The sequence below is a fragment of the Hibiscus syriacus genome, unplaced genomic scaffold (genome assembly GCF_006381635.1).
Source record: "Hibiscus syriacus cultivar Baekdansim isolate YM2019G1 unplaced genomic scaffold, ASM638163v2 tig00111648_pilon, whole genome shotgun sequence".
NCBI classification, from domain to species: Eukaryota; Viridiplantae; Streptophyta; class Magnoliopsida; order Malvales; family Malvaceae; genus Hibiscus; species Hibiscus syriacus.
In genome coordinates this window covers 3,444,969-3,517,057 of record NW_024063145.1, presented here as the reverse complement: position 1 = coordinate 3,517,057, position 72,089 = coordinate 3,444,969, and the positions used below count along the sequence as shown (strand labels likewise).

The following is a 72,089-nucleotide window of genomic DNA, read 5'->3' as shown; positions in this document are numbered from 1 at the left end:
ATTCCATGTAATGATCTTTGGAATTGCAGTTCTCACAAGAAGCAGGGGCGTAAATGAATCGAGTTTGAATGAATAAAAATATGTGTTTTCTTTCAAGAAGAAGAATATGTTTGTGTTTGTTTCTTTATTTTTTAAAGCGTTCATGTTCGTTTATTTATTGTTCACGAACATGCTTGTTTAACATACATGTACAAGTTTGTTTAGCGTTCTTGAACAAGTTTGTTTATATGTTTCAAAAATGGTGAAATTACGCTACTAGTCCTATATTTCCTTAGGCTGCACAGTTTAAACTCCAAGTTCACCATTTGTTTAATTTAATCCTTATCTTCACTAATATTTAACATGAAAAAAATAAAAGGAAAAGAAACATTGGTTGTTTAATTTAATCCTTATCTTCACTAATATTTAACATGAAAAAAATAAAAGGAAAAGAAACATTGGGTAAATGAATCGATAAACAAGCTTGTTCGTGAACATAAGAGAATTAAACACACTTTTATTAGTGTTTGTTCGTTTAATAAACGAACAAAGAAATTTTGTTCATACTCGTTTATTTAGCTAAATAAATTAACATTACATGAACGGTTCACGAACAATTCAACAAATGATATGTTCATCTACACTCATAACAAGAAGTTACATATACTCATAGAAAGATTTTATATTAGAGTGAATTTTAAAAATTTTAAAGGAGAGAAAACTTGTAAATTTTATGAGGACGAAAACAGAAATAAAAGAAAATATCTAAAATATATAGAATTAATATATAAATTTACATAAAATATTTTTTTATGTTCATAATTTTTTTCTTAATCATTCTCGAAACATACATTCTATAAACGTAACTACTTGAATTCAAAATCTTAAGTAATAACAATAGTTCATTTAACCACTGTGATGATTTAGTAGATTTAATAATAGAGAAAATAACCTCAGTGACCAAAAATCTCATAGAATATACGATTTTAACCAACTTTTTCCGGATTTGCCAAAATGACCAACAAAATCGCAATGCGATCGCTAATTCGCAACGCGATCTCCATTATCGCAAATTCGCGTTGCATTTTCGCAATGCGATAGTTGAAAATCGCGTTGCGATGGTCTACAGTGTCGTTGCGATTTTCCCAATTCGCAATGCGAATAAGTAAATCGCAACGCGAATTGGGAAAATCGCAATGCGAATAAGTAAATCGCAACGCGAATTGGGAAAATCGCAATGCGATACTGACTATCGCAATGCGATAATACAAAATCACAACGAGATACTTACTTTCGCAACGCGATAATACATAATCGCAATGCGATTTTCAAAGCGCCATTAGTATCCTGGCCAAGTATTTTATTTTTAAATTCCAAACACGAATATTAATATATTGGAACACTGAATCGTCAACAGTATATCCCGTAATCGCAACTCATAACCTAAAACCTAAAATCACAACTCAGTCCCATCTCCATCTCTCACTCTCTCACCCATCTCCGATGAAATCCGTCCCCATCTCCGGCGAAATCCGTCTATCTCCATCTCTCAGAGCCACCCTCACAATCAGAAATGGAAAATCAACCAAATCAACCAACAAGGGTTGGTTTTTTTAATTATTTTCTTTTTGAAATTTTTGCATTATTATTAGGTTTTTCATATTGAAATTGATGATAAGTTTACTGGTAATTTCAATAATAGATTAACCATTTCACTTAGATTGCTTATTAAATCAACCGAGAATCGCAACGCGAAATGCAAATCGCAACGCGATTTTAGTTTCGCGTTGCGATTCTCTCGTTGCGATAGTCATTTTCGTGTTGCGATTTTCATTTTCAGAAACTATTCTTCTTCTGCAAATTGAAACTTGAATGAATTGCATTACTTCAACCAAAAAACAAAGACAAATACGAAATTCACAGTGTTGCAAATTTAAGTTTGAAGAATAAACTACTACTCTTTATGTTTATTATTGTTTTTGGTATATCTTCACAGTGTAGTTTTTGGTATATCTAATTTAGTATGATTATTGTTTTTGTAGAACTTTTATTCGACGCAATTGACCTTGAGAAATAAAGTCAGCCTGGCCAAAACAATTGCGTCGAAGCTTTCACCTGCACAAAGAAAAATGTTTGAGGATACATGCTTCGGGCCATGGCTGAAAGTACAACATCCCGGTGGAGATGCGATGTTGACACACCTGTTTCTTCAAACCATGACTAGCGATCTACCAGAGACTATACAACGTCGTGATGAAGAGATATGGTTTGATTTTCCACCGGTGTATACGTGTTTTGGGTGGGAGGAGTTTTGCTTAATCACCGGTCTATGCTTCGGACACGATGATGTAGGTCGGTACACTAGACACATTACCCGCCCATCATGGCTATCCCGGGTTTTTCCTGAGCTGGAGAGGCCGAGTCTACACGTAGAAGACCTGACAAGATTGTTGAATAATAAAGACGGTTTTACTCGGATGGATGATGTCGACGTTGTCCGAGTATGCCTTCTAATTCTTTTGCATGCCGGCTTTTTAGGCAGAGAGGCCAGACAACCTATTCCAAATGATCTAATCAAATTGGTAGAAGACCTAAATGCGTGGAACCTGTTTCCGTGGGGCTCGTATTTATGGAAAGCTACATGGAATAAGTTATCGTCTGCCTTGGATGATCGAAAACGTTTGTATGGCGATGGTTCCAAATACACTTTGACAGGCTTTATTTGGGCCTTTAAGGTAAGAATTTTTATATGATGTTTCCAAAATTATAAGTAATTATTTAACAATTACTAATGTTTGTTATTATATTGTTTGTAGATTTGGATATTTGAGGCCTTTCCCGCCATGAAGACATATGCAATAAAAACTTCAAATGATATTCCAGGGCTATTTCCTGGAAGAGGAAACGGACCTTGCAATGGGAAGATTTACTACGGTATACGACAATAAATAATGTAAGTTAACATAAATACTACCATATGTTTATAAACAAGTTATTACTAGTACACGTTTAACTTTGTTTGAGCTTTATATTGTTAGGAGGCCAACACTCCTCTACAGAGGCTGACACCCACGGAAGCTGAGCTTGCCACTGATTGGTGGCAAGCTAGTAAGCGTTTTTTTGATGGAACGGTTGATGAGCAGCCTCCACTTCGGGAGCCATCACCTCGCCCAGAGCTATCACCTCACCCAGAGCCATCATCTGATCGACCCGGCTATACACCTCCACAACGACAGCCATCACCTATTCTATCACATCATCGAGCTTCTTCTCCACCATCACCGCAAGATAGGCGACCGACAAAGATGCCACAACGTTTATCTCCCTGTTCTCCACCTCCACCTCAACGGGATGAGTTAGGGGAGTTACGTGATGAGGTCAATGCCTTACGTGAGGAGGTCGGTACTTTACGCAAAGACGATGGTGCATGGCGTGTTGAGGTGTCTACATTACGCGGTGAGGTAGCCGCTCTACGTGAGATGGTAGATCGTTGCAGAATGAGGTTCATACTCTACGCAACGAGGTAAGTTTAAGATTTTTCATACTCGTAATTCATTCGGTTGCTGCCAATACTGCTAAACTATTTTTGTTAGTATTTGTTTTTGGTTTTGTTTTTGTCTTTTGGTTGAAGTAATGCAATCCATTCAAGTTTCAATTTGCAGAAGAAGAATAGTTTACTTTTGCAACACGAAAATGACTATCGCAACGCGAAAATGGCTATCGCAACGCGAAAATGGCTATCGCAATGCGAAATGAAAATCGCAACGACAAAATCGCAATGCGAAATGAAATCGCAACGACAAAATCGCAACGCAAAATGAAAATCGCAATGTGATTTGTGTTTCGCGTTGCGATTTTGTCGTTGCGATTTCATTTCGCGTTGCGATTTTGTCGTTGCGATTTTCATTTCGCATTGCGATAGCCATTTCCGTTGCGATAGTCATTTCGCGTTGCGATTTTAAGTTTCGTGTTGCGAAAGTAAACTATTCTTCTTCTGGAATGTTTATATATGTTGTCCTTTTAAATGTTTATATAAGTGCTTACTTCTGGAATGTTATCTGAGCATTTTGTGAACTATGATAGAATAATGACTTGGGTGAATACAATGCTAGTTTGAAACATATTTGTCTTTGTTTAATATCATGTCTGTTTATTTACTGATTTATGTATTAATTTTTTTTAGCGGCCCGATAAGATGGATGCTTTACGTCGGGTTTTCCTTGCACGACGGAGTTCACGCATCAGACGGCGTGGACGTGCTATTACGTCTCCGTTCACCCCAATGGTGCGAAGACTCCGCAAGAAGAAACCCGACTCACCGGTCATCCCTCAAGAGTCCCCTCCAATCGTTCAAGAGGCCCCTATTCTCCCTCAAGATTCCCCCCCCACCGTTCAAGAGGCCACTGTCATCGTTGAAGAGGTCCCTCCCACCATTCCAGAGCCCGATTCACATGGGGTAATATATCGAAGTATTGAGAAACCCCCACCGATTCCGGACATGATGGATGAGAGTTGGCTCTCGTATGAGTTACCGGCTAGTACCCTTCCGGTATCTGAAGTGGAGAGGAGACAACTACCGGAAACAATTGTGGATAATACCCTTTGGGTTAAGACCGCAGTTGATTTTTATCTACATGAGCGGAGCCAAGGGTGTTACACTGACATCAGCAAACTCAACGATGAAATGTTTTTGTTGCTTGATCGGTCTTGGTGGGGTGTGCTATTAGGGGTTGAAGACAGTGGCTATTTGGATGGGGAGGTAAGTCTTATATTTGTCTTATATATGATTTTGATTAATTTGTTTAAAAATTAATGTAATTCACTAATATATGTATTTTTTTGTAAAACAGCATATCGATGCGTGGGTGTCACGTCTACTAATAATAAGGAAGCTTAGGAAAAATAAAAAAAATTCGCTATATACAATAATGCCGACGGCTTTTCACGCAGTTCACTTGAAGAATCAACGAGATGAATCATTTTTGTTGGGCAATGGACAAGCTAAACTTTATCCTGCATGGTGGGAGGTCGATAAGGTTAGTGTTTATTTTTTAAATTTTTTAAAGGTGTTCATAAATAAGTGCGCAAATAAATGAATTATTACTTATGATCGCAGGTGTTTATCCCTGTTTTGGAACATCGTCACTGGCTTCTCGTCCAACTTCAGCTCCCATCCCTGAAGATAATAGTGTATGACAGCATGATCAATTACATATCACTGTCTTTATTTGAGAGATATTTTCAAGGGATAGAGCTCTCATTTGGCTAAATTCTTGGATGGGATTAAGTATTGGAGTCATTCTGGACACAAGAAGCCAAAGAAGTTCAATGTCACAGTTGTCAGAGACGAGACCGCGCCACAGCAATCGCCGGGAGCCAGAGGGGATTGTGGTCCTCTCATATGCCTTTGCTTGGCGCGTTTGACGACGGGAAGCACAGAGTTTTTACCTCCCACCGATAGAGATAGAGTTGCAGTAGGCTTGTGGTTTCGGCATTATATGGCTAGAGCAATATATTCGAGATGCTGCCTACCTGCATCCGCGTTATGAAAGTGTCCATTGTTAATTGGTAAGTCAAATGCAAGTTTTGTTAACATATATACTCCTTTTGGTTTGAAAATGTTTGGTTAAGTACCTAGAATTCAATAATTTGCTGTTTGTAGGTTTTAGATGTGTAGGAAGTCTTGTTTAAGCAAATGTTTGGTTTCTGCAGGTTAATCCTTAAGTGAGCTGCGTGAAATGGATGTACGGGGTCAAAAAGTTGTTGATTCATTGATTCAATAATTGATGAAGAAATAAGAATTATTATTATTTTTTGATTGTTTAATTGATTTGTAAAAGATGATTTGTAAATGTTGATTTGTTTAATTGATGTGTACATAATTTGTGTTGAAATGTAATTGTTGATTTGTTGATTTTCAATCTGCTTTATGTTGAAGGCAAAACAGACTATCGCAACGCGAAATGGCTATCGCAACGACAAAATCGCAATGCGAAATGAAAATCGCAATGCGAAATGAAAATCGCAACGAGAAAATCGCAATGCGATTTTCATTTCGCATTGCGATTTTCTCGTTGCGATAGCCATTTTCGCGTTGCGATAGTCAAATGAATGTCTAATAAGTGATAACAACTGAACAGATCATAGCAATGTTCAAACTCAAGTTACTAATACATGCCTAACTGAAAATGTTAAAAGTGCACACATAAAATACACATAATGCAAGTTTTGTTAACATATATACTCATTTTGGTTTGAAAATGTTTGGTTAAGTACCTAGAATTCAATAATTGTTAAAAGTTTATGCATGTTAATCCTCGTTGCCTTTTTCATTTCGCATTGCGATTCTATCGTTGCGATTTGCATTTCGCATTGCGATGGTCAAATGATTGCCTTTCGCAACGCGATTCTGACTTTCGCAACGAGATAATACAGAATCGCAATGCGAGTTTCAAAGTTCGCAACAGGTTTTAGTTTCGCAAGCCAAATTTTTTGTGTATATATACGCAGCAGCAACAACTCATAACCTAAATCCCTAAATCGTAACTCATTCCATCTCCATCTATCACTCTCTCCGGCGACATCTGTTCCTATATCCAATGACATCCTTCCCCATCCGGCAACAGGTCTTAGTTTCGCATCTCGTTTGTTTAGTTACAACCATGAAATCATCTAATGTTGATCATGTTTGGATAGATTTGTGTTTTGGAGGGTCATGGGAGAATGTTCATGGTGTTTTACAATATATGCCTTTACCCATGAATCTTCAACTAAAACTGTCATTAAAGAAGTTAACTTATGAAACCCTAATGTTACGTGTTTCAAAGAAATTGAATTTAGAGCCCCTAAGTGGATTTAGGCTATCTTATCAGAGAAATGGTAAAGTTTATTTGTTAACCGACAATGAAGATGTTGAACGATTCATTGCTTACATTAATGTTTCAAGTGATGATGTTACATTGTATGTTGTTGAACCTAAAAGTAGTATTGTTGGGTCAGTAGCGGGCAGTAATCAACTAAGTGGGTCTCAAAACCCACAGCCTTTCTCTAATCCAAATCCAAATCAACTTTCAGCACCAAATTCCGGTTTTCGTATTGACCAATTAGACGATGATGAGCCAAGAGAAAAAATTGTGAGTACTAGTCAGTATTCGAAATTTGATCTTGGTCAATACCCGGACTTTGATATTGGTCAATACACGGATTTTGATGATGAAACACCCGTTGCCGAGGAAGATGTTGTTGATGATAATGAGGAGGAAGTTACGACTGTGAATGAACATGTTGAACATCCATTCTGTAATTCATATAATCCTGAAGAAGAAAAAGAAGAAGAAAAAGTCCCCGAAGAAAAGAAAATGCCACGGGAGTATAACTGGAATATGCCATAATTACTTCAGCTACCGGAAGAAGAGTTGGCAAAGAAAGCAGTTGATTGTTACACAAAAGTTATTCGTATCAAGAAAGATGATTGTTTTTATACAAAGGAAGACTTGAAGATAGCTTTGTATACGAAATGTGTGGAAGATGGCTATCAACTAAAAGTTAACAAATCAAGCAAAGATCGTTTCGAAACAAGGTGTACGATTGACAAAAACTGTACGTGGCATATGATTGCAAAGAGGATAAAAGATTGCGCAATGTTTCGAGTTAGGACTTTTATTGATAAACATACATGTTCAAGAACCCAAGTTTTTCCTCACCATAGACAGGCAAACAAAAAGGTGTTGGGTGGTTTTCTGGCTGAGTTAATGTTTTTAAATGGCAGGGTATATCGGGGACATGAAATTATGACTGACATGAATGCTCGGTTCAAGATTAGTATATCATATTCTCAAGCTTGGAGAGCTAAATGTAATGCCTTGGAATTGTTGAGGGGGTCGCCAGAAGCATCGTTTGCCCAACTGCCGACTTATTGTCACAATTTAAAGCTGAAAAATCCTGGGTCGGTAACTCATATCAAAACAGATAGAGATGGACGCTTTGAGTTGCTGTTTATTTCCATTGGTGCTGCGGTTAGTAAATCAATATAATTCTGTTGACTCATTTCTGTTAGTTACATGCATTTCACATTTAAATGATTATATTACTTGTGTATATTATTTTGTAGATTCGTTCGTTTATTACTTGCATGCGCCCAGTTATTATATTTGACGGAGCACATTTGAAAGGTCGATACCTTGGAGTAAACTTATTAGCAGTAGCCATGGATGCTAAAAATGGGATATTGCCAATAGCTTACGGGGTTGGCAAATCTGAAACCTCTGATTCATGGACATGGTTTATGGGGCATCTTAGGGATTGCATAGGTCCTATTAGCAATCTGACAATCATATCCGATAGGGCAAACTCAATTGACAACGCTGTTAGAAGGTGTTTCCCAGATGCTTTTCATGGACTTTGTGGTGTTCATTTGTATAGAAATCTAAAATCAAGGTCTGCTGGTATAAAAAAGCACAAATGGACATACTGGAAGGCTGTAAAGGCTTATCGGGAAGTGGATTTCAATAAGCATATAAACTGTTTAAGACGTGTTTTGCCTCAGTGTGCTCAAACACTAGAAGATGTCGGGTTTGAAAGATGGTCAAGAGTACATCAACTTGGAGCAAGATATGGTTTCATGACATCTAATAGTGCAGAATCAATTAACGCTCTAAGTCGTCATTCCCGGAAATTACCCATTACTATGTTAATGGAGTTTTTTCGAGCCTCTATTCAACAGTGGTACTACAAGAAAAGAAACCATGCAGGTATTATTTCTTTGAATTCGTAACTTATCATATATTTTACTAAGTATTATTTATTTAAATTTACAGGAACATTGGAACATCGTGTTACACCATGGACTGAAAAAAGATAACGAAACGTGTTGTGAAGTCAACGTCATGGAGAGTTGAACCATGTTCAAACACTTTGTTTGAAGTACTGGATAATAACTTAAATGGGCTTGTCGATCTAAATGCAAGGACGTGTAGTTGTATGAAATGGCAAACATCTGGTTATCCGTGTGGCCATGTTATAAAAGTTGCTCTTCATCTAAACTTAAGATGATTCAAGCACATACGCTATGGATTGCTACACTACAGAAGTATATCGACTGACTTATGCCGAGATTGTCTACCCTATTTCACATCCTTCTGAGTGGGACATACCAGATGTCTTACAAACAGTTTTGCCACCAGCCATGGACAGAAGGCTACCTGGCCGACCAAAAAGTCACGATCGTATACCGTCTAAGGGTGAAGAGAAGAAGAAATCGACATGTAGTCGGTGCAAGGAAAGTGGTCATACAAGGTTGACATGTGGATCACCAGTGCCATCACAATCATCTTTTCCTCTACCAAAATATGGATCATCATCAAAATCCAAAGCTCATATGGTGTCAAGAAAAAGGCAATCAAAATCGCAATCATCTTTAAAATCCCAATCACAACTGGCTTCACCTTTTGGGACTGTTAACTTAGGTGATTTTTAAATGCAAACGTTGTATTATGTAGATTTTATGTATGAACTTTTAACATTTTCAGTTAGGCATGTATTAGTAACTTGAGTTTGAAAATTGCTATGATATGTTCAGTTGTTATCACTTAATAGGCAATCATCTTAATGTTTATCGCAACGCGGAAATTACTATCGCAATGCGAAATGAAAATCGCAACGAGAGAATCGCAATGCGAAATGAAAATCGCAACGCTAATTTCGCAATGCGAAATGAAAATCGCAACGAGGGAATCGCAATGCAAAATGAAAATCGCAACGCGAATTTAATTTCGCGTTGCGTTTCTCTCGTTGCGATTTTCATTTCGCGTTGCGATTTTCATTTCGCATTGCGATAGTACTTTTTGCCTTCAACATAATGCAGATTGAAATCAACAAAATCAACCATTACATTTCAATCAATTAAACAAGCACAAATAAGAATTATGTTAACATCAATTAAACAAATCAACTTTTACAAATCACATTTTACAAATCAATTAAACAATCAAAAAATAAGCAATAATTATTAGAGAAAATAACACTTATACTATTGAATCAACTTTTGCAGTCATACATCATTTTCACGCAGCTCACTTCTGAGATTAACCTGCATAAACCAAACATTTGCTCAAACAACACTTTCTACACATCTAAAACCTACAAACAGCAAATTATTGAATTCTAGGTACTTAACCAAACATTTTCAAACCAAAAGCCTATAAACTTACCAATTGTTTATGGACATTTTTATAACGCGGATGCAGGTAGGCAGCGTCTCGTATATATCGATCTAGCCATATAATGTCGAAACCACAAGCCTACTGCAGCTCTATCTATATCGGTGGGAGGTAGATACTTTATACTTCCTGTGATCAAACGGTCCAATGCCAAGCATACGAGAGGACCACAATCCCCTCTGGGTCCTTTCATTTGTTGTGGTGCGGTCTCGTCTCTGCTAACTGTAATATTGAGCTTCTTTGGCTTCTTGTTTCCAGAACGAGTCTAATAATTTATCGCATCCAAGAATTTAGCCAAATAAGAGCTCCATCCCTTAATAATATCTCTTAAATCAGCCAATGATATGTAATTTATCATGCTGTCATATACTATTGCCTTAAGGGATGGGATCTGAAGCTCGACGAGAAGCCAATGGTTACATTCCAAAACAGGGATAAACACCTGCAATCATAAGTAATAATTCATTCATTTACGCACTTATTTATGAATACCTTTAAACTCAATCTAAAATAAACACTAACCTTATCGACCTCCCACCATGCAGGATAAAGTTTAGCTTGTCCATTGCCCAACGCAAATGATTCATCTCGTTGATTCTTCAAGTGAACGGCGTTAAAAGACGTCGGCATAATTGCATATCGTGTATTTCTTTTATTTTCCTTAAGTTTCCTAATTATTAGAAGACGTGACACCCACGCATCGATATGTTGTTTTACAAAAAAGACATATATTAGTAACTTACATAAATTTACAAAAAAATAATCAAATTAAAATATAAGAAAAATATAAGACTTACCCCTCCATCGAAATAGCCATTGTCTTCGACCCCTAATAATACGCCCCACCAAGACCGATCAAGCAACAAATAGATATCATCATTGAGCTTGCATATGTCAGTGAAACACCCCTGGCTTCGCTCATGTAGATAAAAATCAATTGCGGTCTTAGCCCAAAGGGTGTTATCCAGAATTGTGTCCGGTAGTTGTTTCCTCTCCTCTTCAGATACCGGTATGGTACTGGCCGGTAACTCATACGAGAGCCAACTTGAATCCATCATGTCCGACACGTCAGAGGGTTTCTCAAGAATCCTACATATGACGCCATGTGAATCGGGCTCTTGAATGGTGGGAGGGACCTCTTCAACGATGACAGTGGCCTCTTGAACGGTGGGAGGGGACTCTCGAGGAATGATAGGGGCCTCTTCAACGATAGGAGTGGACTCTTGAGGGATGACAGGCGAGTCGGCCTTCTTCTTGCGGTGTCTTCGCACTATTGGGGTATACGGAGACTTAATAGCACGTGCACGCCGTCTGATGCGTGAACTCTATCGTGCAAGAAAAACCCGACGTAAAGCATCCACCTTATCGGTCCGCTAAATAATTAAATACAAATATCAGTAAATAAACGGACATGATATTTAAATAGTGAAAACAAAGACAAATATATTTCAAAACTTCAACCAAAAGACAAAACAAAGACAAATATTAACTTCACAGTGTTAAAGAATACATAGTTTAGCAGAATTGGCAGCAACCGAATAAATTTACTTCAACCAAAAGACAAAACAAAAAGACAAATACTAACTTCATAGTGTTAATAAACAGTTTAGCAGTATTGGAAGCAACCGAATAAATTTACTAAGCAATCTAAGTGAAATGGTTAATTTAAGTGAAATTACGAGTAAATTTATCATCAAGTTAAATATGGAAAATCTTAAACTTACCTCGTTGCGTAGAGTATGAACCTCATTCTGCAACGATACTACCATCTCACTTAGAGCGCAACCTCACCACGTAAAGTAGACACCTCCACACGCCATGCACCATCGTTATCGCGTAGAGTACCGATCTCCTCACGCAAGGCATTGACCTCCACACGCCATGCACCATCGTTATCGCGTAGAGTACCGATCTACTCACGCAAGGCATTGACCTCATCACGTAACTCCCTTGACTCATCCCGTGGAGGTGGAGAACAGGGAGATAGAAGTCGTGGCATCTTTTCCGGTCGCCTATCATGAGGTGATGGTGGAGAAGAGGCTCGATGATGTGACGGGATAGGTGATGGCTCTCGTTGTAGAGGTGTATAGTCGGGTCGATCAGGTGATGGCTCTGGGTGAGGTGATGGCTCTCGAAGTGGAGGAAGTGGAGGCTGCTCATCATTCGTGCCATCAAGAAAACGTTGACTAGCTTGCCACCAATCAGTGGCAAGCTCAGCCTCCGTGGGTGTCAGTCTCATTAATGGAATGTTGGCCTCCTAAAAATATAAAAACTCAAACAAAGTTAAACGTCTACTATTAATAACTTGTTTATATATGATAGTATTTGTGTTAACTTACATTATTTATTGTCGCATATGGTATTAAGTCTTCCCAATCCAACAAACGTTTCCTCTTCCAGGAAATAGCCCTGGGAATATCATTTGAAGTTTTTATTGCATATGTCTTCATGGCGGGAAAGGCCTCGAATATCCAAATCTACAAACAATATAATAACAAACATTAGTAATTGTTAAATAATTAATTATAATTTTGAAAACATTATATAGAAATTCTTATCTTAAAGGCCCAAACAAAGCCTGACAAAGTGTATTTCGACCCATCGCCCCGCAAACTTTTGCGGTCATCAAAGGCAGACGACAACTTAGTCCAGGTAGCTTTCCATATATACGAACCCCACGGAAACAGATTCCATGCATTTAGGTCCTCTACCAATAATATTAGCTCCTGAGGAATAGGTTGTCTGGCCTCTCTGCCTAAAAAGCCGGCATACAAAAGTAGTAGAAGGCATACTTAGACAACATCGACGTCATTCATTCGAGTAAAACCATCTTTCTTATTAAACAATTTCTTCATGTCGTCGACGTGTAAGTTCGGCTTCTCTATTGACTCATCAGGAAAAACCCTGGATAACCATGATGGGTGGGTGATATGACGAGTGTACCGGCCTACATCATCGTGTCCGAATCGTAGACCAGTGATTAAGTAGAACTCCTTCCGCCCAAAACAAGTATACGCCGGTGGAAAATGAAACCATATCTCTTCCTCACCACGTTGTATATTGTCGGGTAGATCTCTAGTCATGGTCTGAAGCCACAAATGGGTCAAATTAGCATCTCCACCCGGATGCTGTACTCTCAGCCATGGCCCGAAGCAGGTTTCCTCAAACAATTTTCTTTGTGCAGGTGAAAGCTTCGAAGCAATTGTAGTGGCTAGGCTAACTTTATTCCTTAATGTCAATGAAGCCGAAAAAATTTCTACAAAAACAATAAACATACCAAGTTAGATATACCAAAAACTACACTGTCAAGATATACCAAAAACAATAAACATAAATAGTAGTTTATTCTTGAAACTAAAATTTGCAACACTGTTTTGTCTTTTGGTTGAAATGAAAATCGCAACGAGATAATGAGAATCGCAACGCGAAATGACTATCGCAACGAGAAATCGCAACGCGAAATGAAAATCGCAACGCGAAATGAAAATCGCAACGAGAGAATCGCAACGCGAAATGAAAATCGCAATGCGATTTTGGTTTCGCGTTGCGTTTTTTATTTCGCGTTGCGATTCTCTCATTGCGATAGTTATTTCCGCGTTGCGATTTTCATTCTCGAAACTATTCTTCTTCTGCATTACTTCAACCAAAAGACAAAACAAAGACAAATACTAACTTCACAGGCTAAACAGTTTAGCAGTATTGGTAGCAATCGAATGAATTTAATAAGAAATCTAAGTGAAATGGTTAATCTATTATTGAAATTACCAGTAAACTTATCATCAATCTCAATATGAAAAACCTAAAATAATGCAAAAATTTCAAAAAAAAAAAAAAAAAACTAACCCTCGGAGGTTGATTTTCCATTTCTGAATGATTGTGAGGGATTTTTGACTGTGAATGGTTGTGAGGGATTTCGCCGGCGATGGGGACGGAAATCTTCGGAGATGGGGACAGATTTCGCCGTAGAGAGTGAGAGATGGAGATGGGACTGAGTGTTGTGATTTTGGGTTTGAGGTTATGAGTTGCGATTACTGTGGACGGTTCAGTTTCCGATTTATTAAGAAAAAATTCGTGTTTGGAATTTGAAAAAAAAATACGCGTTAATACGAATGGCGCTATGTAAATCGCGTTGCGAAAGTCAGTATCTCGTTGCGATTTTGTATTATCGCATTGCGATAGTAAGTATCGCATTGCGATTTTTCCAATTCGCGTTGCGATTTACTTATTCGCATTGCGAATTGGGAAAATCGCAACGACACTGTAGACCATCGCAACGCGATTTCCAACTATCGCAACGCGAAATGCAACGCGAATTTGCGATAATGGAGATCGCGTTGCGAATTAGCGATCGCATTACGATTTTGTTGGTCATTTTGGAAAATCCAGAAAATGTTGGTTAAAATCGTATATTATAAGGCATTTTTGGTCACTGAGGCGATTTTCTCTTAATAATATGATGAGATATTAAATCTATTAAATAATGTTAACATTTGAATAAAAAAACGTTACATATAGAATTAATTAGACTGAAAAGTAATCTTTAAAATAAAATTTATAATATTTAATTTAATTAATTGAATAATAAATTAAATAATTATATTATAAAAATATTATAAATGTATCCGATAAAGCTGAAGCCAACTTGCATTTCTTTGGGAATTCTAATTTTTTATCCGTGCCACCTAACTGTTACGGAAAACGTCAGTCAAACATTTATTATAATATATAAATAATTTAATAAAAAATAATATATAAATAAAAGTCGATGTAGTAAAGTTGATGTAACCCTTTTAAAATAATGTTTTAGTTTATATATTTTTATAACAGTTCTGTTCATAAGGAAATTTAAACATTAGCATTTTTGAAAAGGTGTACTGATTAGAGGTGGCAAACAGGTAACGATGATCGGGTTCGGGTCGGGTCATTTTAGTTTTAGACTTGATTTCAGTCGGATTAATATTGGATCGATTGATTTTTGGGTCGATTAATATCGGATCGGTTTGGTTTTTGGGTTGGGTCAATATCGGATCGATTGATTTCAGGTCGGGTCAATATCAGATTGAGCAGTTCCGGTTCGGGTCAATCTTTAGATTTTCGGGTCAATTTAGGTTGAGTTAAGTATGAGTTCAATTAAGTATATATAAAATTTTTGATATATTCTTATAAGAAAATATATATTTTTGTCTGTCAATCTTATCATTTCGGTTCAAGTTCAATTTTCAACCATTCAATGTTTCAAATTACACTATCATTTATGGATAACAATTTGACCTAACCTGAAAAGTTTGTGGTGCAACTTATTTTGTGAAGAATTAAATTATAAATTATAAATTTTATTTTCAATTAAATTTTTAATTAGATGTTTGATGTTTAGTTATAAATATAATATTTATTGAAATTTTAAAAAAATAATATAATAATTATATTTGAATAAATATTGATATAAATAATTTTTAAATAATTTAAAAGTTATTGGATCATATACAGAGAATATTTTAAACGAGAAAATGTTATATTGAACCATTCAAATATTACTAAAGGTGATAGAGTGATGGTTAACTAGTAGTATAATACAAAATGAGAATAAAATAACATCATTTTAATATTTATAAAATTATTAAAAATAGATAATAATAATAATAATAAATTATTCTTTACTTAGAGTCAATTATCGGGTTAAAATATGGTAGAAGTTCGATTCGGATCGGATATGGGTAAATAAAATTTAGGTTGCTTTCGATTCGGGTTACTTTTGGTTCATCTAAAATTCAGGTCGGTTTCGATTCGATTCAGTTTACTTCGAGTTTCAGATCAATTTTGGGTCTATACTGAGTCTCAAATCGGGTAAATCGGTTCAAATAATCGGGTACGGGTCAACTTTGTCAGGTCTAGTACTGATACATGATATTACTGTAATTAATATTAGATCTAAGTTAAATTTAAGATGATTTTCCCTTTTTTATTTATAAAAATATATATATTTGAAAAGTATATAAATTTGAGTGTTGTTCATACTATCATTACCGTATATAATAAATGGCATGAATAGTTAAAGGAATCATTGTTGTTCCTAGAGATAATGAGTTCGAGTATCAGTGATTGGAAGGGTGATTTGGTGTTCATTGTCAAATAGTTGAAAATATTTAGATCAAATATTACTTTGTAATCATCTTAACTTAATAAAAAAAAATATTTCATTTAGGGTTTATTTTAATTTTTAGAATTATTTTAATTATTTCTTTACTTTTGTGTTACCTTCTTTTTACCTTTGTGGCATGATTTTTTTTTTTATTTAAAATGTAAAGCTTCTCATGATTGATGTGGAAGATATTCTTATAGAATTTTCAATTAATAACGACAAGGAGGATGGTCTTCGATTAGAAGCGGGTGGAACAAATGGTGGGTCTCTTTCAAAAATTATTTTGTAGGTTTTTTCTCTCCTCAAGTATGATGAACTTTCAATCGATGAGATTTACTTTGACTAATGTATGTCATTTTATTGGTGAGATCTCTATTTCACATTTGGATGGCAACTGATTTATGTTTCGATTTTATTATTATGTTGATGTTGACAAGATTAAGAATGGTGGAACATGAATTTTAATTATAATCTTTCTGATATTATATCGTGTACAGAAAATGGATGATCCCATGTTAGTTCCTTTAACCCATCTAGATTTTTTTATTAGTACACGAGCTTCTATGAAACAGTTTCGGTTCAAAAAATTTTGAGCATGTTTACTCCTGGCCATGTTAAGAATTGTTCTAAATTTTTGTTCCACAACTCCATTTTGTTGTTGGGATCTTGGTACTATCAAAGGACGATAACTTTCATGTGTTTTTACAGAAATCACTGAATTCATTGGTAGTAAATTTACCTCCTCTATCGGTCCTTAAGGATTTTATCTCATAGCCACTTTTCTTTTAAACAAGAGCTTTAAAATTATAAAAAAAGGCTTCAAATTTATACTTTAAGAAGTAAACCCAAGTCTTTTACTATAATCATCAAAGAAGAGCAAGAAGTATATACTTTTACTGAATGATGGCGAAGTGATTGATTCACATACATTAGTATGGACAAGGTAAAGAGGTTTGGTTGCTCTTAGTGTTGCTTCGTTTGAAAAACTCATATTTGAATACTTTCCTAGGAGACATGCCTCACATAATTGGTTAGGGTGACTGATGGTCAGAATTCCATTTATCATCTTGTTTTCTCTGAGCATTTTAAGAGCTCCAAAATTTAAGTGACTAAATCTCATGTGCCAACACAGTGCATCAACTTCCACACTGACCTTCAAGCACTTTGCTTCAATTGTCTCGAGATTCAACATAAATATTCTATTTTTTGACATGGATACTTTAGCAACCAAGTTGGCATACTGATCTCTTAGCCAAATACAATAATCTTTTATGTGAATTTCATAACCTCTTTCAATGAGTTATCCCAAATTCAAAATATTATTCTTTAGCTTGGACACATACTAAACATCGATAATAAGACTATGACTACCATCCTTTAAAGAAATTAAAATTATTCTTTTTTCCTAGAATTTAGACTTTCAAGGAGTTTCCTTCCTTTAACTTTCTTATAAAGTTCCACGAAGGCCTTTTTGTCTCCACACATGTTATTGCTTGCTCCATTGTCAAGGTACCAAGTGTTTGCATCATTATTCTCGTCATTCTTGAGTACTAGCAAAAAGGTTGGCTCTTCAACATCTTGTTGATCTTCAATGAGATTGGTCATCTTTTCATTTTAACTTTCATTTTGGCATTCCTATGAAAATTGATTAAATTTATGACAATTATAACAATCAACATTGGACTTCTCATACTCCTTTCATTCGATTTTATAATGAAATCTTCATCTTTCCCTTGATCTTCCTCGGTTTCTTGATGATGAGCTTACAACATTGTTTGTAAAATCTTCACAATCATTTCTTCCATATCCTTGTTGGCCATAATCTTGACCTCGTCCACATCCTCAACCCTTTTGGTTCTTTTCTTCTCGGTTGTTTTCCTAAGGCACCTGAGCTTTGAGAGCTTGTTTAACGGACTCATCTTGTCTCATATTGAATCTGTCTTCTTGATCATGCAACTCACCCATCTTGTTCAATAGTCACATAGTATAAATCTTTTGACTCAATGACACAAACTACATAATCAAACTTTAGATTCGAAGAACAAAAGATCTTTTCAATCGCACGAACATTTTATAAAGTTTCTCTATATCTCTTCATTTTATTGAAAATAACCACCACTCTTGATTAATAATATGATATTAACTCATATTCCTTCATCCACAAGGTTTTAAACTCACCTCGTAATACTTATAGTCGAACCTTCTTCACTTTGCCATATATTTAGTGAGAATTTTGCAAAATCTCTCATGCTTCATTTGTGGTGTTAGCATTTGTCATTTTTACAAACATTGAATCATCCATACATTGGTGGATGAGGGTGAGATCTTGTTGATCTTTCTTCCTTGCCTTTGTCAAAGCCTTATTTTCTTATTGTGAGAATGACGCCTCATTTTGAGGAGATTCATATTTATTGTGAGTGATCTGTCAAGCATCTTGTACACCAAGTAGAACCTTTATACGAAGACATCAATTTTCATAATTATCTTTTGTAAGACGAGAAAATTGAAGTGGAAACATAGCATTGTTGGTCATCTTCGCTCACTATGGAACCAAGCTATGAATATCACTTTATTGGAGATATGAGTATACCAACACAAACTTGTAGAGAGGGAGAAGAAAATACATTAATTCACTTGGAATACAATTTGCTTCATCACTTACAATCCTTTATATAGGGATTGTAAGTGACTATTAGAATAGTCAAAACTATTCATTATATTTTTTCATCTTACATGGTCATATTTATTCATAATGAATTGTCACATACATTCGGTTGCTAAAAAGTTTCATTTATTCATGGAATATTATGTTTAAATTATAATATTTAACAATATCTATATTGAAATTTTATTTATGTTCATCCCACTAAAAAAAAAGAAAATTTTTAATATATATTTACACATCTTCAAAAATATTTCTTAATCTATCACTGGATAGGATGCCATGTTCTATGCCTTGTCTAAACCACCATGAACGTCACTATCTGACCACTATTATACTTTATCACATCTTGTAACTCAATACCCATAGGAAGTCTAAAAGTGGTTCCCCTAACCAATCCATCTCAACCCCCGATACTACATTGTCCCTCTTTTTTAATTTTGTTAATCTTTAATTGATCATCACAAGAGAAATTCCAAATATGAACCTGTAAAACAACACAAGAACATGTATAACATGTAAAAGTCTAAGGGATGATAACCTAATTTAAGGTTAAGAAACAATATAGAATAGGTACACCCAAAAATATTATAAAAAGCATAACAGTTTTTGCTGACAACCAAAAATATTACTTTTTCATAACATTTTCTGGTCAATCAAATATGTTAGAAAAAAAATTAACATTTCAAGTTGTGCTCGGTCGAAAATATTATAGTTTTTAAAATATTTTCAATTACACCATTTCATGTTTCTTAGCCTTAAATTAGGTCGATGTACAACAGAATTTCATGTATAACATAAGAAAAGTGTACCTCCACCTTGCATGGAGGTCGAAATCTAATGATAGTGACGACTTGACTACTCTTGTACAAAAGAGGATTGAGAGAAACTTTTCTTACTACTTCCATTGATTGATTTAAAAGGTCAATATTTTGAGTTGATTTTCTTTAAGTTTTCCTAAAATTTTGCCTTTTTAAAAACTTATAAAATTTATTTTACTTCTTTTAGTTGTTTTAGACTTTCAATAAATAAAATTGTTGCATATTTAAACCTCCCAATAGTGTCAAATAATTAAATAGCAATATATTGGGTTTCTCCTCATCCTAGCTTCCAGGCTTTGGCTATTGATAATTAAATCCAGCTGGCTTTGACATGTTTATGGTTAGGGTTGAATTAGTTAAATCAAGATTAAACGAGAATGAGAATCATACCAGAAAATAAAAAATTCTTATATTGTATTGGATTTATATTACATATACGATAATCACACTCAATTTATATTTATATTTACATTTACATTTGATAATCACTTAATTGTTAAACTTATCGGTGGTAAAAAGAAAATATTTTCCTTTTAAGTTTTAGGTTCGAGAAATTGTGTTTGCATGATATATGTGTTGTCAATAGATCAAGAAAATTTTAAACAAATATTATTTTATAATCACTCTAAACTATTAAAAAATCACTGAATTGTGAAAACATGCCTCGTCATTATTAAGTCAAGCTCGAGTTGCTTAAACTATTATTAAAATCAAATTTAAATATTTTAAAGCTTGAGTAATTGAATAAGTAATTAAGGTTATAATTTTATTTCTTAATTCTTTTTATAGTATGAAATGATTACAATGTAGTATATGTTCAAAACTTTCTTAACCAATTGACGACTTACACACATAGCAGATACAACTGCTTGAACTTGGTACCTCTAAGAAGAACAACATTCTCTTTTACAAATCGAAAACAAATCAAAATTATAAACCAAGCATAAAAATCAAAACTTTTTTTTAGTTTGAACTGGAAATGCGTTACGATCCTAAACATTATTTAATGTTTGATTAAATAGTCACTTTAACTCATATTTTTTTAAAACATTTTAACCCTCAATATTTTATTTTAGGAAAAAAAACAAAACAAAACTCTTAACGTATAACTAAATAATGATTTTAAAAAGTTTTTGAAGCATTTTTTACTCCCAACATTTTATTTCCGGACCGGAGACACTATTTTAGAACGTTAATCATTTTTTAACCAACATATTTCATCCACAGACGATTTAATTATATATATACTGTTTTAATATTAATATTTTATATGGCATCTAGAACTCGTTTATTATATGTTGAATGTTTTAATATTACTATCCAAGTCTACGTCTAATTACAATAGTAAAATTCTTGTAACCATCAGACTAATAAGTTCTCTGTAACTCAGCAGTCTATGTTATGGATAATACATACACCATTTTCTAACCAAAATTGATTGTACTAACAGGTGCAACCCCAAGAAAACTATGCAAGGACCTTGTCAACATCAATTCTGCTACACACAAATGCATCCGTTGGAACGTTGAAGTCCGAATTCGAGTTTGAAGGTAACTACATCGTGCAGTTTCCGGCATTGTTATAACGAGAAATTGCCTATCTCAACGCCATGCCTTGTAAGAATTACTTTACGTTTGCCAACCCATTGGAGAAGGTAAGAAAGGTCAAGGCTATGAATCAAGAGTTTTAATCCATCAGAATAACTCTTAGCAGCACTCTCCTGCAGGTAGGGGGGAAAAACAAATGAGGTTCAACTATGGAAGGAGCAAAGCAAATATGAAGTTTGACATCCTACTTGAGATCATTTCAGGTTATTTGTTTGGGTCATGTTAATTTCGGATAATTCCGAGTTCAGGTCATATTTCATTTTCGGGTTCAAGTCATGTTCAGATTGGGTCAGTTTTCAAGTCAAATTGACAGGTCTAGTTCCACACTTCTCAAAAGCACAAACATTACTGTGAAACAGGAACATAGAGACATATATATATATATCATCCTGTAATGACTTAATTCTCTTTACCAATAATGGGGACAAAATATTACCGGTGAATTGGCTTCGGTACTATATCCCAAAACGCTTCCCATTATGCTTGTTCTTGATGTTCTGGGTGAAAATCCATCCCCTGGAGGAACAAAAATCACTTTGGTGCACTGGACAGGAACAAGGTTCCGGCTCAGTTTCTCCCACCACACGGTTCCCAAGGACCACCATCTGATCATCAGCCCATGTTCAGAGAAAGCTACCAAACCCTGCAAATAGTAGGATATGTAAATGATTTAAAGAGAAACACATCAGTGCATTGGAGTTCACCCAACTGTAAAATGATGATAACAACAATAGACAAAAAGTAAATATCTGTCTACGTAAAATCATTTCGACTCTAGTTTAAGATGTGCATTAGTAACTTACAAGAATGGAATATCTGGTAATAGGGAAAATAGACTAATTAGATATACCTCTCCATCAGGGGAAAAGCTCAGAGCTGATATTACAGTAGTTACCGACATTTCAGGTTCTCCTAAAAGAAAACTCGGAAGTCCAGGAGGTCCACTTGCATCCAATACTTTGATTTTTGTCACACTACATACAGAAAAAAATACAGTAAACAGAAGCTACTCTCCGTTCATTCCTAATAGAAAAAATATGAAAGCTACCAGGGTCAGAAACTTGTCGCAATGAAGTAACTGGAAAGATAGCAATACAAGAACAGTGAACAAACAAAAAGAAAAAAAAAGTAAATTGTATTATTGTCAAACAATCAATTTCATGAAAGAACAAGATATCACTGTCTCGTAACCTCTAAAATCCTACAGATAGAATTCTCACTCATGGTTTTTTACATTTTGACAGGGAAACATATGTTTCATGATTCCGTTTTTGCCTATAATGAAAATCCCCAAAAGCCATTAGCTTCCAATAAATGGGAGAGAGTGGGGGACGAGGAGAGCTGTTTATATATTAACTTGATGCGAACAGGAATTTCCAGTTGAATAGATCAGAGTAACTTGAAAACCATTATGCTATGTTTTTACAGTAGAAAATTTGGTGCACAGCTATTGGAATCATTTAGTTCTAATAAGAAGACACCTGAAACTTGACTAGACAAGCATGAGAGCCAGAAAAATGGATGGACAGTATTGACTATTGACAAGCGATACAATAGACTTGATGACATGAGTAATGTAAAAGCAAAAATCAAACTACGAATCATTGTAGATGCATATTGAGAAAAGAGATATCAAGTCACCAGTTCCCTGTTACTGCCAGCAACATTCTAAACAGGGATATCCAGCCACAACCTTAATATTCAGCTTAAATTATATTAAATAAATGATTGTCCCATTTTCACATTAAGCTCCACTGAATGCAAGTTTTTTCTCAAAAGTCACAAAAAATTGGATAGAGAAAACGCTATAGAAAGAATGTATTCATATTCATGACACATGGATGAAATGACTTTTTAATAATTTTTCACCCTAATTACTGCCTCCTTAATTTCAAAAAATATATGATTACCTTTGCATGTCATACACCCGAATGCTAGCATTGTTAATCTCCCCAATAGCATCACCAAAAGCCAATTTGGTTGAGCTTTCATTCATGGTTACCATTGGAAACACACGTATAACCTCCCTTAATGTTGTCATTGCTCGTTGATGGCATGTTTTGCGCATGACAGAGTTGCCAGGGTCCATAGTTTGTAGGATGAATTTAACCACCTGTGAATCTGTCCAATATCAGAATAATTCACAATAACATTTCAAACACAATAATAGGTGTGCAAAGTCTAATTTACTATCTAAGAGAGTAACAATGATTCTTAACACATGAGTGTAGTGGATGCTTTATCGAGTAAATTTAATCAGGAAAACCTGAGGAGAAAGAAATATATGCTGCCGACAGCCCATGAAGTTGTTTAAATTTATCAGAAGCAAGCAACAAGCACAAACAAAGAAAATCAAATGACAGTAAACCACCAAATTTTCATGGAAATATCTTGCGCAGTAAAGAATAAAAAATATATTACATCCAAATTTAAGATAATATATCAACCTAGACAAGTATCACAAAATTGATCTATTAAAATATTTTTGATGTATTTACGAAATGATCTATTTAATATGTACTGTTTCTCACTTGGTGCAGTGTATGCTAACCTTATCAAGGTACTGAACCAAGCTTCTTGGAGAGCCACGCACTACCCTGATGAGAGTTGCAAGAGACACTAGGTGGACAAGTGAGTCGGATGCGGTAGACCAAATTTGGTTTTCTATCACAGTTAAAAACCCAAGAATATCAGCCATTGCTAGACTTGGAAGAAGGGTCACAACTAATGTCTCAAGGATAGATGCGGGAACAGCTGGGTTTTCACCAGCTGAGTTGGCTGATTGACTACTTACACACTCAATTTGAAAGAATATGTCACCAATCAAACGAGGTATCTCGGTTCCAATGCATGCCTTCCATGTACTCTCCATTCCCTCAGCAAGCAGTTCTGCAGCAGTGGAACTATATTTTTCATTCATTGCCATAACCAACTTCACCAGCGGTTGAACCACCAATGCGGCAAGACTTGCCTTTACTAGGCTAGGGTACCATATTACCAGTGCTGCAGCAACAATAATGTGAGACGTCATAGCATCTTGACTTGTTCCCCCAACACAAGAAATCCAGTCTTGCATTTCATAAGATTCTAGCCATGCAAGCAGTTTAGCTTTCTCAACCTGGGAAGTCCCTTCAGTTTCCAACAAACATTCAGAACTCTGTCCAACCATAGTCGTTTCTTCATTTCTTGAAATTTCATCTTCACTTTCTTCAATTCCATTCAGAGATCTCACAAGTTGAGCATACTTAGTTGTTTGTTGACTACACAGAGGGGCTGGAATAGCTCTTGATGCAGCACAATGAAATAAAGACCGTGCTGCCATACGTACATGTTCACTTTGATCTTGCCAAAAACTCACCAAAAGCTGTAAAGATAATTAAAACAGACTGAAGATAAACACAATGTTGAATACGCCAATAGTAATCAAAACTAGTTACACCATCTCTGCTGGCTGCCAATTTACTACTAAGTACCAATCTGTCAGAAATCAGGGCACTCTAATCCAATCAAAAATTCTCATTCCCCAACCCATCAAACAAACAAAAACCAAGATCTTATAACCAACCATGGTTTTGATTTCAAGATTTCCTTTTTTTCTCCTGAGACAGGATGAGTTGAAGTTGTATTTTATGGATATGTTTATTAGTTTCTAGGTTGTGTCTTGCTTTAGTGTACTTGAAAGTTGAAAGAATAAGTTATTGTATTGTAAAAGGAGATTGTTGTGAGGCTGGTAATGGAGAAGATAGATAAAAATTACTGAGAAGTTGCTTTGTAACTCGTGAGAAGGAACATACCGTTTCATTTTTTAAAAAAAATAAATTTTATTGATAATTACATTTTAGGAATCACAACTTAAATGTGCTCACTTACAACGTGGCAACATATTCTTCAATGACAACATATCAAATGTAGAATGCAGCAAATATAAATCCATTATCATTACATAATTTTTACTTAAAAGTCAGAGATTGAACACACAAGTTATCAGTACAAGATGTGAGACCTGGAGTAAAGGTGGCTTTATTTCTGGAAATTTGTCTGCAAAATTCCTAGTATAGAACGCGGCCAAGGCACTGCAAAGAATTGACAATAAAGGTGAAATCCTTATGTACTGCCAATAAATGCAAATGGCTAGTAGTAACAAATGAGAAATATAGGGAAAAATATTTCACAGGCTGGAATAATAATTGCTCAATGAAAATGTCGCATTGTTAATTTTTAGAGGAAGGCACATAATTATGAAATATGTCAGCATTAATGCAATGGACCCACAAAACATCAAGCTAATAACAAGAAGATGGACATGCATGTCATTCAGACTAATCCTATAGTCAGTATCACCTTCAAGATTGACCAAAATAAAGATATCTTAAAGAGGTGAAACTAATCTTCATTTAACATAATTTTACAAGCCTTATGAGCATAAAATAATTATCATTTCACAGAAAATATATGGACAGGATAACCATTCACTTAAACAGAATTGTATCCTGGAATATAGAAAGGTAGAATCCATTTCTAGCAACATGCCCTTAGGTATGGTCACAGTCAACAATAAAAAAATCAACCTTTCCATCCACAAAAATAATGTCATAATTTTAACATAAAATATCTGCTTAGGCTTGAATTTTAAATGTTACTCAATTTTGTCAACAGCTATTTGATAGTGATTAAGCAAAAGGAAAAAATATGCCTTTTTGTTGTAAATCACCTAACATGGCAAAGTAAATGGAGATTAGAATAATAGTGTACAAATAAATATAAAAGTATATTGATTCTGTGCACTACTTTTGGAGGAACAAGTGTGATACCTGCTAGCGGCTGAACTTGAGTGGGACAAGCTAATCATGTGTTGGGCAAGCGAAACCATTGTCAGTGACCTTATTGCGCAAAACTCTGATGACGATTTCCAAAGCTGAAATGTTAATTAACAAGTCAGGAGCTGTTGAAATAAGTCAAATAGACTATAAATGTCAATATCAGCACAATTCCTTCAAAATACCTCAAGACTTGCCGTAAAACCAGGAAATGACAGTGTCAAAGACCCTTTATCACCTTGCAAACCAGAAGATACTATAAAATCGTTAGGCCTTTTCAGCTTCATGTCAGCTACTAATAAGTCATCAAGACCGCAATCCACATCCCATAAATGCAAAAAGGACAAGCTAAATCGAACAAGATATTCTTCAAGAGTTTTGATCAAGTCATGCTCTTCTACAGTATCTGTTGAACTCTGATCATTGTTAAAGCCATCATCCGAAGTCATATGATGGATACTAAATGTCTCACTCCACTCTTCCTTCATATACCTATTCTCTCGGCCATTACCATTCTTGGCTATAGGCTTGTGCTTCTGAAAAGGATCAATCAATGCTGCAAGATCAAAGCTCAGGGTAGCAATTCCAGGATACGGGCAAAAGCATTTAATGGGTTGCTTTCTGGTTCGAGAAACATATGGTCCCCTTCCAGAATTCACTTTATTATTATTTGCTAGCAAAGTACTAGCTCCAGTCATTTTTGACAAAGTAGTTCCATTTTCTGAATTATTTAACTTGTAATGAGTTAAGCTCCCGTCTTCGTGTATTGGAAGAAGTAATGATGAAACTGATGTATTTCCACTCAGTGATGAACCAGAAATGGAAGTTGCACTAATTTCTTTGCAGAAATGATCAAACATCGAATGAGAAGCAGTCCCACGAAGGACCCTTTCTCTACACCCTGTCTTCACATCCCATATGTATAGAACATCAATGGCATCAGAAATTCTGGAATGGTCCCGACAGAGACATGCAATATAACCTCTTGCACCATCCCAAACAACTTTTGCAGGATAGTCGGGATGTCCAGGAAACATTCTCTCCACCCTTAAAGTTTCAAGTGAAGTAAGAGTGACACAAGAGTCCTCTCCAATGGAAAGAAAGCAATCACTCCAAGGGCGTTCAGTTCGAGCCGGGGGTAGAATGATTTGGCGCACAGGACCTACATGTTGGTGCATGACTGTAATGAGATTACCAGAATCAAGATCCCAAATACGAATAGTGCAATCCATGCTTCCAGAAACTAAAACCTGACTAAAACTCCATCCTTTAGCAGCACCCGCCATTCGATGTGCTGCCAGACATAGTATAGCACCCGTGTGACCTGCAAAGATTTGTTTGGATATATGAGAGTCTACTGCAAGACGTGGACTTCCATCAGGAGAATCAAGCCCCCGAAAAAAATTAAACCACACAACTTGGATTTCACCACTAAACAAGCCATATACAATCGCAGAAGGAGCATAAAGATTTTCAGAAATAACCATGGAAGAAGATACAATTTTTTCCTTAGGGACAGAATAACAACTATCATCGACATGTATGCTATTTGATGTTTCTGAGCGGGAAACAGAACTCTGAATAGAAGTTAATTTGGTATTGCATCCACCCAAAGACTCGTTTTTATGATCCAAACTAGCAGCCGAAGTCCAGCCAAGAAAAGAAATGCCTTCTCCAAGCATTTTGCATTTATCAAAGAGTTTTCCATGATCATGTTTCCGTTTAAGTGACCAGATTGTAACACGTGGTTTCCACTGAAATTGATCTTCGGCAGTGAAGCAAACTGATTCAACGCGAAGAAGTATTTGGCTCAACTGGACAAAAGAAAATGACAACCTTGCAGCTAGGGGAAAAAAAGAGGCAGAGATTTTCCAAAGAGGTTCAGAATTAAATGTGTTATCTAAATATGATATTTCATAAAAAAAGTGCAGATCCTCTATTATTCCACACTAAAAAAATTTCAGATTCATGGGTTTCACCAGTACTTCGTGCATTCCCAGAATTTTCACTTTTGAGAAACATAGCCCCTACAACTTGTGCCTGACCATACTTGTCTTCAATGCAAAGGACATTGTTCATAAAAAGAATCACTCCTATTATAATGCCACTTCCCAACAGCCTAAATATAGATCGATCTTTTATCACAGTAGCAACAATGGTCCTACACGTAGCAATTGACACAACTTGTCCAGCCTCAACAAGGCCATCTTCCAATGTCATTATTTCCTGCTTAGAAGATCTCTGCAACCTAGTCTCACCCTCACCATCTTGATGAAAGTCCTTTGGCAAGGGAACCAATTGTAGCTTACCAAAGGAGTCAGCCATGAGTGAAAAATGCTTTTCTCCATCAACTGAAGAAACAATGTCCATAAACTTCAAAGGCCCAATGGACAAATTCCCATGAAAAACAGTTTGTACAATGGTAAGAGTATACGTATCAACAATAACAACAGTACACTTAGGAGGCTTCCTGCTCTGAGATTCTTTATCCATTGAAATCTCACCCCCTTCAGCAGACTCCATCAAATGATGGTCAGATAAATGGGAAGCATCAATAAAGCAACAGCCTACACAAGCATACCTTGGATTCCTAGGCAATGTACGAATAATCAATGGGCTGCCAACCCAAGGTGGCAGTTTTCTTCTACACCTGCAGTGACCACTACTTCTGCTCCAGACGCACAACATACTGTCAGTGCAAGCACTCAGTAATGCACCACCGTGATCAAAGCTAGAGTTCAAAGCAACATTACTTGAATTAACTGTATTTTGTTCTCCAGATACTACAATGGGACAGCAAATGGCGAGATCAGCTATTGGTGTAGCATGACCACACAACATAGCAATCGGTTTAATTTCCTGAACGTGACAATTTCCAACCGTCATTCACTAAAATCAACGATCTGAACTGTACCCTAACAAAACCCAGATTTACTACATAGAAATATTAAACGTGATTACAAAAAACAAAGGAAAAAGGAAACAATGCAAGCTCTGTGGTCCTTCAATTGTATAATACAAATATAATAAGCTAGTTTCTTAATAATAACGATGGTGATGGTGATGAAAGAGAGTCGGAATCTTGTAGTTAAATTAATTCCCTAATTTGAATCGTGTGAAGTCAGTTTGTTACCGAGTGGGAATCTGTGTTGGAGTGGTTCCACCAGAGGATAGAGCCATCGGATCCACCGGTGTAGAGAGTCGGAGGATAATCGAGGGCGGCGGTGGCTGTGACGCGGTGGATCGGAGGGGTGCCTGACCATATGCACGCCACGGATCGGCACTTCATGGCGTTTCTAGCTCTGCTTTCAAAAGCGTTGAAGGATAGGTTTTGGTTAGAAAATTGATGATAAATTTTGGACCCATAGATTCATTTTTGGTATTTGATTTGTTGTGGGTGTGAAAGATTTCAAGTGAAATTGAATACAACAGACCTCAAACAAGACTCCCTCTGTATTGGTCACTGCTACTTCAATAATTTTCCAGTAAACGTAAAATGAGAGAGAGAGAGAGAGAGGTTCCCAAAATAAACAAACGGTAATTATGAAAATCTTCATATTTAGTTAAATGCTTCTTTTGTTTTTATTAACATGGAGTCAGACGACGCAGTATCTGTTAAAAAAAAACACCTAATTATTTGAGATTAAAGTTCAATTTTGGCGAATTTTCCCATAAATCACTTTTAACTTTTTTATTTTTTATTTTTTTTTGTCAGACATCTTATTAAATATATTTTTTTATTTAACATCCTTAATAGAAAGACGCAACTTATACACTGCGCCTTACGCTAATATGGCTCTACGTAGTGTAAGGGACGGCCCATGCACCGCGCCTTACGCTGACGTGGTGTCACGTTGAGTAAGGCGCATGGGTTGTGCCTTACACCACGTGGAGCCACATCAACGTAAGGTGCGATGTATGGGCCGCGTCTTATGCCACGTAGGGTAAGGCGCAGTGCATGGGCCGCTCCTTGTATAATTATATCTGTATTTCTCAGCTTTAAAGCTTTTCCTCTCTGCTATAAATGAAACGCTCTCATCCCATGAACATTCACACAACAACCCTCTCAACCAAAAACATCACACAACAATCCTCTCAACCCGTAAATATCACCCGACAATCCTCTCAACCCGTAAATATTACCCGACAATCCTCTTATATTTGATTCATAAGTTCTTTCAATCTTTCGTTGTAAGGTAATTTTTTATAATATTTTTTATAATTATATATGATTATTTGAAGAAAAAAATATTGTACTAATTTTTTCAATTAATTTTTGTGGTTGTGAAATCGGAAATCGGGAGGATACGTCGAAATAGTTTTGCCTATACAATAATAATATAAAATTATATTATTTAAATTATTTACGTTTATGAATAAAAAAATTTATTGTGTTATATTTTAATTCATATATTATTTATTTAATTAGGCTTGTTTCAGGTTTTTTTTTTTGCAGATATAAGACTGTCTCACTTTCAAACTCTAAGAATGACGCGAATTTCAGCTATTGTTTATTATGATGGAGAAATTCGAGAAGATGAAACCGGTGTTGTGTTCGTATCAAATCATTATGTTAAAATATCCTTCAAGAGAAACATAACTCTTGAGGAGCTGATAACGAAGATTCAAGGAATGTTCATGTTGGAAGTACTAGAAGAATGTCGTCGTTGCAGTACAGATTTCCAACATCATTGTTTTTGTTAACTTATACAGCGTTCGAACTATCGAACAGTAATGATGTTGAAATGATGGTTTATTCTCAAAACCATTATTCAAATGTCAATACGAAGATGTATGCAAAGTTTGTTGAAGTGCGTGTTGTTCGGGGTCTGTCATTAAGCTCCCACTATGGGTTGGCTAAACAAGTTGATCAAGTTGACAGCCCAACTACAGTAATGTGTAATGATTTTAATGTCATAATGGGAAATCCGCATCATGGTGTCATCCCATCAACTTCAATAGGGAGACATTCATCAACAATTCCTTACGATCTGTACCGAGATGGGTCCACGAACAATCTGTATGGCAACATCGCATCCAATTCAAGGGGAAGGCATTCATCTTCCAATTTCTTTGACCTAAATATTGAGATGCCATCGACGCAACAATCTGTGCATCCTCCATTTGATAAGATGACTTCAAGCTCTAGGGAGAGGCATTCTACTACGAGTTTTTTCGATCTCAATGTCGAGATGCCTTCTAGTTTAAGGGGAAGGCATCCAAGTAGTACGCTTTTCGACCTAAATGTAGAGAGCATGGAGGAACCCTCATCTCCACCAGAAGAACCGCTTCGTGAGCCAGGTGTAGATGGTGCTTAGACTAGACTATTATTTCACTCAGAATCACCGCAGTTCAACTCCGGTGATGATGCTGATGTAGATGAAGTTCCCACAAATGTGGTAAAAACTGAACCTCTAGCACACATGTATGAAGTTGACTATGGTGCAATGTACGGGCCAGAATTTATGGATATGCCTAATCTCGGTGACTATGGATTTAACTCATCAATAATTAATGGTGAGTTATATTTAGGCATGTAGTTTTCAAGCAAAGACGAAGCGATGATGGTTATAAAAAATTATAATATCTGTAATTCTGTTTAGTTCAGAGTTAACCGCTCTACGCTAGAAAATTATGTTTGCCACTGTGTCCGACGTGAAAACGGATACAATTGGATGGTTCGTGTATCGAAAAGAAAGAGGAAAAACAATATATGAGAACTAACGGTATACAACGGTCCTCACACATATTGTGCTGGAGGGATCAACCAAGATCATCCCAACTTGGACTGAAGTGATCTGCCAAGCCATCATGCCTATAGTAAAAGCAAGCTCCCATATAGTTATTGTTGTGTTGATTTCATCTTTACAATTGCAGTATGTGTATTCTGTCTCATACAAAAAAACATGGAAGACAAAGCAGAATGCCTTTAAAAAACTTCATGGTGAATGGGATGCATCTTACAACAAACTTCCAAGTTGGTTTAGGGTGGTGCGAAAGTTGAATCCTGGTACAATTATGGACTTCCAAACTTGCCATGCATACCATAATGATCGAGTTCTTTGCGATCGATGCCAATTCTATCAGGTTTTTTGGACTTACCCACAGTGTATTAATGTTGTGAAATATTGTAAGCCTGTGGTCCAGATCGACATGACTTTCTTGTATGGAAAATACAAGCAAGTTTTACTATTGGCAGTTGTCCAAGATGATAATCGCAATATTCTTCCAGTTGCTTTTGCCTTTGTTGAAGGAAAAGATACATATTATTGGGCTTTTTTCCTTCAAAATTTACGTTCACATATTATCACGAGGGAAAAATCTGTCATTTCAGATCACGGAGCTGGGATCAAAGCAGTAATGAAGTCTTTGGGTCCAATGTGGCAACCACCCCTTGTCCAACATAGGTATTGTATCCGGTACATTGCTGCGAACTACCATGGAAGGTTCAAGAAGAATGATGAGCGTCAATTACTTGTGTGCATGGGTAAGTGAAATTGCTGTCGTTTTTTTTTCTTTCGATCATTTTCATTTTTTAAAGAAACAAAGTTAGTAATTCTACATTTTATGCTCAGGTTACGAACTACTACCTCAAATATTTGAATCCAGGCTTCAAGATTTGCGGGCGAAGAACGAGGAAGGATACGATTACATCAGCCTCATTAATAAAGAAATGTGGGCAAATGCATATGATGGTGGATATCGATATGGACACATGACGACCAACTTGGCTAAGGCAATCAATTCGACTTTAAAAGGGGCACGTCACTTACCTGTAGCGGCTTTGGTAAAAACAACATATTTTCATTTAGGGGCACTTTTTGCGAAGCTCGGTGGACAAGCTCAAATATGGATGCAAGGCGGTCATGTCTATCACCCTAGATTAGTTACATATCTACAAAAAATTGATGCATCAAATGGAATGTCTGTAACAAGTTTCTCTAGAACACATGAATTGCTTCGTGTCACAGAGATGATGCGACCTCTTCAAGGGATTGAAGGTAACTCGTTAAGAGTAAATCTACGGGACAGATGGTGCGACTGTGGCTTTTTTCAAGCTCTGAAGTATCCATGCTCTCATGTGATAGCAGCTTGCTCGCATACCCGTCAAGACTATAACCGTTTTGTGGATCCCGTATACCTACTATCAGAAGTGTTTAAGGTATACGAATTTGAGTTCTCCCACATAGGTAATGAGAAAGACCATAATGAGGTTCATAATTGGGTTCTGATTATATCAAATACGACTTTATTGAAGGACTATGGTCGACCAAAATCCACTCGAATTCATTGTGATATGGATATTCGAGAAACATCTAGACAAGACAAAAGATGTGGGCATTGTAGAAAACCCAGTACACACTAGAAAAACATGTCCACTTCTTTTGTCATCAAGTAACCATTGATGAGGAACTGATGTAGTTGTTGTTTATCAAATAATAGTTCTTGTAATTTAATTCACATTTACTTGAAGTTAATGTCATTTGATAATCACTGATTAATTAAAAAACAATACAAGAAAACGGGATTCGACGTTGGCGTTATATGTGATTAAAATAAAAGAGATAATAAGTGACAAACTTAAGAAAGTTATCAAACACAATTATTAAATTTTATCATACTAATAGCAATTTGGTATTTGAATATAATTTTAAATACAACAAACTTTTAAAAGACAAATATTTTTTATACATGAATTTACTATAATTATTATAAAAACAATTAAAAAGAACTAAATGATCATCACTATTTGCTTGAATTAAGTAATAAACAAAATAAATTAAGTATTAAATGGTAAATAAAAAAATTAAAATAAAGAAAATCCAACAAACATGTAAATACAAATATAATAAAATATAATAAACTATTGATGTCTGCGGTGCAAATGTGTTCCGCAGAGCGATGGTTATCTGTCTCGAGGAGGATTTCTTCGTATAACTGGTTCTGACTCCTCACTATCATCATCATCATCACCATCATCATCGTCGTCGTCGTCGTCAGGAGCAGATATATTTTGTTTATGACGATGTAGCACCTCCATAGAATAAGGACCCTGGAGGTGTGTGACTGACTATACCACCACTCATAAAAACTGGGAAAACACAAAAAACACAGACATCGATGAGTGAGAAAAATGTACAGGAGATGTCTGTGCGGCGGCCATCGGTGATGAAGCTGCACCCGCCAAATAACCAGCATATGAACCTTAAGTCAGATCTGTAAACATAGAACCATAATATCCTCCAGGAGGGATCATATAACTCTGTGACGATGACGGCATCTGGTAAGGAAAAGGTGGTGGTGGCATCTGATATGACTGCGGTGTGTACGTTGTTGTAGACGGTGGTTGTTGTGAAAGTTTTGGTGCTATAGCTGACGACAAACCAGAAGCACCTGCTCTCTGTCCATGAGTCAGGGATGATGGGGTTGTGACGGTGCACGTCTCTTTCGACGTCGATGAATGCTCCATCCTCGTGCATCCTCGAAAAGCATAAACAGTTTCCCATTACTGTTGAACCACTCATAATAACCATCTGCAACCGTTAAATGGTCAACATAAATGGGTTCTCTATGGGGAATGTGTCGATGTCGATCATCTCATATCATGACACACTCATAATGTTTCACCAGGCAATCTATATTTGTCTTACCGCTTCGATCTGTGTTATGCAATTGATCCATATTTTGAGGTGCTTTCGAAATTGGTTGTACAAAACCGAATTGCCGGAGCACGGGATCAATGGGGTACCACTCGACAATCGCATAACAGATCAGAGGGACCACCACCATCCAAACATCTAATGGGCCCTTAACTCAGGTGGGATGCACATCCTTATATCATCATTACAATAAGGAGCCCATTCAAACTAAAACAAAATATATATAATTCTTATCAAAATAATAATCTAATTATATAACTGTAATACAAAATAGATTTTCAAACATTAAAATACATACCTCTGTGTCAGCCTTCTGATCGATTAGTAGCCTGATTATTTCTAATTCATCAGGTAGATCCCGATAATTTTTCCTGTCAATAGATCACCTATACAAGGAAATAATTTTTATTATACACTGGATAAAATGATTAATATACGAAATCAGTTTTGTAATTACCTAAATAGTAGCGGGAATACGAATGGGTTCTTCACAACATGACATTAAAAGGGCAAGCGATACCATGCCCAAGACTGCAGCAGAAGGAGACATCTGCCGATAGTATTTTTCCTGTATTAGTAGCTCGACACATCTCCCTATGCAGGAATGCCAAAACTGTCGAGCCCCAACTCAGTGATCCAGCCAGATGAAAATCGCCAAGATGCCGCAACCACATACAGTGAACTTGGTTGCACGATTTATCCGGCATCAACAACCCTCCTATCAGCTGTAGTATGCATGCCCGTGCATACTTTTTAACTTGATCCTCTGAGGCGTCCTCACTCAAATTCTTGAAATTTGCATCTAACCAATTTAACGGAATCCGATCCCTGTTAAATTTTCAAGGGACACCTCATAGATATTCCTGGTACAAAGAATTTCAGTTACCGTGCGCCATCCTTGAAAGCACATCTTCATCCACCGGAAGCCCCAAGTGCATAGAAATATCCTTCAGCATAATCGTGCACTCTGTGCACGGAAGATGGAATGTGTGAGTCTCCGGTCTCCACCGCCCCACTAATGCAGAAATCAAGTTTAGTTCTATCCTACAATGGCCTTCATATCTAACTATGTAACCGAATCCAGCCTCGATTAAATATGGTCAGACACGGGTTGTTATTGCTAACTTAAGGTTGCGGATAAAAGAATCTAATATATGGTCGCTCTCCTAAAAATATTAATAATTACAAAAATTAATTTATAAACTAATAATAAAAAATTAAATAAATAAATTATTACTAATAATTTAAATTAAATTAAAATGTAAAAATGTTACCGTATCAGCAAAATATCTATATATATGATTTCATCCAAACGAAACAAACCGCCTTCCATTTTATAACTATAAAATAATTAAATAATTAAATAAAATACTAATAAAATATTAAATAGAATAAAATATACCTTATAAATAAAACTTAACGAGCTGTGAGAGAATTTAAGAGGATTTGAGAGAATTTAGTATGGTGAAAATGGTTGAGAAGAGAGATATTTATAGGGTGGGATGGGGTGTAAACGGACGGTTGGGGCGGAATTAAAGCAGAAGGCGCGACCCATGAATTGCGCCTTACCCTACGTGGCATAAGGCGCAGCCCATGAACCGCGCCTTACCCTGCGTGGCGCCACGTCAACGTAAGGTGCGGTGCATGTGTCGCGCCTTACCCTACGTTGTGCCACATCAGCGTAAAGCGCGGTACATGGGTCGCGCCTTTCTACAGAGGATGTTAGATTGGAAAATATTTTTGATAGGGTGTCTGATAGGAAAATAAAAAAGTTAAAGGTGATTTATGGGGAAATTCGCCTCTGATTTTCATAATACTCGAATATAAATTTTTTGGAAGATTAGTTTAATTCACATATTCTTTAGTAGTTTCTTTATTTAAGGTAAAATTTTACACATAAACTAAATGATCTTAATTATTAAAAGACTTTTTATCATCTATTGAGGTCTCAAGTTTGTCTCACTTGCGGAGGCAACTTCTAATGACACCCATTAAAAGAAAATAATGATATATTTTTAAAAGAATATTAACGCCGTTAAACATAAATTAACACTAGTTATTCATTTTCATCTATTTAAAAAGAATTCTTCATATAATTTCTACATTTGATACCCATATTAAATGTTCTTTAAAGTTGACAGTCTAAAATATGTTTTCTAGTTCCACGTGAGGAATGTTCTTCATTGTCTAATGATTAAGAGTCTTTGTACAAATGTTAGATTATATTCACTCATATTTTTTAAAAATTAATAAAATTTTACTTATTCAGATTATAATAAATGTATATTTTTATCGAATATTAAGAAGATAGAAAACAAACTTTAAAAGAACAAATATATTTAACATGCAAATAAGCAGCCCCAGTCAGCCTGCCTCTTAGAGAATCGAGGTATAGCAATATAGGAATGGAACAACTCCAACATAAAGACAGCAAGCATAACCCTCCCACCACGTAGTGATGGGCATGAGATCCAAATTCAATGGATTTTAACTTGATTGATCGGATCTTTAAAAAAAATTGGGTTCGGATTGAATTTTTTAGAAGTTATGTTCGGGTCGGGTCGGGATCAGATTTGGGGTGAAAAATATCCGATTAGACCTGACCTAACCCAATCCGAGAAAAACATATATTTTTATCTTTGTATTTAAGATAATTACAATAATGTCTCTCTATATATTATTTTTCAATTAAATCATTATTTTTATTGAATAAAAATAATATTTTTAGAATAAATATATTATTTTGATTCGGGTCGGGTGGAGGGTATATATTTTTCATATCGGGTCAGGTTCGGGTGGAAGATGTATAATTTTTAAGTTGGATCGGGTTAACCAAAAAGCCGGCTCGATCTGACCCATGCCTATCCCACCACACGATTAATAATCAATAGGAAACTCCAAAAGTTAGATGACAACAAAAAAATCCCCAAAGGTATAATAGTTACTAATGTTATTGATTTATAACAAATCGGTCACTCGTAATTAATAGTCGTTATTGCAGTAACAAAATATTGATGTGACACATTAATTGACTTGTTTTGAATCATTTAATCATGCTCAGCCGTGAATCCATAAATATATTTTAGGATGGGTACACATATGTTAACAATACAAAATTTTTAAATATGATGGGCACAAATAAAATTCTAAAATAGACGTCATCAATAAAATAAATAATTAATCAAATAAAATTCACATTTTAGGGTGGCACAACACATATGCCACTGACCATGCTCGTTACTTAAAACTCAACTTTTCTCTTCCATCTTTACTCTATTCTTTTCTGTCTTACTTCTCTCTCCAAAATTACTTAATGAAAGGTTACACTTCTTTCGTCTCTAAACTCATTGAAGATGTATTTCTCCCTTCATGTTACTGATGTTTAAGTAAGGATGTATTCTCCAAACATCTCCCTTCTTTCGTTCTAAAGAGAACCGTAAAAGGTGTTGACTTTAATAGATGAAAATCAGGTTAATTTCTCTTGTTTCTAGTTTTATTGTCCTACATACCGATGAATCTATTGCCACATGAATCGTTGGCCGACCTTCAAACGTTTGTAATTTGCAGGTTCTCGCAAGGTTTAGAGGTTTCCCCTGGAAAAAAAGCTCGAAACAATAAGGACATCAACAACTCTTTACTTGAAGTTAGAATCAACGGTGAATGAGCTACAAAACATAAAGATTGAACTTCCTTTAACCCGATTGAGAAGGTTGACAAGGTGTCATTTTGCTCTTGAATTGACATATAAGAAGATTATGATATAGTTGTCACCAATAGACATTAATACAAATTATTACTTAAACAGATAAAAAGGGAAATAAACTCTCTAGAGCAAACCAAGAAATCAAAGACCCATAACATCGATTTCGGCTTCCATATTATTGTACGAATCAAAGAAGCAATGGTTGATGTTTCCTCCAACTGCATGGAGTTGACACTCAAGATAACTCGAACCCGGGCTACAATGTCATTAATGTAACTCTATTTTTCGATTCTGAACTTCTAAAGCCTGATTTTTTGTTTAATTCAGGAGAGAATAGAAGCATAGTTGAACTTACAAGTGTTATCAGTTGCACTTAAAATATTCTTCAAATTTAAGTAAATGGACTAAATTTCAAGTATGCAAATATTGCAGGGACTAAAAGTCCGAAAGCATAGTTGAACCCAAAGAATTGCAGAAAGTAGCTCCAAAGTGTGGATTATCTTCTTTCTTTGTCTAAATGAATTGATTGAGTTGCTAAAAAGCAAAGGCACCAATGGATGAAACATGCCAAATATGAACATGTATAACTAAATGATCCCTTTGATCATGATAATAGCAATGAATATCATACAACTAAATGAAAAAAAGTCATACAACTAAATGAAACGGCAACCCAGAATCTTCATCCTCTCTGAAGAAGTGTAAACAAAATAAAGTGTCCAAAGCAAGCCAAAAACTCCTAATAGTATTCATCTGAGAAGGTTGTTGCTCGGATCAAATGGGAGTCCGATTCCTTCGATCAACAGTCTCTTATCCACCAAAGCCATGGCCGGGGGACTTGATATGGCTGCTGTTGCATCCTTACTCAAACATCAGTAACATGAAGGGGGAAACATATCTTCAATGAGTTTAGAGACAGAAGAAGTGAGTGCAAACATTCATACAGTGATTTTGAAGAGAGAAGCGAGAGAGACATGGAGAGAGTACAGAGGAAGAGAAAAGGTGAGTTTTGAGCAATGAACATGGTGAAATGATGCCAAAAAGTCAACTAATATGTCAAATCAACATTTAGTTACTACAATAATAACTATTAAAAGTGAGGAATCGATATGTTATAAATTGATAATGTTGTAATTAATTTATTTTTTAAATTTTAGTGAAAAAACAAATAATTACTTAAACATCAATGACCACTTATATAGTTTACCCTTAATTTTTTAAGTAAAATAATCACTTTTCGTTGTATCAAAACCATACCATTAAATCCTTAAAATTTAAGATATTTTAAAAGTAGTATTTCTTATGAGAAAAAAATCAATACTCCTCATTGTATTTCTTTAAAAAAAAGAATAAATTACGAAAGTAATTAAATTTTACTCTTATTTTATTCATTGTTCTTTAAATCTTTTCAATTTTCTTACTAAACTTAATACAATTTTCTCACTAAATTTAATGCATTGATTTTTTTTCACTCATTTTAATACCGTTAACTATTTAACAACAAAGTAATAAAAAATTCAATGTGTTAATTTCAATGAAGAAGTTGAAAACTTTTAAAATTCAATAAACAAAATAAGAAAAAGAGTAAAGATAATGATGAATTTGTAATATACCCTTAAAAATATTAAGTTTAATAGATTGTAAATTTGGTCAAAGTTCTATAAAAACTCCCTCGATTATGTGTTTCTTCATTTAATCAATAATTAATCCTGGTAAATAATTTAAAATGACTTTTTTTTAAAAAATAAAGGCTATCATGCCAATTTTCATATGAGATGATAGAATATGTACACTTGACTTTGTTTTGTACTATTTGGAAGGGAACAACTACTCTTTAACCACAATAGAAGCTAAAAAGGTTTGGATATGAAATGAAATTATGTTACCTACAAGAATTAAAAAAACTAAACATACTGAAATCAGAATTCCAGTTTTACATATGAAAAGAACAACTTTGAGTTCCAATTGGTAACTGGGCTCCTTACCTCCTCTCCTATTTAATTCCACTAACTTTACCTTCCAGTTTTCTCCCTTTGCATCCTACAATCATCAATCCATATCCATGCCAGACATCAGAATTCGAGCAATGGAACAGCGACGATGGATGCAAGAAAGAACATATTAGTCATACACTTTCGACTCTTCATGAATACCAACTCTACAGTTTCAATCAGTGCTTCCCCGCCTTCTTCCCACCCTGAAACAGAGAAAGATAACGGGGAGAACTTGTTTTGCACCACAAAATTAAACAACAAACTCCAGGACAGAAACACTTGCAATTATCAACTGAAAGCCATTTACAATGAATCAAACTGAGAGGAAGGAAATGTCTTCTCAAAAATGGATAAATAAAAGCTGAAACCGAGGAAGAGGATGTTCAGAAACCTATACAAATACATGTTAAGTTGAATTGTTGTCATAGCAGCTATCAATGTCAAAGAAAGCATTAAATCTCTTTTTTATCAGTGGCATATTCTGACATAGGTCACAGGGTCAACTGGTAAAAATTGATCCGTTGCACAGAAACAATAGGATGCAGTTATACATATCCTCCACTGACTCAATTTATTGCTTCATGGTAACCAAGGTTTCTTACCTTGTGAGGTGGAGTTCCTGGTCTGAATGCGTTGTTGCTAACGAATCCACCCTTTCCTTTCTTCTCTAAAGATTTAAGAATCTGAAATGAACAAGTTAAACTATCATCCACACTCATCATGGCACCTGCATTATCAAATTCCCCGCAGTAGTTTGGAGCAGAGAATATGGTCACCAACTGTCGCTTTGCAAAGAACTCATAACCATCTTCTACGACCTAAACAAAGCATTAAAAAGAAAAATTTACAAGTCACTAAGAATACATGGATGCAGATATCTTTAGAACTAGGATTTAGTCAAGTCTGCCCATATTATTATTCTGCCAGTAACACGAAGGTTCCAGGAACGTGGACATAAGTGCATCTGCTGACATGCAAAGATATTATCTATACTGATGTACTGAATTCTTCATTTTTCACATGCTTCCCACAATTTCCTCTATGTCATCAATTAATGAAAATTTGGAAAGACAAAAAAAGTGGAAGCTTCCGTACACCTATGCTGTAAGCCAATTCAGAAGGTCAATGCAAACGACAATACCTGGTGAGCTCGACAAATGAGATCAAGGTCATGTTTTTGAAGGAATTCAGAAACTATATCAGCACCAAAAGTAAATGAAACACCCCTATCATTCTCTCCCCAGCCGTCAAGATCTTTATCAGGATCAGCCCAAAGAAGATCACAGAGAAGGCCCTGATCTGGCACATCAACAGGCCGAGAAATCTTCTGGATCTGATCCAATTTTTTCAACTCAGGAGATAAACCACCATGCATGCAAAGTATCTTCTCATCAATTAGTGCAGCAACTGGAAGGCAGTTAAAGCAATCAGTAAACAACTTCCAGACACGAACATTAAACCTTCTTTTGCACTCATCATAGAAACCATATATACGGTTAATTGATGCACATTCATGGTTGCCTCTAAGGAGAAAAAAATTCTCCTTGTATTTGATTTTGTATGCAAGGAGAAGGCAAATTGTCTCAATGCCCTGCTTGCCACGATCAACATAGTCACCTAGGAATAAATAGTTTGCAGTAGGAGGGTATCCTCCATACTCAAATAAGCGTAGAAGATCAGAAAATTGACCGTGAACATCTCCTGCCAAAATAGTATGAAAGTGAATGAAGATTATTACATCCCCAATTTGTTAAAACTTGCTAAACAAACAGGAATTAAATTACATATAAGCAAATCAAAGCATGCACACCAAGCCTGTTCGATGAAATTCAGGTAGAAGTCCAAGCCTCTTCAAGGTAAAAGAATTACCAAACATACCTTACGGACCAAATAAAAAGGCCTTAAAATTATTGAGACTGTGATCTTATACACACCAAAAAGTGAAATATAAAAATCACAGAGCTCAACAGCTTCGGAGAAACTTTAACTCTTAACTCTAATGAACCCTTTTGACATATGCTGTACTGATGACAACTTACTAGACATCCACCCCAACGCACATGCAAACAAGCAAACAAACAAAAAGAGAGAGAAGAAAAGAAAAGAAATGAATAGGAAATAAGGAGCAAAATCCAGTTTTAAGGAAAGAAACAAATAAACAAACATAATAGTGCAGCTTTAAAGTCTTACTTTAAATTCAACCAGGCACAAAGCATTTCAAGCTCCATGCCCTCCATCTAAGGGTTAACATAATGCTGGCAGTTTAGAATCTTCATATGAAGACCGTCAGTCTCCTCATAATATGTTCTAACTTCTCCTTGATATGAGAACAAAAACTAGACTTACCAGAAATGCTTTTATTATTTTCCACCACAGAGGGCAATGTAATTTCTTTTTACTTCCTGATGGCACAGTCAACAACTAGCTATAATAGTTGAGTCCTGGTGACATGCACAATTTCTATATTTTTACACAAATTTCATCCATTAATGATGTTATCGCTTCCCAAGAAACAACCTAGAGTTGTATTACTAAAAAATGAGACTACAGTATAGGCAAAAACTGAATGTAAATAATTGCAAAACTCACATTCCAAAAGCTGGGGGAACCAAATAAGGAACTAGCATAATCTTCTCGGACTGCAAAAACTTGCTGGAGGCGAATCGATAAAGTATCTCAGGTTTTATCTCCCAATAATGCATTACCAAATGCCAATAACAATTCAACTTACAATCTAAGTCCAAAGCACTTCGGTCTACATTTACTGCTCTTTACAATCTTACTAATTATTTCCTTTCCGTGTCTTCATAACATTTACATCAAGTCAATAGTATCTTCCATAATTCACCATTTCACCTCAATTACTTAATTACAATTAGAAGCTGAAGATTAACAGATACAATGCTTACAAAAAGAAATATAGAATTGCCAGAAAGGAAGTTACGAAAAATTACCGCAATATAAAGCAACAATCGATTAACAACCATTAACCAGTTTTACATAACAAGAAAAATAAAAACTTTAAATTATTAATGATTACCACAAATCTTGATAGGAGCCTCAAGCTCAAGAAGATTAGGCTGACTAAGAAAGCACTCTTTGGAGGCAACACAAAGCTGCTTTATCTCAGCCTCCGTCAACTGCGCTTGCTTGGTAGTCCTCCCATTCTTTGTCCCCAACAGCCTCCTTATGATATTATCAAGCAAATTTCGTCCATCAAAAAGAAACCCTAAAACACAAACGACCCTTTCTCTCAAGCGGGACCAGGAAACAAGAGATCCTCGTTATTCTTCAAATGGGCTTCGTTTGTTTTTATCGGTGATTCATGGAGAAACAGCGAATAGGTTTTTAAGAGAATTGGGGACCGATATTGTGCTACACCTCTTTTACAAGTCCTTTTAATAACCCTTATTTTGACTTTTACAGGTCTTTTTTATAACCCTTATTTTGACTTATTTAGAGGAATATGTGTAAATGAATTTTTTTAATAGTTTCGGTGATTATCATGGCAATAAACGAGTAGAGTTGGGTTTGAGTATTGTTAAGTTCAACTCGATTCGGTTTGAAAACTCTAGAGTTTAACATTTTTAAATTCAACTTAAATTCGAAATAATGAAATGAAGCTCGAAAAGATTTGAAATAAAAAAATCTTTAAACTTAACTTTGTTGAAGCTCAAACTCCAACTCGAATATGAACTTTAACTACATAAAAACTTTATATTGTATTTTTAAAAAAAATTAACATATAAATATTAATATTATTAATAATTTAATTTTTTAAAAAGTAAAATTTTAATATACTATTTTTTAGAGTTGCTCTCAAACTTTTCGAATCTAGTATCAAGTAGCTTGTTTCAACTCGTTAAGAATTCGAGTCGAATATTTATCGAGCTTGACCGTTTCGATCTGAAATAGTTCACGAACTGTCTCGTCTCAATTACCCGATTACGAAAGCATATTTGTTTATATTTTTTTTAATTATTACATCACATTTTAGAAACATAATTGATCGTACTTAACATTGAGAGAGAATAATACATACTTTAGCCATTAGGATCATCCAATTGGTCTATATAAAATGAAAATTTTAATATTTTAGGCTAAACTAAAAAATATGTTTAGGATCAATTATCCAAATAGTCGTTACAGGGATGAACATTTAATCGAGTCTAGTCGAGTTGAGTTAAAAAATTTAAGTTATTTAAATTGACAAATCTTATTTTATAACTCAAATTTTATTTGAATTTTTTTAAATCGAGTTGAGTTATTCGAGTTTTAGTTTAAATTTAATTGTGAATATTTATAATATTATGATATTATTTATTTTAATTTAAACAATTTTTTATAACCATATACAATTTATATGTGATAAACATATATCATACAGAGTCAAGGTGCTCAACTTAAACTTGAAAATCAATACAGTAATTACTAAAATTTTAAGTTATTCAAATTCTATTTTACAACTTGAATTGAATTTAAAAATTTTCAAATCATTCAAGTGAAGGAGAGTTTTATTCACCCTTAAGTACTAAGTTATAAGACTAGTTTATTTCGATTATTAAATTCTTTTTTCATTAAATTATTAAACTCAGCCGTTAATAGATAATGTCAAAGTTAAAAAAGTATATGTAATAATAATAATTTAATTTTTTATATTTATCCATTCGATGAATTTAATTTTAGTTTAAAAATCAATAGATTTAATCTTTAATATTTATAATTCCTTTTATTTTGATACAAAATGTCTCCAGAAGGAACATGGCCAAACTCATTTCTTATTTAACGGTTGACAAAATATATATATATATATATATATATATATATATATATATATTTTATATATATATATATATAATATATATTATTAATTTAGAGCGATTATATGATAATATATGTTGTAAATTCTCAACTATTTAACAATAAAAGCACAATTACCCTTACAATCTATGGTGCTTGAACCTAGAATCTCTAAAGATACCAATCGTCTCTTTAACCACTAGAGTAGCTTGTTCGTGCCAATATATTTTAAACTATAATCAATATAAAGATATAAAATTATATATTTATAAATTAGTATATAATAAATTATTAATACAATGAGTACTATTTATTATTTTTATAAAATACTAATACTATTAAATATTCATAAATATATTTTAACATATTAAATATTGTTTTAAATAATATTTGAATATTATATTAATACTAAATATATAAAATGATATTTATTTATGTTGTTAAAGTTTGACTCGAATTCAAAGTGACATAAATTAATTTGGTAAAGCAATAAACCTACTTTGATTAAAAGTAGTAAACATTGTTTGATTAAAAGTATATAACTTTATTAAAGTAGATTTATACTTTATTTAGTTTCATTTGTAATCAAGTATATATCCATATAAATAGATACTAAGGATTAGAGTTAGAGATTAGTTGTCCATGAGGACTCCTCTTGTATTCTTCTTCTCTTGACATGAGTAAATTTTCTCCTCTTCTGCCCGTGGCTTTTTTCGAAAGATTTTTTCACATAAAATCTTGATGTCTATTTTATTGGGCGATCACTATGCATGTAGTTATATTCTAAAAAATTGGTATCAAAGCGTCTGGGTTGTTTGACTCGATCACGATAATGATATATTTGAAGTATGAAATTTCGTTGTTGGATCGCAACACCATTAACGCTGTGAAAAGTAGAGGTACGAAAACTTGTAAGAGCTATCTTATTTTGATGAATAGAGAAAGATTGTCAAATTTTATATTCTGCAGGGTTCAACAATTGTAGAAGATAATCTATTATTTTTTTCTTTGTGGCAAAGGAGAATTTTGTGTTGAACAAAACAATCGTGATGATTTTGGGAGCAGAAAAATATTATACTTCGTGGGCATTGCGGATTTGAGAAGAAAAATAGAGTTCAGTTCTGTTGGCATAACATATTCGAGAAGAATAAAATTTAGTTACATGAGGATAACGGAAACAATAGAATTGCCATTGATGTGCATGACATTGCTTGTAGTGAACAAGTTGTAAGCAAAGTTAGAACTTATGATGTTCTTACTGATGTGAAGACTAAATCCAAGTTTGGCAAGTTTTGGATTCAATTAACAATCATTGTTGAAAAATACCCCTCTAAGGATTTCGTGGAAAAAGTTGAGAGTATGTTCTCAAGGTGGAGACGTTGTTCATTGAAGTGAAGAATTGTTTTTATTGAGTTTGGGTATCTCATCAAATTTGGATGTTTTGTCTCGAAACCTTCACACTTTCAGAATTTGTATCAATGTGGAGATTTGTTAAAGTTTTTCAAAATTGAACAAATTAATTTGGGAAAATAACAAATCTAGTTTGAATAAAAGTAGAAAACTTTATTAAAGTATATTTATACTTTATTTAGTTTCCTTTGTAATCAAGTATTTATCCCTATAAATAGATACTACGAATAAGGGTTAGAGATTAGATTGTACATGAGGTCTCCTCATGTAACACCCATTCCCAGTGTATGTTCCTGTACACAAGTGTCACATGACTTTTAAAAACATTTTTCTTATTTGTAAACCCATAAAAGTTTGTTTCGAATTAAAAAAAAAACAAAACCATTTTAATATAAGATAAAACATTCGTTGTAACATATTACAAAGTTATAACATAAATACATTACAAAACATTTTTCTTAAATTCATATACATGTCATCTAATTATTAAAAGAATACCTGATTGTACTATAGTTACTGATTAGTCAACCTTGGATTGATGTTCTCTGTTGTACTCCTTACTCTGATAAGTCTTTGCTTTTACCTACATGTGAAATCAACACACGTTAAGAATTTACTTAGTGAGTCATAATAATGTAAATGAACTACAATTTATACATAAGTAAATCATGGCTATTTGATTACGAACTAACTCGCATATTCCATAAGGATCAGATCAATCATTAACAATTAAACCAAATTTCTTTCATACAATCATCAAAATTATTCTTAGTATGCCCATCATACCTATTTTTTTGTATATTTTCCCAATTATTATTTATTTGCACTATGTATGCTAAATGAGAAAGTGATGTACATATATTGCACCCAAAGTGCCAAATAGTCAATTATCTTTTATAATTACCATGAGTGGCACCTTTTATGCCGAAATGCACCATTATGCATTTAACTGTCATTAGTGGCACCTTTCTGTCAAAAATGCACCGTTAGGCACTTAACTTGCATTAGTGGTACTGTTCTGCAAAAAATGCACCATTTTTCATCTAACTTGCATTAATGTCACATTTCTCCCAAAAATGCACAGTTAGGCACTTAACTTGCATTAGTGACACCTTTATGCCAAAAATGCTCCATTTTTCATCTAACTTGCATTAATGACACCTTTTTGCTAAAAATGCATCGTTAGGCACTTAACTTGCATTAATGGCATCTTTCTGCCAAAAATGCATCATTTTTCATCTAACTTGCATTAATGACACCTTTCTTCCAGAAATGCACCGTTTTACATTATAGAGCAGTTCATACTCTAAATTTATTCATAATATTATTTCCATACACATTATAAAAATATATCAATTAATATAAAACATACATTAAATCAAAACATTGGAGATTGACTCTTTACGAGTCTTCTTCATCCCATATAACTACAATAAATGCACTCACCTAATATGCCTCCCTAGTATGTTGTAATGATATCCAACTACTAGACAACTTTATCCTTTCCCTTTTTCTTATTTGACTCGGGAGCTTGGTTATGATCTACACAAGCATTCATTAAGTACACATACCATACCAATGTTAGTATACTCTCTAACATTTATACTTTAATAATACTCAAAAGTACTATTATTTTCAATTTCTATTACAATTTCAGCCTATCTTACAATTTCAGGTTCAATAGTATCGGTACCCCTACCATGGTATCGATACTTCTATATTATGGTACTGATACTCCATTTCAGTATCGATACCATTTCTACATTTTGGAATCTATGGTATCGATATCTTTCTTGTAGCATCGACACCCATAGCAGTAAAGATACTAATTGCAACAGTATCGATACTGTTCATCGTAATTCTTTAAATTTAAACCTATAGTATCGGTACTGTTCTTCCAATACCGATACCCCTACCCATATTTTCCATTTTTTAGCACAAAGTTTTCATAAATTTGATTAAATCCCCTTGATTTTACCTCCAACAATACTATTAAACTCTTCTTTACTTATCCCAACTAACTTTCCTTCATTTAGCTTCTTATAAAATCCAAAAACTCCAAAGAACATCTCAAACTAAGAATCATACTACTTTTTCTAACATGTTTTTAATCACAACCAATGTTCTAATCTCTTATTTACTTCTTTGACAAGTCAAATATACTAGTAAACCTCAATAAAAACTCATATTCCAACATATCATTCAAAAACCCATTTACTTAAATCTCAAATAAAACATTCATCTCTTAGTTTTAATCCTCTTTAACCCTTCCTTAAGCCTCTATAACACTCAAGGTTTTAAGAACAAACCAAAAATGAATTGAAAAGCTAGCTAGATGAAGTCTTGCCTTTGGCTATTGAGGAAAGAACTTTCACGGGGAAGAAGAAGATAATAGCTTAGTGTATTTTTCACTTGTTCCTTTCCCCTTTTCTTTCGACGATCGCACTTCCTTTCCAGTCATCCCTCTCCAAAAACGAATGTCGTTATAGAAGCCGAGAGAACTCTCTGAAAAGGTCCAAGAAACGATTGGACTCGCCAACAAATCAACTTTATCTACCATTTTCCTCTTCTTAATCTCATTTTCCATAGAGTTTGTCTCTTTCTGTCCTTTCCTCAAGGTACCTTACTGACCTAAAACCCCCACAAGTTCATGACTATGGATGTCGTTTTAGGGTGTTAAACAGGTCACAACTTTTTTTATTGCATTATGTTTTGCCCATTCCATTTTTTTCTCTTTGAAGCTGGTTAGTTTTATTTCCATTGTTACTGCAATCTTGCAAGTCATACTGCATTTATTTTTATTTTGCACTTGTTGGAATGGTGCTTAAGCTTTTTGGGCTATGGCGGGGAGCAATCCAAATTAATTTTAGGAAATATTAGGTTTTAAAATAAAGTCACAAATAAAAAAATTTGGAGTTGCCATGTACTTTTGGGTTAGGTGGGTCAAATACCTAAAAAATATCTTTTAAAATAATTTTAAGAAAAATAATTTTAAAAGATACAAAGTGATATGCGTTTAATCAGAAACTCGTTTTGAAAAGGATTCGGAAGTCGATTAAGCGTGAGGAATGATGAGCACCCGCACAACACCCAAGATCGATCGGTACCTAAGCGATTATACGTCATCTAAATATTGAAATTTGCAAATTTGAATATACATTTAAATTATGATTCTATTAGAAAAAAATTTCGAGAAAGATAATTACTTCGTAGGGACAATCCTAAAAAACACTCATTTTAAGTTCAGGCTCGTTTTTATGGATTCTCCATACAAAATAATATTGCTTTAATTTTTTTTGTGAAATTTACATATTTAATATATTCGAAAAAGTATCAAAAATAAAAAGGATACAATTTCGCATGAGCAATCCTTGAAAACACTCTAATTGTCAGTCAAGAAGTATTTCCGTAGATTCTCTATATGAGACAATATCTTCTTAATTTTTATGAAAAATACATATATTTAATGTATTTAAAACTCACTTGAATCTAAAAAATATATAATTTTGTACGAACAACTCTCGGAAACACACTACTTATCAGTAAAGTCGTGTTTCCATAGATTCCTCGTACAAAATAATTTTTACCTCGTTTTTAGATTAATAATACATGATCGAAACCTAAACAAAGCATATTAAAATATTTTATGGGTAATAAAATAAAACAATATGCGTACGAATATGCTATTAACAAGTTGATATTTAATGTAAAAAAGGGCTACATAACGTGTGTATAAACAAATACCTATATATATTATAAGACAATAGAACGCAACATATATGCGCATAGAGAAACATAGTGGTATCGTGGAAAAGTAATGGCTAAGATGATGTAAATGAAAATATGACTATTGAATATAAAAATCTAAAATAGGGATTCAATTGAAAGAAAAGTAAAATGCAAGTTTAATTTAAATATCAAAAAAATAAATGAACACAACAAGCACAAGGGATTGTATCGAATGAACAATAAAATTACTCGGTCACAATAAGAGTAAGCAGAAATAAAATCACTGAATCAGAAATAAGCAAATATATTCATGTACAAAAATAAAATGAAATGAACTAGTCGTGCAAAATCAAAGGAAAATAAGAAGTACTAAAACTGTTAAAAGGACCAAATTGCATTCCATTAAAAATGAGGGAATTGCATACGAAAATAACCCACACATTCTCCAAAGCACGTGGATCCATTGTTGGGTTAAACCCAACTCACACATAAGCCATGTAAAAGCTCAAAATTTTTTGTAAGGTTTCATTTTTCATTTTTTACAAAACAAAAACACCACAAAATGCTCTCAAAGAGCTTAGCCATTGCCAGGAGAGAACACTGGTCATCGGTGCCATTAACCGCCACTCACGGTGGTGTGGGTGAGAAGCAAACAACTAAAAAATGACACCCTTTTCTCTCAAAACCTAGATTTAAAGTCTTTTCTACCCAAAAACAAACAACCAAGCCTAGATCTAAGAAGATACCTTTCGGTAACTTAGATTCCTATGATCTTTGAGCTCCCCGATGAACCACGAGTAGAGTAAGTCTTCATCTCCTTCTCTTTTACTTGCTCTTTTCTTTTTATGTTTCCTTTTGGGTTTTTCGAAAAATCTCTCTTTGTTTCTTTTTTGTTTTCGAAAAAGTCTCCTTTTTTTTCTCTCATTGTCTTTTATTCTCGTTCGAAGCCTTCTTCTTTCCCTTTTGGTTGCATGTTGAAAGTTTTAATCTTTTTGATTGTTTCTTTTTTTTACTTTCAATGCTATGGTCGAGGAGTGAAATCTGGCGGGGATGTATGTAAAGACTGAGTAAAATATTTTTACCCCATAACTTCTTGTTTGCTTTCGTGATGACCTGTGATGAACTCGCGGTGACGGCAATAGGCCTCGGGAACCGGTGAGACGAGCGTGTGCATCTCATACGGGTAGAGAGAGACGCGCGTGGAGGCGATAGATAGTACAACTGCTTAGGACGAAACCTTAATCATCAAAGAATCATGACCGTTAGATCTATGCAGATCCAATGGTTGAGATGAGGTGGTGGCATATTACTAATGATAGGTTAAGGAAAACCCTAATCTGGATAAATATGGGCCATTGGATCAAGCATAGATCCTAGGGTTTCGAGTCTTGGGCTGCTAGGTTGTAATGTAAGTTTGGGCCCAATTGTATTTTGGCTGTAATTTTGGGACTGTAAAAAACTGTAATAATAATAATAATAGTAAATAATAATAATAATAATAATAATAATAATAACCCGGAAAAAATGGGTATTTATAGCTGCCCCTCTTTGCTCATGTTTGTGTTAACAAGAATAGGGCAAAGATAAAAAGACTACACGTTTTTGCCCGGTTCCATCTCTATGTTGTCTCAAGTGAGACTGACAAATAACCCAAAGGATTTAATCATCATGCTCGAAAAACTTACTGATGGTCCGAAGGACTTACCAATTTTGGAAATAGTTTACTAGGTAAGAAACTTTGGAAATTGCTTTCTTACTTTTCAAAAATTTCATTTTTTGAAAATACTAAATGAGAAACTTTGAAAATTGCTTCTTCATTTTTTGAAAAATCATGTGAAAGCATCTTGCCCGAAGGCTTTAGGGACAACCCAAAGGACTTATCATCTCGCTCGAAAGACTGACAGATGACTTGAAGGATTTAATTGTCATGCTCGAAAGACTTACTGATGGTGTGAAAGACTTACCAATTCTCGAAATAGTTTGCTAGGTAAGAAACTTTGGAAATCGCTTTCTTACTTTTCAAAAATTTCATTTTTTGAAAATATTAAATGAGAAACTTTGGAAACCGCTTTCTCATTTTTCAAAATTCATGTGAAAACATCATGCCTGAAGGTCTTATAGACAGCCCGAAGGGCTTATCATCTCGCTCGAAAGACTGACAGATGACCTGAAAGATTTAATCACCATGCTCGAAAGACTTACTGATGGCCCGAAGGACTTACTAAATAAGAAACTTTGGAAAAATTTTCTTACTTTTCAAAAATTTTATTTTCATAAAAGATTTAAATGAGAAACTTTGGAAATCAGTTTCTCATTTTTCAAAACAACTTAATGGTCTGGTAACATGCCCCACTTCAAAGTAATGCTTCTTTTGTGGATTGGGTCACTATGTTCTTCAGGTTCTACCCCTCTAAACATGATTTCCTACATTTAAGGTTTGGATTCTAGCTTTCACTTGTTGGGATTTTGACATCATGAATATTCTATTTTCACTGGAAGATCTGTAAAAACCATGCGTTTATGTGTGAAATGTGAATGTAATTAAATATGTCAATGTAATGCATTTTATTTTATGCAAATGATTTTCTCATGAATGTATAAATGTTGATTCAATTTTCCTTTGACTCAAAAGTGGAGAACTTAGTCTTCTTCCACTTGATCACTATTCTCTAGGGTTTTCTCAAATATCAGTGTAGCAACTTATAATTTCAAGCTTGCATTTTTGAAGAGCCATTTGATCAACTTATGTCCTTGTGTCTTCTTTGCCTCTTATTTGTATTAAAGTCTCAAAAGAAATGTTTCATTTCTTGAATTCTTGTTGTGGTCAGAAATATAACCTTGATGCCTCTTTCTGTCTTTGACTTAATTGCGCTATCAGAGTTGTCTTTCCAGGGATCTACACTTAATTTATGCTCTATTGTTTACTCTACAATGTAAGCTCTGCCAAATTCATGGCATGCCCCTAACACTCCAAGTTGTGCGGCTCATTCTCAATGTCTTTTCGGTCTGAACCTTGTTATCTCAACATGATTTGGGTCTTTGGTCATGCCCCAATGTGGGTACTTTCATGACTCGTCCATATTTAGGCGCCAAAATTTCATCCTTTATTGGTCTCACTCTTGCATCATTTATCAAGAATCACAAGTCCATCTTATTAAGGTGATTGCATGCTTCATGATTTATTATTGATGTTGACGATGTCACAACAAAGTGTGAGAAGTTTTGTTCTTGAGTCTTTTGATCTTTCAAACTTCATTGCTTCAAAGGAAAACGAAGAATGTCTTCATTTCTCTTATGCCTTTTGTTCTTCTTGGTTTGGCTCTTATTCTTTCCTCCCACTTCTTCATTTAAGGCAAAACAAGTCTCATCATCTTCAAGGACCTCCTTCATTCTCGAGAGATTGTCCTGTTTGAAAATGTTTTTGTCATTTTTACTATTTTTAAGTTAATAATACCCATTACTTCGGGCTTACAATTAAAAAAAGTAATCAACTCAATGAATATTGGGTAAATCAAATATTAATTTTTCTTTTTCAAAAATACTTATGGTATATATAGATCTTTGACAAGTGTTAAGATGAAGGGTTGGTTCTTTATTTTTTTAAGGTTTCAATCCTTGAAATGCCCCTCATTTCTCGGTCATTGTGAATAATGAGACATACCCTCTATATTGGATTGACATTTTAATCGGATGCAGACAAAATGCATAATCAATTACTAAACTTTTTAGAACACTTCTATTTCGGTTTTCTGAAATATTTCATTTGTTCAGACTTCATAGATTCCTTTAGCAGAGGTAGTGCAAAGACATTATTCTAAAGACATGATTCATGAGTGTCTGTGTGAAGTTGACTATAATAAATGTTTCTCAACTCCCTTAGTCCATTTTCCATTGAAACTCATTATATTTCAAACCATATGCAATATTGCCTTTATTATTTGAAACTTATTTAATTTAATTTTCCCTTGTTCAGGTATAGCTGAAAGATTCATCTCGTCACAAAGTCATTAACTTGACAATCACAGTGGAGCAAACACCAAATTTTCAAGTATTCGATCAATGTCATGAATTGAATGCAATCTATTCATAAAGTCAGGGTTTTGATTTGCTTTAATAACCAATTGCTTTAGCGGAATAGCTCAACTTTATTCATTTATTTTATAATAATAATTTATTAACCTTTTAAGTATTTAGATTAAAAATTTCTTAAACTCATTGAGAAGAACTTATTATAGTCTAGGTGTCGTAGAAGATCAGGAAATGTCATATTTAGAGTTCAGTTCCCAAACGAATAACCTAAATCAAACTCATATACTCCATCATTTCATTTGTGAAGACTATGGTCATCATGAACGTTTTCAATAGAAATGTAGTCTAATCAGTTTTGCAATGTAATACGTAGGAGATGGCCCCAAGTTACCTGCTCCTATACATACCTGAATGTCAGACCTCTTGATCGTCTCTTCATGAGAGGAGAATGCTATATTTGTCCCTGCAAGAACAGGGTATGATGTTCTGGTGTAACTTCTGAAGCATGATCACGGTTATGGTTTTTTAGGGGTTCAATCTTATCACTTGTCAAAATCTATGAATCTTTTATTTTATTTACTGAACTTTTAGAAAGAAATTTGTTTCATTGCACATAGTCTAAAAAAAGAGTAGTGCTCATTTAACTAAAAAAACTTTAAAATACTCCAAAAATGAAGAAAGGTCGGAAAATAGATCCAAACAAAACATGCTAGTTTTACACAGGTGTAACTGACCTCCCTAGCAGGTGAATAACATACTCATATGTTGATTCAAAAAAGCCCCTTATTGTTCATATAATGCAGTGGCACTTGACTCAATCGAATGCTATATATTGTGCTTTACCCAACTCGAGTTCGTCATCCACTACTCCATCAATTCTTGTGTCAACGTTCCATTTTCAACAAGCATTTATATCTCCTTTAACAGTGGCCTAAAATTCCCTTTAGAATGCCCAGATTTCCCTAAGTGGAAATCACAGACACTATCTTGATCATAGCTGTGGGCAGAAGGGTTTGGTGGCACTTTTATTGGCCTCAGTGTAAGGTATTGACCTTTAATCAAATCGGGGTATATATTTGAGATAGAAGTTTGGAACAACTTCGAAGTACTTCTTTATCGTGAGACTTTCTTTGGTTGGTTCGAATGACTAGTTGTTCATTTTCTTTTGTGGGTGTGAGGACTCTGGATGTGACATCCATTCACCTTGTCAGCTTTCGCTTCTCGGTTAGTTAGGCTTTTGGAAGTGACTTTCAAGTTTCTTTTTTGATTGCATTTTTAATTAACTCTCCATCTGTCACAAGACCCTTGAAGTCCTTTGTTGTATTTGCTAGCATTATCTCGAAAAAAGGAGCTGGAAGAGAATTATAAAACATGTATGATATTTCTTCTTCTAACATGAGAGGTTGAACTTGTGCTGCCATCTCTCTCCATTTTATGGCATATTCTTTAAAGCTTTCAGTAGTTTTCATCCTTATTCTTTGAAAATATTGACGTTTTAGGGCTAAGCCTTTATTATATCGATATTTCCCTAGAAAGGCATCAACTAGATTGACCTATGTATTGATATGCTCTCTACTCAAACAGTTATACTATATTATAGATGACCCAAGACTATTATGGAAGTAATGAATCAGCAGATTTTTATCGTTTAAATACCCTTCTATATCTGTAAAAAACATTTTCACATGAATTAAGGGCAACTGGTGCCATCATATTTCTCAAAATTAGGCACCCTAAATTCATGTGGGATGACTAAATCAGGGACCAGGCTAAACTCTCTCGCTTCTAGTTATTTGTGGGAGGCATTAACACTTTTTATAGCTCTAATATCTTCATTTAACCGCACTTATTTATATTCAAATTGCTCATGATTAATGAGGTTATTCTTTAGGTTCGAGTGGGATACTCCAAGGTAGGTTATCATTCTCGACGCATTAGTCTGATAACATTGACATCCTTTAACAACTATTTCCTCTCTATCAGCAGCCTTGGTTGTCACCACCTAGATTATTTGATTCGATACATCTTGTAGATAACTAGATTGTTGATTCCCCATATCTTGTTATAACCCGTTTAACTGCTCTTGCAACCGATCTTGTGATTCCTCATGAGATTGCTCTATTGTTTCCATTTGTTTGTTCATGATGATGAGGTAGTATGAATGAATGATCTTGGTATTACTATCACATAACCCTCCATAAATTATTTCCATGTTTTCATAACTAATGCATGTAAAATGCTTAAATAAACAAATACAATGCAAATGCATGTATACAAAAGGTGTCATTCCAGAGTGACCATCATAAAACAACTTTCATTGAACACAAAGGTTTTAGTGCATCAAACAAACTTTACTTTTAAGGGATAGCTTTCACTCCTAACGTCTCTATCTCTCTCAAAAGACAAGTTAATTTCCACTCATGCTCAGGTGTTGAGTTGTCAATCTGCTTCAAATCTCTTACAAAGCCCGATAAATTAACCAATTTGTGAGCCACATTGCTTTCTTGGGTAGTAGCTTCTTTCATGGTGTCGCCTTTTCCTTCATCCTATGTGTCAATTCTCAAAGTTGTAGACAATGTTGTTCACTCTTCTTCCTTGTAAGAAAGTCTTTGTGGTTACGAAGTTCTCATACAAGATCTCTATAATCATCTACAATCTTCATCAATGTCTTGTTCTTGGCTCTAATGGATTTTAGCTCAGCATCATTCTCACACTTGTGGTGCTAATATGACGCTTCCATATTGGCTATGGACATATTCAACATCTGGTTTTCGGCTTGACATCTTCCCAAATCATTAACGACTATATTGTGCCTTTTTTCTGCAATTTGTAAATCATAAGAGAATTTCTCTCGATCCTCACCCATTATAGGCTTAAACAGATCAAGTTCAATTTGACATGATGCATTTACCTATGTCCATGCAAGGAAACTCAATGTTTTGCTCGTAAACACAAGGTGTATGTACCCAAGAGGTTACTTGCTAAAGTCCATGTGGAGAAAAATAATTTTTCTCATGTAAGCATAGCGTTCACCCCTACCTAACGGACAAAGCACAATTAGAAGGCTCTAATCATTCATGGTTTTAATGTGTGTGAGGGGAAACTCACAATCCTTTGCCTCGATCCAAAAACAATCAGACTAAAAAAAGTCAGAAATCTGAAACACGTAAATCACACATTAGTGCAACTAATAAATAAAATATGTATGATGTGATGCAATGCAAACAAAACATAAGTATCAAAATTTAAATATCATTCGTATTTACCATTTTCAACTAAAAAGATGACGTATAATCGATTACGACCTAACTCTCTAACGTCCCCAACACAGTCGCCAAACTGTCAGAACGGTCCTTAAGCTTTTTGGGGCTATGGCGAGGAGCGATCCAACTTAATTTTAGGAAATATTGGTTTTTAAAATAAATTCACAAATAAATAAATTTGGAGTCACCATCGACCTTTGGGTTAGGTAGGTCGAATACTTAAAAAATATCTTTTAAAATAATTTTAAGAAAAATAATTTTAAAAGATAAAAAGTGATTTGCGTTTAATAGAAACTCATTTTGAAAATGGTTCGGGAGTCGATTACGCGTGGGGAAGGTTGAGCACCTCCACAACTCCCAAGATCGGTACCTAAGCGATTATACGTCATCTAAATATTAAAATTTGTAAATTTGAATATACATTTAAATTATGATCCTATTATAAAAAATTTTCGAGAAAGATAATTACTTCGTACGGACAATCCTTAAAAAATACTCTTTGTCAGTTAAGGCGTGTTTTTATGGATTCTCAATACAAAATAATATTGCTTTAATTTATTTTTTGTGAAATTTACATATTTAATATATTCGAAAAAGTATCGAAAATAAAAAGGATGCAATTTCGCATGAACAATCCTTGGAAACACTCTTTTTGTCAGTCAAGACGCATTTCCATAGATTTTTATTAATTTTTATGCAAAATACATGTATTTAATGTATTTAAAACTCACTTGAATCTTAAAAAATATTATTTTATACGAACAACCGTCGAAAACACATTATTTATCAGTCAAGTCGTGTTTCCATAGATTTCCCATACAAAATAATTTTTTACCTCGTTTTTAGATTAATAATACATGTTCGAAACCTAAAGAAAGCATATTAAAATATTTTATGGGTAATAAAAGAAAACAATATGCGTACATGCTATTAACATGTTGGTATATAATGTAAAAAAAGGGCAACATGACGTGTGTGTATATATATATATATATATATATATATATATAATAAGATAATAGAAGGCAACATATATGCGCATAGAGAAGCATAGTGTTATCGTGGAAAAGTAATGGCCAAGATGATGTAAATGAAAATATGACTATTGAATATAAAAATCTAAAACTAAAAATAGGAATTCAATCGAAAGAAAAGTAAAATGCAAGTTTAATTTAAATATCAGAAAATAAATGATCACAACAAGCACAAGGGACCGTATCGAATGAACAATTAAACTATCGGTCACAATAAGAGTATAGCAAAAATAAAATCACTGAATAAGAAATAAGCAAATATATTCATGGAAAAAAATAAAATAAAATAAATGAAATAGTCGTGCGAAATCAAAGGAAAATAAGAAGTACTAAAACTGTTCAAAGGACCAAATTGGATTCCATTAAAAAACAAGGGAATTGCATACGAAAATAACCCACACATTCTTCATAGCACGCAGATCCATTGTTGGGTTAAACCCAACCCGCACATAAGCCATGTAAAAGCTAAATTTTTTGTAAGGTTTCGTTTTTCTTTTTTTTTTTTACAAAACAAAAACACCACAAAATGCTCTCAAACTTAGCCACTACCAGGACAGAACACTGGTCATCAGTGCCGTCAACTGCCACTCACGGTGGTCGGGGTGAGAAGCAAACAACCAATAAATGACCCCCTTTTCTCCCAAAACCTAGAATTAAAGTCCTTTTTATCCAAAAAAAACAACCAAGCATAGATCTAGGAAGTTACCTTTCGGTAACTTAGATTCCTATGATCTCTGAGATCCCCAGAGAACCACGAGTAGAGTAAGTCTTATTCTCCTTCTCTTTTACTTGCTCTTTTCTTTTTTTGTTTCCTTTTGGTTTTTTCGAAAAATCTCTCTTCGTTTCTTTTTTGTTTTCGAAAAAAAGTCTTCTTTTTCTTCTCTCCTTCGTTCTCTTTTATTCTCGTTCGAAGCATTCTTCTTTCCCTTTTGCTTGCAAGTTGAAAGTTTTAATATTTTTGTTTGTTTCCCTTTTTTTTGATTTCGATGCTCTGGCCGAGGAGTGAAATCCGACGATGATGTATGTAAAGACGGTGTAAAATATTTTTACCCCATAGCTTCTTGTTTGCTTTCGTGATGACCGGCGACAAACCCGCGGTGACGGCAACAGGTCTCGGAAACCGGCGAGACGAAGGTATGCATCTCTCGTGGGTAGAGAGAGGCGTGCGTGGAGTCGACGGCTGGTGCGAGTTCTTATGACAAAACCCTAATAATCAAAGAATCATGACCGTTGGATCTAGGCAGATCCAACGATTGAGATGAGATGGCGGCAGAGTGCTAATGATAGGGTAAAAGAAACCCTAATCTGAATGAATCTGAGCCATTGGATCAAGCATAGATCCAACGGATGACGTAGTCTGGTGGCTTAAAGCTGTAGTTGAAAACCGTAGGGTTTCGGGTCTTGGGCTGCTGGGTTGTAATGTAAGTTTGGGCTGTAATTTTGGGCCTATAAAAACTGTATTAAAAATAATAATGATTATAATAATAATATTATTATTAATAATAACCCCAAAAAAACGGGTGACTACAGCACTGTAGGAGGTTATCACCACTGTATAGCCTTGAAATTTTATCTGCTTGAATTTAGATGCTTTTGTCGAATTTAATGTTTATGTTATGCACCCAAACTGCCAAACTATATTCTCTTATGGTTAATTACGGACAGGATTTGAGTTAATGGGGAATTTTCTTCTTTTTTGGTGGACTGTGGATGGCCAAAAAGGAAGGGACAAGTTGGTGAGGGTGGGGTGAAAGATTGTAATTTAGGATTTGAGTATAATTTTTGGGTTTGAGGTTTGGATTTATATCAAAAAAGGCAAAAACATTTGGATAATGTTGTGGGGGGGGGGGGGATTCCCCACATAATGAATTATTTGTTGAAGTAGAGTGATTGATATAGTGTCACTTAGAAGATACGACAGTTACAGTGTGTCTTCAGTTTTTTCGAAGAAGATGCATGGACCATAATGTATTTTCTCCATGCACCATGCATGGTTCTGCCTTTGTCTTTGTCTCGTGAATGTGTCTTTTTAGGAAGAGCTGAAGATGCATTGTGGTCTCCTCTTCTTCTCTGAAAACCTGAAGATGTGTTGTGCTTCCTACGTCTTCCAAATCTCACTGTAGCAATCCCCTGCTTCAGCAAATAAATTAGTAGTGATATTATATAGAGAATTTTCCCCTGGCTAATTATCTCAACGTATTTGACTATAAAAATATTTATAATTTATTAAATTAAACATAAAATTAATATTTGTACTACCGGAACATATATATTTTTTTATTGAATTAATATGACAAATCATGCAAAGATTGGGATACATTGATGTTCGGAACGAATATGAATATAATTTGGACTTGTTTATATTTGAATGTTGGTTTTGAAAATTAGTTTGGGCTTATTATTTCACTAAATTCTTTTAAATATGGGCTTGAGTTCTTGGGCTGATTATTTTCATTGAACTTATTTTGATATTGTTTTTTTCCTATTAAACTAAAAGTGATTATAAAGTAATATTTATTTTAAATACTCTCAACCATTCGACAATGAATGTTTAATCACCCTTGCAGTCGTTGGTGCTCGAAACCGTGACCTCAAAGAACAACAATGATTTCTTTAATCACTTAAGTAAATTAGTTCGTGCTATTATGATATTGTTTGTTCTTTTATGGCTACCCAATTGAATTATAATTAGGCTTACTCTAAGTTTTCTTTTTTAAGAATTAATTTTGAATTTTTTAATGAAATCATAATTATAAGAATATGGTTGATTAGATTTCTATGCATCTTTCATGCCATTATTTTAGCAGTAAGAACTATTAATGATATCATCAAAGGTAAACTACGTTGTTTAGTACTTAAACAATTATTTTTGTACCGTTTCGGTATTCAAACTTTATTTTTTTAAATCATACCTAACTTTTAGTTTATGTTTCAATTTGATACTTCGTCATTAAAAAATTAAGACAACTACTAACGTAACATCTTTTTTTTTTCTTTTTTAACAATGACATGACATTGTCTTATGGGGACACATAAATATCATCGTTAAGTTTTTAACGATGTATACCAAAATGAAACTTAAACTAAATATTAAGTATGATTTTGAGAAAAAATAAAGTTTGGATTCCAAAATATAACACAAACAATAATTCATATACTAAACTTATTTTTTACCCTATCATCAATTGTACATTCTAATAACATTATAAACATTGAAGAACCAAATTATGCCAAATTGTAAAAAGAAATAAATCCCATTTTTTATTATAGTAGAGGGACTAAAACCATAATTAGACCATTTTCTGGTAGTAACTATCTAAATTATTAATTGCACAATTTAAAAACAAGAATGTGACTTAAGTAAAAGGAATTTGACCAAGCAATAGCTAGGCTTGTTTGGTGAGATTTAGAAATTAAAAAATATGAATTTAAAATTGGGTAAAGAACACAATTGGTCCCCTGACAATAGGATATTATTTTGTTGAACCTCTAGGCTATTAAAAGTTACAAAATAGTCACCCCGACTATTCATTATGTTACAAACTCGTCATTTTCCGTTAAAAAATTAACAACAATCTAAGTTGGACGTTAACCTGTTGATTGAGATATGATAAAACCTATTTTAATGATCTTAAACGACTATCATATCTCAGTCAACATGTTAACGTCCAGCTTAGACGACCTTTAATTTTTTAACGAAAAAGGACGAGTTTGGAACATAATGAATAATCAAGTGACCATTTTGTAACTTTTAATAGTCTAGGGACTCAACAAAACAACTCTCTATAGTTTGAGGACAATTTTGTTACTTTTAATAGTCGAAGAACTCAACAAAGTAATATCCTATAGTCGGAGAACCATTTGTGTACTTTACCCTTTAAAATTTTAATAATACATCTTTAAAAAAAAATTGGGTATGCAAATTTATTTATTTATTTTGTTCCTCTTAACGTACTAAACTATTTTTTAACAACTTTTTTCAAAATAATAAGGATAAATTTGTTCCCTACGGAGCTTAGTGCATTCGTCTCTGGAACTGTTGGTTCAACAAACTTGCACAATTTTGCGTAAGAAACGTTCGACACGCGTGTTGTTGAAAATTTGCAAACATTGGAATATACAATGAAATATAGTTGAAAATGGACTCAATCTCTATATTGTTTGAGTAAATTAACAGCAACTAGAAAATTTTCCAGGAAATTTTCCTGGAAAATTTGAACTATACGTCTATTTACATGGCAATTGATGCTACTGCTTTAAAATCTAAGTGAACATTTGATCCAGTAAAAGAACCAGAGCCATGGCGAATCCAGGATCAAATCCTGCCTTTATAATCAACATAAACACATCTAGGCCGAAGGAAATACCTCCACTCATTGCAGCTTTCCTCTTGATCTCTGCAACCACTCTCTTCTTCTCATCCACCACTTTGCACGATCGATGCGAATACGATCCTTCGATCGTGTACGTGTACCTTTTGTCCGACGACCGGTGATATACGTATGCTAGCACATTAGGGTTGGTATGCAAAATGTTCATGCACTTCTTCACATAGAAAATTGGCTTTTCTGATACAACTGATGTACAGTAATAATCACCCACTTCCCCTCGGTAGATAACCCAGTTATGTGTTAGTCCAAGATTCTGCGCCATGAAAATAAAAAATTAAGCTTCGTATTTGATATATAGTAATCTGAAATTTTCAGAGAAACGTCCTCACCCGCTCCCGGTCTATCCCTGATTACAACTATGATTCATTGGAGAATTATGTAAAGATTGATGGTTTACCTTGCAACGTTTCATTGTTAGAATGGAGGTGCCTTTGGCGTCCATTAGAATGAGTTCCTTGGGGCGTCTTCCCATGTAATTATCAACTCGGTAAACCAGATTTCCAGTACAATCAATCACTGTGAATCCAGTACAGCTAACCAACAGTGATTTTCTCCACACTGTTAGTGATGTGCAAATAACACCGCCGGCATTGCCTTGGGTTTCGGAAAACTCGGGCTGGTGTTGATGTTGTTCATCGTGGACTGATCTGGACAAGGATTTCAAGAGAAGGAACATGTTTTTGTTGGTGCAGGAATTGTTGAGGAAGATTGAGAAGATTATGAAAGCATATATTTATAGGGTATTAGCCATAGAGTTGAGACTAAACATATGGTAGTTAAGCTGTATTTATTTTATTTCGAAAGAAACTTTTTTTATTTATAAATCGTTTAAGTAAGATTTTGAGTTTGAATTATTGTATACATAAAAAAATTTATACTAATATATTCACTCATTAAAATTAAATGTTCAATATAAGTTAGTCCGAATTAATTAAAGGTTAGTCCGAATTAATTAAAGGCGTGAGAATGGCAACTAAAAAATCTTTTTTACCTACCTCTCATCTTGGAAAAGAAAAGGGTGTTTTAATTCGATATTCTTAACGTTGGAAAAGGGGACACGTGGGGTTCAATTGCTGCGTCGATGGTATCCAAGATTCCAAATTTTCTCTAATTTCAATGTATTTGTTAGGTTCGTAATTCATTGATTTCAATGATCATAAGCAATGAAAACTGTAAAATTGGACAGAAAATCTTAAATACAATCGGTTAGTATAAGAAAAAATTTGATAAAAATTAATTGTAATTGAAAATTTTATCCTAAACCTAATTTTTTAGGTCGAACAAAATAATATTTTATGTTAAAACTGAAATTTTATTCATAACATTTTCGGTTGTAATCGAAAATAATATAAATTTGTATAACTTTTTCGGTTGTTAGCCCTAAATCCTTGTAATGTAGCTTTTTAGTTACATTTAGGGATAGATTGAGAGGGGCAATCGCAACCCTTAAAAGTTTTAAATTTCTATACAATTTATCAATGGCGGAACTTGGTGATATAGTTCAGGGATCCAACTTAAAATTTTATAATTTTTAGATATTTAAATTAAAATTTTCAAATTTTTTTGAAGGTTTTATTTTACATTTTCAAAAAAATTGGGGTATAGTTACATTTTTTAAAATTTTGAGAAGCTTAACAAGAAATTTTTAAAAATATTGGGAGGGATTTAATTAAGAATATACAAAAAAAAAACTAAAAATTAATGTAAATTTATAAAAAATTGGGGCTAAATTAAAATTTTTAAATATCTAAACTATAATTTTTAAAATTTTAGGGTCATGGCCTCCACTAATCTCCATTAACTTCTGTCACTGTATTTTATATTTTTTCCGTATTTTTTTAGTGAAAATCTATTTCTTATCCTTAAAATTTTATAAGTTCATATTAACCCTTAAAATTTTATAAGTTCGTCCCTCTAACATAAAATAATATATTCTTCTCTGATTAAAATAGAAAATATTACAAATTTATATTCTTTTTTAGTTCAATGAGATAACATTTTAAATTAAAAATTATTTTAAATTAACCTTGAATTAAAGTACCGTATAATAAATTTATTCGTAAAATCTGATAGAGATTCAACATTAACTTATTCTCTCTAGTTTTTTCCGTCACGATTTCCTGGGTCGATGACATCAACCAAATGAAACAAAACAGAGCACGGTGAGACAGCAGGCAGACCTCGTTGGTTTATTGTTTTCATTCGGATAATAGATTTGATTATATGTATAGTCCTATTATTTTTCATCTTATTAATTAAATTTAATTTGGTTAATAATAATAATTAAAATTATATAAGTAAGTATATTCATTTTTTTGTTTTTATTTAAAAATTAAATATTTAAATAACTAAATATTATATAAAAAATATTTTTCATGTTATGATCGGACACTACCGTTTATTGTCACATTTATGCAAATATAATTGTGTGTCTAATTTGTTGGATCTGTATAAGCACTGTTATTGAACACAAGATTACGATATGTTATCATTTATTTTTTAAAATGAAATTAAAAATATAAAATTAATAAATTATTTAATATATATATATATTGGTTGCCCTCACAATTTTAAGGTTTCACCTTTTGATGAGGAAATCTATGATTAATTTACAATGAGTTTTATTTTAAAATGTTACTTTATCTGTAAGAATTAACTTACCTCAGTGGTTAAAGGAATCTTTGTTGTTCCTAGAGGTCATGAGTTTGAGCACCAGCGACTGCAAGGGTGATTGAGTGTTTATTGTCAAATGATTAAGAGTACTTCGAACAGATACTATTTTGTAATCACCTTAACTTAATAAAAAAAATATTACTCTATCTACTTTAAAAAATTATATAATTAATAATTATTTCGATGACAACCGGAATGTTATGTAAGAGTGAGTTTTAATCTAAAATATTAGCATGTCTACTGTAAAAATATATTTAATTGGTAAAGAATACCAATTTTCAAGGATAAATGACATGTTTAGTACTTAAATTATTATTTTTGTTCCATTTTAATATCCAAGCTTTATTTTTTCAAAACCATACTTAATGTTTAGTTTAAGTTTCATTTTGATACCTATTGTTAAAAACTTAACAAAACTGCAGACGTGATATATTTTAATAATGATATGCCATTATCTTATGATGACACGTTAATATCATCGTTAAATTTTTAGCAGTGAGTTTCAAAATGAAACATAAACTAAACATCAAGTATAATTTAAAAAAATGAAATTTACATACCAAAATAAAATAAAAGTAATAATTCAGGTACTAAATATATAGTTTACAATTTTCTTTTAATAAGTGAACATGTGAAGTTGGGTTTTGGGAAGTTTGGCCAATGATGTTACACTGATAAAGCATAATAATGAAAGGTCTTAAATATCTTAACTATCTAAGGCAGTGGCATTAAATTTCTGGAACATCTATCTTCAGTCATACTCACTTCCAACACGTCTTTCCACTACGCATAGAGATATTTATAGTAAAAGATTGAAAAAGGACCATGTATATTCAGCATTAAGGGAATTATTTACAACACACTTTATCTTTCTTTTCCATTTGACATAAAATTACATTTAATCGCAATATCAGGATATCTAAGTAACGACAGTCTAATTTAATATTAAAGAAAAATACGATCCATTTTAACACTCGGATGTAGTTATATTGCAATATTTATTTATCTTTTGGATAAATCTATTATAATATTATAAGAGTTATAATAAAAACATATATCATGTAGATATTATTATTCAAATTCAAAATTTTAAAAAAAAATATTTTTTTGAAACATTAAAATCAGGTTGAGAGAAATCTTTAATTTCAACATAATAAAAGGACCATAAGTAAATCCAAACCAATCATTTCTCCCTAGGTCAACATAAGAACTTTCAAACTACAAAAAGATTCATCAGCAATGACCTAGCTATATAGCCTAGTCCGGGATGGACTCAAAGAGATGGTAAAGACATTAGTCATTTAATTTTTTTATATTTTTAATTAATAATATATTTTTATCGCTTAAAATTATATAAATTTCTAAAATTTTAGAAGTTCACATTTTAAGGACAAGTTTAGTATTATTTTTAAAAAATTATTTTAAAAATTATAATAAAAATTTAATTGTATGAGATTACTGTTAAAAATGATTTTTTGAAAATTAAAATATTAATTTTAGACATTATGTTATTAATTGAAAATATAGTATTTTTTATAAAAAAAAAGCTAGAAATTTAAACATAAAAAATTAAGTTAAAATTTATTTTTTTAACTGTAATTTTAAATTAATTTTTGAGTGTTCATCATAATTTACTGAGTAAAAATTAACTTTTATATTCGTAGATACATTTCTCTTAAAAAAATTTATGTCCGACTCTGTCTACGATTTTAATTGCAGCATGAAGCCAAGAAGTGACATTTCAGACGTCAAAGTTTTTGGTTGTCATGGGACAGCCGATCATGACTTTATTTTTTAGTAATAATCCCTTTCAACAACTTGATTGCTTTCAAACTTTTTCTGGTTTGGAGTGTTTTCACAACTATGACTGCAATTGGGGACATCCCCACCTAAAACCACCATCTTTGAACATTCATTCAAACTCAACATGCATCTTTGCTCCCCTTTTGGGACTTCAACCAACCGTGTGTGAACCAATTATCTAAATATAAATTATTCATTTAGTATCTAATGTATCAATTTTGATCTATTTTTATATTTAAACGTTTATTTTTCTTAAACCACACCTAACATTTAGTTTTATTTCATTTCAGTATTCGTCGTTAAAAACTTAACATATGAGATTGTCGACCACCGTGTTTATAGTCATCGGTCATCGTATTCGTCAGCCGATGAAACCTAAACTTTCAAGTTCACACATTTTCAATCTCCTGAATACAATTCCAACCTCGGTTTCACTGGAAAATACCTCAATCTCCCAAAATCAATAATGAACATTTCGATTTCTTCAATCTCCGATCTCCATGTTCCATCGTCCGATGGACTTTAAGTTGGACTATGTTAGTCGACTCATCATTCTCTCGTGATCCACCGTTCTGATGGTCGTCCATCTACCGGAGCCGTGTTATGCAAGTATATTCATTAAGTTTTTAATGACGAGATATCAAAATGAAATAAGAACAAAATGTTAGGTAAAATTTTTATAAAAAATATTTAGATATTAAACCAAATTAAAATTAATAATTTGATTTTTAGACGGGTAGTTTATCGGGGAAAAAAACAACTTTAATTTATTCAAATAAGATGGAGAAGCTTTGATTTGTGTCTGTGGGGTCAAGATTGTGAGTGAAAAAACGTAAAACATGTTTGTTTATCATAATGGTCAGACGTGGCCTTGGTTAGGGTCACACTATATCTGGCATGGTGGGTCCCTTTGAGATATTATTCCCTACCCGATTTAGAAAACTATGCATGCATGTCCTTCAATATTACGTGTCAAACCACGTGCAACATTCTTGCTTCATGGTCAGGATTTGTACTGTTTTCTTTATATAGTTACCGACATGAAATAATTTTAAACTTTTGAACTTATCCTTTCTAATTTCTTTCCGGGTAAACTACACATTTAATATTCCGACTATAAATTTTATTCTATTTTCTTCATTCAACTATTTTTTTTTAAAATCACATCTAACAATTTTTTTAGTTTTATTTTGATCATCTGTTGTTATAAATTAACAGAAATGCCACTATAGTAGAACTGGTTTATAGTGTTTTTTTCCTTATAGCGACGTTTAAAAGCGCCACCAAAAATGATGCCATCACAAAAAAAAAACATCACAAAAAACGCCACTATTACAAACGTTGCAACTGTTAGTGGCGTTTTCTACTAATAAATGCCGTTAAAAGTCAGGTTATGTAGCGGCGTTTGTATACTAAAACGCCGTTACAGGTTATATAACGTCGTTTTAGAAAACAAATGCCGCAATAGGTTTGCCATATAACAGTGTTTTTGGGCACAAACGCCGCAATATGTTTGATATTTATAGTCGTTTTCCCGAAATATGTTTGATATTTAGCGGTATTTGTAGTCACAAACACCGTAATAGATTTGATAGACTATATACGCCGCAATAAAATTGATATTTAGTGGCATGTCGAGCACAAACATCGTAATAGGTGGTCATTTAGAGACGTTTATTCCTAAAAATTACGCTAAATATGCACTCCATTAGTGGCTTTTTCCCCTAAAACGCTGCTAATCGAAACTAATTTTAACATATCTTCTTCATATTTTGTATTACCCAAATTTAACCTGTAACAATATCCAACAACTGACAGTAAATTTAATTACGATTCAAATTAAGTAATAATATATAAAAACATAAATAAATCAAAGTTTACAAACATCCAAGTTAAATATAATGTAGTTCAACATTTTCCAATAACATAAAGGAAGCATTAAGCTAAGAAAACACCTAGGATGATGATTTCTTCATTTGATTCTGCTGCATCATCTGCCTCATAGCTTCAATTTGTTTTTGAAGTTCTTTATATTTTTCTAAAATGTTGTTTCCCTCTCTGCTTCTATCGCTACTCTTTCTGCTTCTCTCGTTTCTCTCTTTGCTTCTTTCGCTTCAGCTTCGGCTTTCATTTGAGCACTTTTTCATCAACTTGACTTAGCTGTTGTTTTAATCGAATAACTTCTTATTGAGAAGACTAGTTGTGTGATAACATGTACTGAAACGAGCTGGATCCAAAGAATTTGGTTGGAGTAACGAATGATCCCTGACAGCGAACTCGACCATATCTTTCAGGACTGAAAACTTCAGCAATAACTTGATTTTCAATCTCCTCCGCATTAATAGAAGCATGGGATGAAGCTGTAGCTTCACACTATACTATTTTATCGCTCAATTTTTCCTGATAATCAGTTAAGAATATAGAACAAATTCAAGAATGATTTAAAATATAAAATTTTATACTATAAATATAATATAATGCAAATTTTATGTACAGTAAATATACCATAATTTATGCAGCTTCAGGAGCCATATGAGAGTCATCTTTTTTTTGTATATGTCATTTCAAAGAGTTGTATTATTCCAACTCTACTGCCAAACGTGATTTCCTACCATGTAGAATATAAATTAATACTTACGAAAAAGTAATAAATAATAAAAATGTTAATTACCATATGCTATCAACTTAAAATGACTATATGAATAATCATAATTAAAACGCGAACACCTGTTCATGAGCTACACGAGCAAATCTCTTTGATCCAGCAGTGTGAGTAAACTTTTGTTGTTGTCTACTAGCAATACCAACGTGCTCTCGGTCCTACCGTTTGAACTCCACATTACTTATAAAGTCAATAATTCAGTGACATAATATTATTTTTAAAGTGTGTCATACCTCTCATTTCTTTGAACTCCAATACATGATTGTATCTTCCCATTGATATCCGAGCATTCCAAGTGCGACATTTTGCAGTTTTTCTTTAAGACTGACATAGTTCTTAAAATATTTTTTTAAGAAACTCTTGTGGTCTCTCAATTTCTTTCCTAATGCTTGCTTTAAATATTCATTTGAAACCTCTAAAGAAAATTTCTCATATAATTTATACAAGTGTTGAAAGTAAATATATTACTATTGAACTACAATGAATAATTTATTACAATGAAATTATTACCTTAATGCAATCCATAGCCTGGATTTTGCTACTATTCGGCATCTCAAGCCATGACTCATAATTGATCGATAAAATACTTGAATTCGTGCAATAATGCCTAAGTAACCTGATAGAACACGTGTTTCTGTCCCAATAGGTTAACCGACATCGTTACTTGAAACTCTCACGTGATCCCCAAGAGGAAGTTGGTACAATTTCTTCATTATCGTACTATCTCTACTCTTGCGCCTTGGACCATTTTCAGTTATATAAGAAATAATTTAGTGTAGGTTTTCAAAATCAAGTCAATAAGAAAATCAGTCACCATTTAAATAAGGAGTCGAACATTACCTTCAATTTCTATAGTTTCTTCAACTATATTTGGAACTTCTGTAGATCCAACACCAATTGACTCTTCATTATTTGTTTCTTCCTCCTCGGTAAGAGCTTGAACAATCTGTATATCACTTAATTTTCTCCTAGGCATAATATATGCAATGAACAAACAACAATATTAGTAAATACCAACAACAATAATAATAATATATATATTCGACGACATCAATATATATAAATGATAACATTATAAATTACTCAATTAAGATATAAAATCTAACTACATTGTTATGTCATACCAATTTTCATAAATATCTTCATCCATGCCATCCCGAATCCATTGGAATTGTGAACTAGTACCAGTAATAGGTTCATCTAAATTTTGTTATGCAAAAGGCAAATTTTATGATCTTGTTTCAATGTCATCTCTACTTCCATCCCCGATGTCTATCAAGTCTCTAGGGGTGTTACGAAGTACAATATACCAACCCTTATCCATTGGATCATGGAAGTAAAAAACTTGTTTGACTTGAGGAGAAAATACATATGGCTCGTCCATCAATTGCTGACCAGTGTAAATTAATCGAGAAAAGTTCACCATTGTAAAACCTAATTAATATCTTTTAATACATTGAGTACTATTTACATCAGCCCAATCACACCGAAATAACACAACCTTTCATTTGCCATAATAATCCAACTCAATGATATCCGTAAGGATTCCATAATATTCTGCATATCCCTCTACAGGATGATTGTCTCTAGCACTAGTATAACTTGTAGTTGAAGACGTAATAACTAATCCAAAATTTTGTGTCCTCTTTAATCTTTCACGATATTTTTGTGTGGAACCTGAACCCATTAATGATGA

General features: G+C 33.8%; 4 protein-coding genes across 4 annotated transcripts in view; 1 reads left to right on the top strand and 3 right to left on the bottom strand.

Annotated features, from left to right (window-relative positions):
- Positions 1–27, top strand: part of LOC120166826 (probable WRKY transcription factor 29) — a 5,489-nt gene extending 5,462 nt beyond the window's left edge. The window contains exon 4 of the mRNA XM_039176018.1: positions 1–27. This exon is cut by the window's left edge and continues 379 nt beyond it. The gene's annotated coding sequence lies outside the window, so the exon portion shown is untranslated.
- Positions 28–21,151: 21,124 nt separating this feature from the next.
- LOC120166872 lies at positions 21,152–29,754 on the bottom strand. The gene is given in 11 exon segments (XM_039176051.1): positions 21,152–21,538; positions 21,862–22,068; positions 22,276–22,399; positions 23,336–23,538; positions 23,977–24,789; positions 25,429–25,498; positions 26,237–26,340; positions 26,428–28,164; positions 28,166–29,101; positions 29,376–29,584; positions 29,630–29,754. Coding segments are annotated over 10 exon segments (4,491 nt in total). The 5' UTR covers positions 29,532–29,584; positions 29,630–29,754; the 3' UTR covers positions 21,152–21,397.
- Positions 29,755–40,452: 10,698 nt separating this feature from the next.
- Positions 40,453–49,396, bottom strand: LOC120166825 (serine/threonine-protein phosphatase PP1-like). The gene is made up of 5 exons (XM_039176017.1): positions 49,222–49,396; positions 43,640–43,879; positions 41,741–42,300; positions 41,194–41,417; positions 40,453–40,802 (listed from the first exon to the last, which is right to left on the bottom strand). The coding sequence occupies exons 1-5, from the start codon at positions 49,394–49,396 to the stop codon at positions 40,772–40,774; spliced, it is 1,230 nt and encodes a 409-aa protein (XP_039031948.1). The 3' UTR covers positions 40,453–40,771.
- Positions 49,397–63,127: 13,731 nt separating this feature from the next.
- Positions 63,128–64,006, bottom strand: LOC120166830 (protein LURP-one-related 17-like). The gene is made up of 2 exons (XM_039176021.1): positions 63,653–64,006; positions 63,128–63,508 (listed from the first exon to the last, which is right to left on the bottom strand). The coding sequence occupies exons 1-2, from the start codon at positions 63,929–63,931 to the stop codon at positions 63,128–63,130; spliced, it is 660 nt and encodes a 219-aa protein (XP_039031952.1). The 5' UTR covers positions 63,932–64,006.
- Between the last annotated feature and the right edge of the window lie 8,083 nt (positions 64,007–72,089).

Coding starts and splice junctions, on each gene's coding strand:
- LOC120166825 (XM_039176017.1), bottom strand. CDS start 49,396: ATGGAAAATGAGATTAAGAAGAGGAAAATGGTAGATAAAGTTGATTTG. Junction 43,880..49,221: donor AGAAAAGGGGAAAGGAACAA/GTGAAAAATACA, acceptor AAGAATAACGAG/GATCTCTTGTTTCCTGGTCC. Junction 41,418..41,740: donor TCATTTGTCGAGCTCACCAG/GTATTGTCGTTT, acceptor TGCTTTGTTTAG/GTCGTAGAAGATGGTTATGA.
- LOC120166830 (XM_039176021.1), bottom strand. CDS start 63,931: ATGTTCCTTCTCTTGAAATCCTTGTCCAGATCAGTCCACGATGAACAA. Junction 63,509..63,652: donor TAACAATGAAACGTTGCAAG/GTAAACCATCAA, acceptor TTCATGGCGCAG/AATCTTGGACTAACACATAA.